The sequence below is a fragment of the Leucoraja erinacea genome, unplaced genomic scaffold (assembly GCF_028641065.1).
Source record: "Leucoraja erinacea ecotype New England unplaced genomic scaffold, Leri_hhj_1 Leri_193S, whole genome shotgun sequence".
Classification (NCBI taxonomy): Eukaryota; Metazoa; Chordata; class Chondrichthyes; order Rajiformes; family Rajidae; genus Leucoraja; species Leucoraja erinaceus.
Window position 1 is genome coordinate 16629 of NW_026576094.1, and position 72089 is coordinate 88717.

Sequence of the window (72089 nt, forward strand, 5' to 3'; positions counted from 1 at the left end):
GGTTGCATCATGGCCTGGTTCAGCAACTTGAACGACCAGAATCATAGATGATTGCACAAATGGATGAACACTGCCCAGTCCATAGACACAAAAAGCTGGAGTAACTCAGTGGCACAGGCAGCATTTCTGGAGAGGGTGACATTTCAAGTCTAGACCCTTCTTCAGGCTGGTTAGGGAAAAGGGAAACAAGCGATATGGAAAGGTGAAGAACAATGAATGAAAGATATGCAAAAAAGAAACAATGATAAAAGAGACAGGCCATTCTTAGCTGAGAAGCTAGTGCGTCTTAGGTGGGGGAGGTATAGAGCGAGAGAGAATGCTGGGGCTACCTAAAGTGAGAAACATAGAAAAAGGTGAAGGACTAGGCCATTCGGCCCTTCGAGCCAGCACCACCATCATTATGTCTACAGCTGAACATCTAAAATCAGTAACAGTTTCAGGTTTTGCTACCCTCCAGTATACAGGAACTGATACAGTTAAAATTGGAAAATGATCATGTATGCATCCATGATTTCTGGGGTACACCTCCTTGAGTACGCTGGGATGTGGACCATCAGGCCCTGGGGATTTATTTGCCTCCAGTCTGAACGGTTTACTAACACCTTTTCTTGACTAATGTGAATTAGTTTCAGTTCCCTCCTCTCATTAAATCCTCAGTCCCCTAGTATTTCTGGGAGATTGTTTGTATCTTCCTTAGTTATGACAGAACTAAAGTACTCATTTAACAGTTCAATCATTTCCTTGTTTCTCCATTATAAATTAATATGTCTCTGCTTATAAGGGACCTACATTTGTGTTCACTAATCTGATCCTTTTTACATATCTAAAGAAGCTTTTACAGTCCATTTTTATATTCCCGAAAGCTTCATTCATGTTCTTTTTCCACCCTCTTAATTAACCCCTTTGTCCTCCTCCATTGAGTTCTAAATGTTGTGGTTCTTCTCACAGTCCTGGTGTTGCTGTTACGTTCCCACCCTCTGCATTGACATGGAAACTTTTTCTTCTTATTCCCTCTCAGCTTGTCCCTGTCTCCAAATGCTTCACCCACTACGTTACATATAGAGCAGACTAATATGAACAAGGTACTGCATTTGCATTTTGCTGCTGTTGATGTGTTTTAATTGCTGTGGTGAACATGATGTATTAACAGTAACCTCCTTGGTTGTAAGTCCCCTGAAATCTCACTTCTTATCAAGATCACTAGAAGTTCAGTCACTTGTAAACAATGGATTATTGGTCTGGCAGTTCAGTCACTTACAGCTGGCTTGCTGGCAGTTCACTTGCTCATGGCTTGTGGGCTGGCAGTTCACTTACTCATGGCTTGTGGGCTGGCAGTGAAGTCACTCACGCCTGGTACGCTGGCAGTTCATTCAGTCACTCCTCCATATAACCATATAACCATATAACCATATAACAATTACAGCACGGAAACAGGCCATCTCGGCCCTACAAGTCCATGCCGAACAATTTTTTTTTCCCCCTTAGTCCCACCTGCCTGCACTCATACCATAACCCCCCACTCCCTTCTCATCCATATGCCTATCCAATTTAATTTTTAAATGATACCAATGAACCTGCCTCCACCACTTCCACTGGGAGCTCATTCCACACCGCCACCACTCTCTGCGTAAAGAAGTTCCCCCTCATATTACCCCTAAACTTCTGTCCCTTAATTCTGAAGTCATGTCCTCTTGTTTGAATCTTCCCTATTCTCAAAGGGAAAAGCTTGTCCACATCAACTCTGTCTATCCCTCTCATCATTTTAAAGACCTCTATCAGGTCCTCCCTTAACCTTCTGCGCTCCAGAGAATAAAGACCTAACTTATTCAACCTATCTCTGTAACTTAGTTGTTGAAACCCAGGCAACATTGTAGTAAATCTCCTCTGTACTCTCTCTATTTTGTTGACATCCTTCCTATAATTGGGCGACCAAAATTGTACACCATACTCCAGATTTGGTCTCACCAATGCCTTGTACAATTTTAACATTACATCCCAGCTTCTATACTCAATGCCCTCCTCCCTTTATCCCCGCCACTCTGCTCCTTGCCATTCCCCTTCCCCCCACACACATTCAGTCCATCTCTCCCTACAACCTCCCCCCATGCACTCTTAGCAGCTCTCCCACAGAGCAGCCATTCCTGCCTATTAGGTTCCCATTATGATAAAGAACATGCAGGCATGAAAAATGGAAAAGGGATTTATTAAAGTTTAATTGTGAATTAGTCTCAAAATAACAAAAGTAATTGAAAAATGCAAAAAAACCCATCAATGTAATGAGATGCTTGGCAGGTTTAGAGTGGGGAGCAGATGTATTAACTCTTAAACGTATTTATGTATCACTGATCAGATCCAGACTAGAGTATGGCAGTATAGCTTATGGGTCAGCATCTAAGTCAGTGTTGTCCGAGTTGGACAAAGTCCAAGCGGAAGCTCTAAGAGTCTGTATAGGAGGTGTGCGGATGTCACCTCTATGTGCACTACAGGTAGAAACTGGGGAGATGCCGTTGAGACTGCGCCGCAGACAACTAATGGCTAATTACTGGCTAAGCCTTAAGGGTCATGGAGAGAATCACCCGTGGAAGAGAGAAGGTGGGAGACAGTGAGAAAGGGAGGGAAGCATGGTATGCCAACGTCCCCGGGTGTTGTACCTCTTGTGAACAGGTTCACCCACTTAGAAGCTGTCGGGACAGAAGACGTGTTTACACTGAGCGGCGGACTGGCTTGCGATGCGAATAATAATAATAATAATACATTTTATTTATGGGCGCCTTTCAAGAGTCTCAAGGCCACCTTACAACAATTTAGCAGGTAGAGGAAAAACATGTAAGGGGAATGAAATAAATAGTAGAGACATGACTAGTACACAAAGTAAAGACAGAATTCAATACAAAACACAATATTTGGCAATTAATGCACTGATGAAAAGGGAGGGGGACCTGGGGCTAAGGATAGGCTGAGGTGAAGAGATGGGTCTTGAGGCGGGACTGGAAGACGGTGAGGGACACGGAATTGCGGATCAGTTGGGGGAGGGAGTTCCAGAGCCTGGAAGCTGCCCTGGAGAAGGCTCTGTACCCAAAACTGCGGAGTTTGGACTAGTGGATGGAGAGGAGACCGGCTGATGTGGATCTGAGGGACCGTGAGGGTTGGTAGGGGGAGAGGAGGTCAGTGAGATATGGGGGGCCAGATGGTGGAGGGCTTTGTAGGTGAGGATCAGGATTTTGTAGTTGATCCGGTGGGAGATGGGAAGCCAGTGGAGTTGTTTGAGGGCTGGAATGATGTGATGCCAGGAATTTGTGTGGGTGATGAGTCGGGCGGCTGCGTTCTGGACCAGTTGGAGTCGGTTGATGTAGGTGGAGCTGATGCCAAGAAGAAGTGAGTTGCAGTAGTCCAGTCGGGAGGAGATGAAGGCATGGATGAGTCTTTCAGCAGTGGGAGGTGTGAGAATAGGGCTGTTGAGCCATAACCAAAAAGGGCTAAGGCAGGCAACGCTATTGTAGTGGGAGACTCCATTGTGAGAGGTACGGACAGGGGTTTCCGCGGCAACAGATGGGATGCGAGAATGGTGTGCTGCTTCCTGGTGCCAGGATCCAGGATGTCACGGACAGAGTGCAAAAAATCCTCAAGGGCGAAGGGGAACATCCAGAAGTGGTAGTGCATGACGGCACAAACGATGTCGGAAAGAAGGGGATGAATATTCTGCTAAGTGACTTTAGAGAGCTCGGAAAAATGCTGAGAAGCAGGAGCTCCAGGGTTGTTATCTCCGGGTTGCTTCCAGTTCCCCTTGCTGGCGAGAGCAGGAACAGGGAGATACGGGACCTGAACGCGTGGCTGAGGAACTGGTGCACGGGGCAGGGATTTAGATTCTTAGATCACTGGGATCTGTTTTGGGGTAAGGGGGAATTGTACGGATTGCATCTTAACAGGTGTGGGACCAGCATTCTGCCAGGCAGGTTTGCCACTGCTACACGGGTGGTTTTAAACTGAATAAGGGGTTGAGTGTCGAATGGGATAGTAGAGGATGGAGTTAAAGGGAAAGGGGTTCTTAAGTGTGTGAGCGTAGAGGGGTGTAAAATGAGGATAGAAGCAATAGGTAGCAAGGTGAAAAGTAAAAGTGGCAGGCAGACAGACAAAACCAAGGCAAAAATCAAAAAGGGACACTTTTCAACATAATTGTATAAGGGATAAGAGTGTTGTAAAAACAAGCCTGAAGGCTTTGTGTCTCAATGCAAGGAGCATTCGTAATAAGGTGGATGAGTTAAATGTGCAGATAGCTATTAATGACTATGATATAGTTGGGATCACGGAGACATGGCTCCAGGGTGACCAAGGCTGGGAGCTGAACATCCAGGGATATTCAATATTCAGGAGGGATAGACAGAAAGGGAAAGGAGGTTGGGTAGCGTTGCTGGTTAGAGAGTTGATTAACGCAATGGGAAGGTAGGACATTAGATTTGAGGATGTGGAATCGATATTGGTAGAGCTGCGAAACATTAAGGGGCAGAAAACGCTTGTGGGAGTTGTGTACAGGCCACCTAACAGTAGTAGTGGAGTTGGGGATGGCATCAAACAGGAAATTAGAAATGCGTGCAACAAAGGTAAAATAGTTATAATGGGTGACTTCAATCTACATATAAATTGGGTGAATCAAATTGGCAAGGCTGCTGAGAAAGAGGATTTCTTGGAATGTATGCGGGATAGTTTTCTAAACCAACATGTAGACGAACCAACGAGAGAGCAGGCTATTCTAGACTGGGTATTGAGTAATGAGGAAGGGTTAGTTAGCAGTCTGGTTGTGCGTGGCCCCTTGGCAAGTGTGACCATAATATGGTTGAGTTCTTCATTAGGCTGGGCAGTGACATCGTTAATTCAGAAACAAGGGTCCTGAACTTAAAGAAAGGTAACTTTGAGGGTACGAGACGTGAATTGGCCAAGATAGACTGGCGATTGATTCTTAACGGGTTGACGGTGGATATGCAATGGAAGGCATTTAAAGACTGCATGGATGAACTACAACAATTGTTCATCCCAGTTTGCAACAAAAATAAATCAGGGAAGGTAGTGCATCCGTGGATAACAAGGGAAATCAGGGATAGTATCAATACAAAAGATGAAGCGTACAAATTAGCCAGCAAAATCAGCCTACCAGAGGACTGGGAGAAATTCAGAGACCAGCAGAGGATGACCAAGGGCTTAATTAGTAAAGGGAAAATAGATTATGAAAGAAAACTGGCAGGGAACATAAAAACTGACTGCAAAAGCTTTTATAGATATGTGAAGAGAAAAAGATTACTTAAAACAAATGTAGGTCCCTTGCAGTCAGAAACGGGTGAATTGATCATGGGGAACAAAGACATGGCAGACCAATTGAATAACTGCTTTGGTTTTGTCTTCACTAAGGAAGACATAAATAATCTGCCGGAAATAGCAGGGGACCCGGGGTCAAATGAGATGGAGGAACTGAGTGAAATCCAGGTTAGCCGGGAAGTGATGTTAGGTAAATTGAATGGATTAAAGGCCGATAAATCCCCAGGGCCAGATAGGCTGCATCCCAGAGTACTTAAGGAAGTAGCCCCAGAAATAGTGGATGCATTAGAGATAATTTTTCAAAACTCTTTAGATTCTGGAGTAGTTCCTCAGGATTGGAGGGTAGCTAATGTAACACGACTTTTTAATAAGGGAGGGAGAGAGATAACGGGGAATTACAGATCAGTTAGTCTAATGTCGGTAGTGGGGAAACTGCTAGAATAGTAAGATTAAACGAGAACTTACCATTTTGAAGTTTGATCGTTATTTTATGAGCAGTAACCTTGAGGGATTACGTGAAGAACCCCACCAGGACGCATGCTAGTAATTCTTCAAAGCAGCGGTGTGAAATCACAAATAACTGTAATGACTAAACATAGTAAGATTAGAGAAGAGATACCAGTTGAGTATATGATCAAGGGTGGGAGCGGAGGGCACATAATTCCTCAACGTTACTCCTCATAAAATAACGATCAAACTTCAAACTGGTAAGTTCTCGTTTAATCTTACTATTTTACTTCGGAGTCACGTGAGTGACTACGTGAAGATTTTAAAGCTCTGTGATTTTATGCCGTGGAAACGAGTCCATGATGTAATTTCAGCAAATACATTTTTATCCAACATCCATTCAGTGTTTTTTATTGAATTTGCGTGACCTGGTCTCTGCCACTAGATTTAGTTTACCTGGTAAGTAGGCAGCTGATATCCAAATATCTCTCTGGATACACCATTGCCAAATTGTGTTGGCCAGATTGCCACATGATGTCGATTTGTTTCCACATATATGGTTGATATATGCTACCACGGTGGTGTTGTCAATTTGTAGTCTAACATGCTGGTGATTTAACCCAGAACAATATGACTTAAGGCAATGGAATGCACTTAACATTTCCTTATAGTTTATGCCCAGTGTTTGTAATAATGATGCCTCCTGTGCATTCCATCTCCCTCCACAGCTGGAGATGGAATTGGTAGCACCCCAACCAAGTGCACTGGCATCAATTTGTAGTACCATAGACGGGGTGCTGATAATTATTGGATTGGAACAATACCTGACGTTATGTTCCCACCATTTTAGTTCCATTATGGCCTCTGTTGGTAGCTTCATTGGTGTGTCAAAATAGCCACCATTAAGTTTGAGTGCTCTTATTTTTGCTCGCAGTAAATTTCGATAGTGTAAAGGTCAGAATTGTGTGGCTGGAAATGCAGCCACTATCGTCCCAATTATTCTAGATGCCAGTTTAATGGATGGTTTGGTGATGTCAAAGATTTCGCTACAATCCTCTATTAAAGCTGTAACCTTTTCTTTCGGAAAAGTCACTGATATGAGAACTGAGTTAATGGTGAACCCCACATAATCCATTTTTGTTGAAGGCGTTAATTTAGACTGAACTGGATGGATGATAAACCCCCGTTTTCCAAACAATTGTTTTGTGGCTGTTACCGCTTGTTTAGCCAGTTCCAAAGTTGTGCCAACAATAAGTATGTCATCTAGATATGCCATTACCATGTGTTTTTGTTTCCGCAGTAACACTAGGGCTGGTTTCAATTTTTTGTGAACAGCCTGGGGCTGATGTTAGCCCATTAGGTAGTGCCCTGTATTGGCAGAGCTGACCCATCCAGTTGAATTTTAAATAGCAGCTGTGGTCACCTCTTGTGGGTACTGTATAGTAAGCATCTTTTAAATCGATGCTTGCCATGTAGTAGCCTTCGGGAATCAATTGCTTAGCAGTAACAAAGGTTTCCATCTTGAAATGAATATATTGTACAAAGGTATTCAAAGTAGTTAAGTCGATGATGATGCGGCAACCACCATCTTTCTTGTTTTTTATACAGATGTTGGATACGAATTCCTGTGATTCGTGTTGGGTTTTCTCAATTCCTCCTTTTTTATACAGCCGCTGTAGTTCAGCATGTGCTTTAGATTTTTCTATGCCTGTGAGCACGAACATTCGGTTCGGTACATGCTGAACTGGAGGGTTATGTTTTTGTATAAATTCTATGGTATAACCCTGGATACTGCTTAGAATATAAGTGTCGGTAGTTAACTTATTCCATGCATCCAAATAATATTGTAATCTCCCACCAACTTACATGCTCCCTTTAATTCTTAAGGAACCGGACCCACCTACCTCCATAGTTACCAGTGGTAGGTGTGTTACTTCTTCGGCATCCTCCGTGGACGTTGAGGCGCCGTTGTCTGTGTCTGTAGTTGGGCTGGTGTTGAGGGCTTGCGCATTTTCCAGAAGGTCGGTCTGGGCATGGCCTAAAAAAGACCGATGTTGGGTGTTCCTGGTTTTGCGCTTTCTCCAGTTTGTCTTGGCCGACTGGTGGGTGTGTAGGGGTGATGTTTTTGGCCGTAGTAGCTTTTGGATGCTGCTTTTATGAGCCCCAGGGGTTTCGCCCCTTCGTCAAGTTCTTTGACTTGGTTTGATAAATGCCCTCTAAATAGTAGTATTGATGGTTTGGAGGTTCCTGGTTTGCAGAAGCCTGTGAATTATGGGTCTAAGCCGGTTGGATAGCACTTTTCCTAATATTGTTTAACTCGTATTGTGAGTTGCAGAGTAAAGCCAGTGCATCTTGGTGGTCTAGGGTCATGTTTTGCTCATTCAACGTGCGGGCAAAAGCCGTAATTCCTGCTCTTAGGACTTTTAGGACTTTCTGTATTTTTAAGTCCCTGTTTCTAATTGATGCCCCACCATGTTTCCAGATGCACTGGTTGACACTGGGAACATTTAGCGACTTGCAGTTCCCTGGTGGTAAGTGCCGTGCTGTGGTGTCCGATAATACCTGTCCCTGTAGTTGGTTAAAAGACATGTAGTCAATGCTTACCGCTAATTTCGGCTCCAGGTTTAGGCCAGTTTGGTCGGGTTGGATAAACTGGGACACCATATCCAAACATGTTTTCTTTCACCCCAGGCATACTAGAGGTATGTTGATCACTCCCCTCTTCGGGGTCAGTCCAGAATTGACTCTCCGTGCTCCCCTCTGATGAGGGAGAAACACTGTGCAGCCCTACAAGAGGTACTGCTGTGGGGCTTACTAACTGCCCACTGTGGCTAGCCTCCATCTCCCGGAGCCTGCCACTTGGAGTATTTCCTCCAGCAGCCGCTTCAACAGGCTCTTATGCTCTCGGGCATAGGCCACTTGCGGCTGCTCCTGTTTCCCCAGCCGATCCAACCGGCCCCAATGCCCACGGGCACTGGCCGCTCGCGGCTGTTCCTGATCCTGCAGCAGCTCCAACCGGCTCCAATGCTCACGGGCACTGGCCGTCGCGGCTGCTTTTGTTTCCCGCTTCCAGCCGCTCCAACCGGCTCCAATGCGCACGGGCACTGGCCGCTCGTGACTGCTCCTGAAGCCGCTCCAACCGGACCCAATGCTCACGGGCACTGGCCGCGCGCGGGTATTCGGAGTCGGACTCATCGGAGTCATGGATAGGCTGGGTGAGTGTGCAAATGCATGGCAGATGCAGTATAATGTGGATAAATGTGAGGTTATCCACTTTGGTGGCAAAAACAGGAAAGTAGATTACTATCTGAATGGTGGCCGATTGGGAAAGGGGGAGATGCAGCGAGACCTGGGTGTCATGGTACACCAGTCATTGAAGGTAGGCATGCAGGTGCAGCAGGCAGTAAAGAAAGCGAATGGTATGTTAGCTTTCATTGCAAAAGGATTTGAGTATAGGAGCAGAGAGGTTCTACTGCAGTTGTACAGGGTCTTGGTGAGACCACACCTGGAGTATTGCGTACAGTTTTGGTCTCCAAATCTGAGGAAGGACATTATTGCCATAGAGGGAGTGCAGGGACGGTTCACCAGACTGATTCCTGGGATGTCAGGACTGTCTTATGAAGAAAGACTGGATAGACTTGGTTTATACTATCTAGAATTTAGAAGATTGAGAGGGGATCTTATAGAAACTTACAAAATTCTTAAGGGGTTGGACAGGCTAGATGCAGGAAGATTGTTCCCGATGTTAGGGAAGTCCAGGACAAGGGGTCACAGCTTAAGGATAAAGGGGACATCCTTTAAAACCGAGATGAGAAGAACTTTTTTCACGCAGAGAGTGGTGAATCTCTGGACCTCTCTGCCACAGAGGGTAGTTGAGGCCAGTTCATTGGCTATATTTAAGAGGGAGTTAGATGTGGCCCTTGTGGCTAAGGGGATCAGGGGGTATGGAGAGAAGGCAGGTACGGGATACTGAGTTGGATGATCAGCCATGATCATATTGAATGGCGGTGCAGGCTCGAAGGGCCGAATGGCCTACTCCTGCACCTAATTTCTATGTTTCTATGTTCCCGATGTTGGGCAAGTCCAGAACAAGGGGTCACAGTTTAAGGATAAGGGGGAAATCTTTTAGGACCGAGATGAGGAAATCTTTTTTCACACAGATAGTGGTGAATCTCTGGAATTCTCTCCCGCAGAAGGTAGTTGAGGCCAGTTCATTGGCTATATTTAAGAGGGAGTTAGATGTTGCCCTTGTGGCTAAAGAGATCAGGGGGTATGGAGAGAAGGCAGGTACAGGATACTGAATTGGATGATCAGCCATGATCATATTGAATGGCGGTGCAGGCTCCAAGGGCCGAATGGCCTACTCTTGCACCTATTTTCTATGTTTCATATGTTTCTATGAGATATATAGAGATTGTTGTGGCTTCGTTGGCCAGGGTACAGTTGAGGGAGCACACGGGGGAAATGGTGAAGAACGACAGCGGGAAATACATTCAAACAATGGACCTTATTATGACATCAATGATGAGAACCACGAGGTCGGACAATGCCTTTCCCATCAGGTAGCGAGTGATGCATTTGGAGTGACAGCACTTTCCCCGGGACAGGATCACAATCGTCACCAAGTTAACTGCGAAAGAACGGAGGAAGGATGATATAGTATGTGGCGTACACTCAAAATACCCTGAACTGAAAAGATTTCCGAGTGACATTTACTGCTGAGTTTCAAGTGTAAATGAAATTATAAGTTTTAGGCAATGAAAAGATAAGTGGCTCACAGGATCCGGGTTGGATCCGCTCCTCTGACCCTGATTGTCCGCCGTTTCCCGCGCGAGCGGATGCTTTCTCTCGTGGCTCCAGTCTCCTTATCCAATCGAGAGATATTTGGTATTTGCCTTATGGCCGCCAGGGCAATTAAATGGAGGCGGATGAAACGAACGATTGGGTAGGGCAAGGACACGGGATGCTCTGTCTCCCACCACAGTAGCCGCCAGTCCCTTCATTCACCGAGCGGTTCCACCTCGAAAGAGCTGATCTGCGTGTCCGGGATACTGATATAGCGGCCAACACGAGGGAGTCACAAACAGAACCTGGCTGTTCCCTGAACAATGCACGGTCACAGTTTCGGGTGTCATTGGCGACGCTCGCTGAGTGTCAACAGCTCCAGCGTCGATACCACTCAGCACAGAGACCACCCTGCCACTGAGTACCAGACACAGAGTAGCAGATCGATTAATGACAGGCCAACAGCTCGGAACTGGACCTCCATGACGTTCCCTGTATTATTTCACCACGATCGACGCCATTGACGATGGCCGGATCACCATCTTCGTCACACACATTGTGGATAATGCTAAAACACTACGGGATAAAAGAAAACATCTGAAAATCCTGGAATTTCTTACATTATCTCCATTACCGGTATTGGCTGAGCGAAACACACGAGCCCTCCAGACAAGGAGAGAATGACTGCTGCGATTCCCAGCCACAAGAGGCAACTTGTGGGTTTTTTTCTGGTTCCTTCCCGAGGTCTTTCAACCACTCACGTCAGGTCATCCATTTAGATTCACACTGATTCATGGGCTGGCGGCTCAGCCACTGAGGCCTGGCAGCTCAGTCACTGAAGCCTGGCAGCTCAGTCACTAAGGCCAGGCAGCTCAGTCACTGAGGCCAGGCAGCTCAGTCACTGAGGCCAGGCAGCTCAGTTCCTCCGGCCAGGCAGATCAGTCACGCAGGCCAGGCAGCTCAGTCACTCAGGCCAGGCAGCTCGGCCACTCAGGCCTGGTACCTCAGTCACTCAGGCATGACAGACTGGCAGCGCAGTAACTCAGGCCTGGTGGGCTGGCAGCTGAGAAACTGCCAGAAATTCTGCCGGAAACAGGTAACAGACTGTGTGAGAGAGAAGGGTAAGCGGATGGACAATCAATTTTAGACATTTTCAATTTTTTCTACAGTTTTTCTACTTGAGGGGCCGGTTTCCAGAGGGGTTTTATAGACATTGTGTACTGAATGGATTATTGGACTTGCAGGTCAGTGAGTCAGGGCTGTGGGCTGGTAGTTCACTTAAGTCATGGCTGGTAGACTGACACTTCAGGCACTTACAGATGCCAGACTGGCAGTCCAGTCACTCACGGCTGGTGTGGTGGCAGTTCACTCAGTCAACCCTCCTCCCTTCACCCCCCCCCCCCCCCACTCAGCCCCTTCCCATTCTGCCAGTCCATCTCCTCTTAACCTCCCCCCCATGCACTCTTAGTAGCTCTCCGACAGCGCAGCCATCCTGCCTATTAGGTTCCCATTTTGATGAAGAACACGCAGGCATGGGATGTGGAAATAGGCTTTACTTACGTTTAAAATGTGAATAACAAAATACAACAACAAGTTAAAAGTTAATGATGAGATTAAATGATGATGTGTTAAAGATAAGATTCTTTCTTGTTGTGTTTCTTGTTTTGCTGCTCACTGCCTCTAGATTTTTTTCTTTGCTGTTGATTAAAAAAAGCCTATTTTAATTTAGAGAGATTGAGTGATCAAATTTTAACAATGAAAATCTGAGAATTTACCTCAAAAGTCATAATTCAGTGAAGGCAAATCCAACCTCACAGCACACGAAGCAAAGTGCAGGCAGCAAGTCCAAACTCACAGCATTCCAAGCAGGGTCCAGGCAGCAAGTCCAACCTGACAGCACTCCAATTAGAGGGCAGGCTGCAAGTCCAAACTCATAGCAATCCAAGCGCAATGCAGTCAGCAAGTCCAACCTCACAGCATGCCAAGCAGAGTGCCGGCAGCACGTCCAACCTCACGGCACTCCAAGCATGGTGCAGGCAGCATGTCCAAACTCACGGCACTCCAAGCAGTGTGCAGGCAACAAGTCCAACCTCACAGCACTACAAGCAGAGTGCAGGCAACATGTCCAACCTCACAGCACTCAAAGCAGAGTGCAAGCAGAGAGTCCACACACACCATGCACACGCACAAACACACACACTACCCCCCCCACCCCCCTCACACACACACACACACACACACACACTCACACTCATAGTCACAAAATGAGCGGGACTCCACTGTGGGTATTTTGAACTGAACAAACTCGTATTTAATAAATACAACATTTCAGTTTCAAGTACAGGCAGGTCAGCAGGCCAAACAACTCGTTTCATTTTCACCAAGGACTTACAAATAATTTAATCAAGTTCATTGCACACTCACAGTTGATTTGATTTGTGTTGATCCACAACAGAATGAGAGTGGTGGCCTCTCCCTCGCGATCTTGCAGAGAGACTGAGCCACATCCAGACATCCAGGCTTTTATAGTTCCGCCCATTACCCCCGGAAGGGGCGTTACGTCCATGGCAGTGATTGACGGGAGAGAGAATTTAAAGATTTTTTTAAACACGAATAACTCTTTTATTTTTCACCGATAGGAAAAATCATCGTGGCCTGATCAGCGGAGGATGACTAAGATGGCCACAAATCACAGCCATACGTTGTAGCATTTTTTTCTAAAAATCAATGCGCAGTGATCAAGATGAGACTTTTAATTATATAGACGACTAGACAAAGTGCAGACCCGTTGGGTCTGTTCCCGCAACGTGCGGTTGTAGGGGGGGGGGGGGGGGGGGGGGGGGGGAGGGGGGCGGCATGCACCATCACACACACTAAGTAACCCACAGAACACACGCTAATTATCCCCTTATATTATATTAATATTATTAATTTGCTCATTTTACCCCATAACCACGCTATCTACTGACGCATAGCCCCCAACTTGCAGTCACATCTACAGAGGGGTGGGGGGGGGGGCGGGGGGGAGAGAGTGAGGGAAGAGAGAGAAGGGGCAGAGCCACAGAGAGAGGGGCAAGAGGGAGAGGGGGTGGAGGGGAGGAGAAGAGGGATGGTGGGTGAGGGTGGAAAGTTGGGGGAGGAGGGGAGAGAGGGAGTGGAGGAGAGAGAGAGGGGAGGGGGGACGAGAGGCGGGGTGAGAGTGAGCGAGAGAGAGAGAGGGAGTGCTCAGAGGGGGTGAGGGGAGGGGGAGCAGGGAGGGAAGGTGGTGGGAAGAGGGTAGGGGCTGTGAAGGGGTGTGGGGTTAGGGGAGGGAAGGGTGGCGGAGCGGATGGAGGGGGGAGGAGGGGGAATAAAAGGGGAGAGAGAGAGAGAGAGAGAGAGGGGGGAGAGGGTGGTGGGAGAGGGGGAGGGGGGGGTGTTGAGTGAGGGGGAGAGAGAGGGGTGTGCTGAGAGGGGGGTTCGGTGAGGGGAGGGGGGGAGAGGTGGGGAGCAGGGGAGCGGGAGCGGGAGGGAAGGGGGCAGGGGGGTGTGGAGGAGAGGGAGGGTGGGGCTGGGGATGGAGGGAGGAGGAGAAAAGGAGGGGAGAGAGAATGGGGGGAGGGGAGCGGGGAGGGGGGTTCGGAGGGGGAGGAGAGGGGGGGGGGGGAGAGAGAGGGGGCAGAGAGAATTGGGGGGGAGAGGTGCGGAGAGAGAGGTGGGCAGAGAGAGAGAGTACCTTTTTACTTCAACCCAAACCCCCCCAAACAACCATTTGCAGGCAGTGCCTTTTTACTTCAAACTAACCATATTTTCATTTTCAAACCATATTAAGAGCACTCACAGTTGAGTAGACATGTGTTCAGTGTTATTCAGTGATCGGAGAGACATGACCTAGATCTTGCAGAGACTGATTGAGGCACACCACGTCCTGGTTTTATAGTCGATCCCCGTCCCTCCAGCAGGGGCAGCAGGGAGAATGGTGTTTAAACAAACAAAAACATTAATATATCTCTGATTTGTCATCGATGGAAACAATCCTCTGGTCCAGGAAGGCAGACGTGGGCTCTGAGCGAGGTGGCCAAAAATGACGGCCGTATGTGGCGGCGTTCTCTCGGAAATCGCAGCCAAGTGGGCCAAAAGCGGTCAAGATCAGACTTTTAGTAATATAGATAAGAAAGCAAGAGACCGGCACTCTGCTAATTGCAGTGGGCAGCCATTGACAGAAACACAAGTATAATCCGAATTGTGTAATGACGGTGAAAACTACATCTGGGCTACGGAGAGATGGACCTTCTGAAAACCGCAACAGAGCAACGGTGTACTGAAATGTAGGGGGCGTCAACACGACCAAATGAGACTGGGAAGCTATTGACCGTTTTACACAGGCAATGGTTGCCTTAGACCAAGTACAAACTAACGCAACCACACCGTGTAAGTCCACTGCAATGTACAACAGCTCCAAACGTTAAGGAAAGGGCGTACAGTGTAGGCATCTTGCTTGCACTGTCAGACCAGATACTGCACAAAGTATCCTGGTCGGAAACAAGTATTCTGTCCTCTACACTAAAACACTCTGAACACCAGGCTGGTATACGAAGAATATTCTTGGAAAGTCTGAGCAGCCAATCTCAGGTCAGGTGCAGCCTCAGATAAGTCATTAATGATAGTAGAATTAGACATTTCGGCCTATTCACTCATGGATGATCAATCTCTCCATCCTAACCCTATTCTCCTGCCTTTTCTTCATAACCTCTGACACCTGTATTGATCAAAAATCTATCCCTGCTTTAAACATATCCACAGCCTTCTGCGGCAAAGCATTCTACAGATTCACCACCATCTGATGAAATACATTTCACCTCATCTCCTTCCTAAAAGAATGTCCATTAATTCTAAGGCTGTGACCTCTGGTTCTCAACTCTCACACTAGTGGAAACATCATTCCCACATAGACTCTATCCAAGCCTTTCACTATTCATTATGTTTCAATGACATCACTCCTTATTCTTCTAAACTACAACGAGTACAGGCGCAGTGCCGCGAAACACTGAACTTCGGTCAACCTACATAGTCCTGGAATCATTCTTGCAAACCTCATCTGGACCCTTTCCAGAGCCATCACGTTCATCCTCAGATATCGTACCTAAAATTTCTCATAAAATTCCAAAGGCCTTACCAGCGCATTATGGAAGCTCAGCAATCCATCCCTGTTTGTGTATACAATCTCTCTTGAAATAAATGCTAGCATTGAATTTCCTTTCTTTATTACAGATGCTACTTGCTGATTAATCTTTGGGGAATCCGGCCCCACCACTTCCTACTCCATGAGCGCCAGGATTCTCTCCGCATTTAGAACATAGTCTATGTCTTTATACCTACTACCAAAATGCACGAGTCCACACTTTGCTGCACTATGTTCCATCGGCCACTTGTCTGCCCACTCGCTCAACCTGCCCAAAATCCTTGTGCAGAGCCCCTGCTTTCTCTACACTATCTGCCTCTCCACCTAATTTCGTACTATCCGCAAACCTGTCTACAAAGCCTTCAGTCGCCTCGTCTAAAACCATTAATATACAACGTGAAGAGAAGCGGACGCAGCACCGACACTTGCGGAACTCCGCTAGTCACAGGTAGCCAACCAGAAAATAAATCATCTTTATTGGCATTCTTTGGCTTCTGCCATCCAGACAGCCCGCCATCCATGCTAGTATCCGCCCTATGATACCGTGGGTTCTCATCTTCATTAGAAGCCTCACTTGAGGCAACTTATTAAACGCTTTCTGAGAATCTAAGCAAGCAACATCTGCCTACTCCCCTTTGTCGGTTCTACTATTTACTTCTTCAAAGAATTCCAACAAATTTGTCAAGCAAGACCTCCCCTTCACAAAAGCATCCTGACTTCAGCCTATTTTATCGTGAACTTGTAAGTTCTCCGTAACCTCATCCTTTATAATGGACTCTTAAAATATTACGATCCACTGTAGTCAGACTAACTGGTTCTTACTATTCTGCTTTTCTCCCTCTTTGAGCTGTGGGGTAATATTGACAATTTTCCAATCATCTGGGACCACTCCTAACTCTAGGTAGGCAAGGTAAGGTGCAGCGAGACCTGGGCGGCCTTGTACACCGGTAAATGAAAGTTGGCATGCAGGTACAGCAAGCAGTGAAGAAAGCTAATGGAATGTTGGCCTTCATAACAAGAGGATTTCAGTATAGGAGTAACGAGGTTCTTCAGCAGATCTATAGGGCTCTGGTGAGACCACATCTGGAGTATGTGTACAATTTTGGTCTCCTAATTTGACGAAGGACATCCTTGCGATTGAGGCAGTGCAGCGTAGGTTCACGAGATTGATCCCTGGAATGGCGGGACTGTCATATGAGGAAAGATTAAATGAATGAATGGATGATTTGAATGAATGAATGTATGAATGAATGCCATTTTATTGTCACTATACACATGTACAATGAGATTAAAAGCAGCTCCTACTCAGTGCAAACATGTAACGAATCAAAAACAAAAAACAAAACAAAGGGGGGGGGGGGATACGGAGCACAGTTCTGCGGCGCTATATACATATCTATAAAAAGACAATGGATAAATAGAATGAATAAATAAGACAGCATAAAACAATTACAGTTACAGTACAAATTACAGTAGGTGGATAGGTGGAAGTCCGGGGGTTTGGCTGTGAAGTCAATACACGTGTGAGTTCAGGGAGGTTATGGCTTTTGGAAAGCAACTGTTCTTGAGTCTGTTTGTCCTTGTTCTGATGCACCTATAGCGCCTCCCTGAGGGGAGCAGTTCGAACAGGCCAAACGCAGGATGGGAGCTGTCCTTGATGATGTTCTTCTCCCTGCTGAGGCAGCGGGATGTGTAAATGTCCATCAGAGCGGGGAGAGGGCAGCCAATGATCTTCTGTGCTGCCCGAACTACCCTCTGAAGCTTCTCCCTGTCTGCCATGGCGCAGCTGCCATACCATGTTGTAATGCAGTATGTCAGCAGGCTCTCAATGGACGAGCGGTAGAAGGTCAGCAGCAGGTTGGAGTCCAGGTTGTACTTCCTGAGAACTCTCAGGAAGTACAGCCGCTGCTGAGTTTTCTTGATAACCGCTGTGATGTTGTCTGTCCAGGAGATGTCAGCGGAGATGAGGACGCCGAGAAACCGGAAGGTGTAGACCCTCTCCACACACTCGCAGTTGATGTATAGGGGGGCTAAGTCGATGCTGTGCCTCCTGAAGTCGACAATGAGCTCTTTTGTCTTCTTGGTGTTCAGAGCCAGGTTGTTTTCTGAGCACCAGGCTGTCAACTTCAGGATTTCCTCTCTGTAGGCTGCCTCGTCTCCCCTTGAGATGAGTCCGACTACTGTAGTGTCGTCAGCAAACTTGACGATGCGGTTGTTGTTGTGGGCCGGACTACAGTCGTGAGTGTAGAGACAATATAGGAGGGAGGTTGAAGATTCTGGTGAAGATGACGGTGAGCCGGTGGGCACACGCTTTGAGCACCTTACCAGGTACTCCACCTGGGCCGGTAGCCTTCTTGGGGTTCACTGCCAGGAGCACCCGTCTGACATCGTGCTCCCTTACAGTGAGTGGAGTAGTACAGGAGCCAGGTGAGGGTGGGAGCAGGGCTGTAGCAGATGGGTGCTGTCGTTGTGATGTTTCAAAGCGGGAAAAAAAGCAATTTAGCTTCTCTGCCAGCGAAGCACTCAGGCCTTCTGTCACCTAGAGAGTTGTGAATTTATGGAATTTATGGAGGGCTGTGGAGGCCAAATCATTGGATGGATTTAAGAGAAAGCTAGATAGAGATCTAAGGGCTAGTGGAGTCAAGGGATATGGGGATAAGGCAGGCACGGGTTGTTGACAGGGGACGATCAGCCATGATCACAATGAATGGCGGTGCTGACTCCTGCACCTATTTTCTACGTTTCTATGTTTCTATCTTGAGATTCGTGAAATACCGTTATCAATGCCTCCACAATCGCTAAAGCCACCCCTTTCAGAACCCTAGGGTGCAGCCCATCTGGTCCAGGAGACTTATCGACCGTCAGCCCATTCAGCTAGGCAAGCTCTTCTCCGTAATAATAACCGCTCGACTAACTTCTACTCCCCGGATCTCTTGAATTTCAGGCACGTTGCTGGTGTTGTACACTCTGAAGACGGATCCACAGAAGTTATTAAACTCCTCTGCCATTTCGTTATTCCTCATTATCACTTCTCCTGCATCATTCTCCAGAGGTCCAAGTCCCAACGTCCACTCATGCCTCTTCCTTACTGTTTGTATAACTAAACAAACTCTTGCTATCCTCTATTATATAATTGGCTAGCTTCCCTTCGTATTTCATCTTTTCTCCACATATTTCCTTTTTAGTTCCTTCTGTTGTTATTTAAAAGCTTCCCAATCTTCTGGATTTCCACGAAACTTTACTGCATTATATGCTTTCTCTTTTAGTTTCATTCAGTCCTAGACATCTCCTGTCAGCCACGGTCGCCTCTTTCTCCACCTGGAATCTTTCTTCCTCGTTTGAATGAAAAAAAACCATGCATCTTCCGGATTGTTCCCAGCAATTCCTGTTCCATCATCATTCCTTTCTCGTCGACTTTGGCCAGCTCCTCCCTCCTGTTTCTGTAGTCCTCTTTGCTCAGATTTAATACTGGCACATCCGATTTCATCTTCTGGCTTTCAAATTGCAGGTTAAATATTGTCATATTGTAGTCGCTACCTCCTACTGGTTCCCTTACCTTGGGTTCCCTTTTGGAATTTAGTTCATTACACAACACTAAACCAAAAACTGCCTTTTCCCTGGTAGACCCCACTACAAGCTGCTCTAAGAATCCATCCATATAACCATATAACAATTACAGCACGTAAACAGGCCATCTCGGCCCTACAAGTCCGTGCCGAACAAGTATTTTCCCTTAGTCCCACCTGCCTGCACTCATACCATAACCCTCCATTCCCTTCTCATCCATATGCCTATCCAATTTATTTTTAAATGATACCAACGAACCTGCCTCCACCAGTTCCACTGGAAGCTCATTCCACACCGCCACCACTCTCTGAGTAAAGAAGTTCCCCTCATGTTACCCCTAAACGTCTGTCCCTTAATTCTGAAGTCATGTCCGCTTGTTTGAATCTTCCCTATTCTCAAAGGAAAACGCTTGTCCACATCAACTCTGTCTATCCCTCTCATCATTTTAAAGACCTCTATCAAGTCCCCCCATTAAGCACTCTACAAATTCACTTTCTTGCGGTTCAGTATCAACCTGATTTTCCCAGTTTGCCTGCATATTCAACATCACTTCATCAATAATAAAAAATAGAGGATGTGAGGAGGCTTTTCAGAAGACAAAAAAAGATGTAATTCTCCAGGACCCGTCAAAGTTTCCCCCTCCACTGTTAAGCTCTGTGCCAAACAACTGGCACTATACATACATTTTTAACCAGTCCCTGCAAACATGTACTGTCCGTGCCTGTTTCAAAGTCTCCACTATTGTCTCTGTACCCAAAAAGGCAAGGATTACTTGTTTTAATGACTACAGGCCTGCCGCACTGACCCCTGTAGTCATGAAGACTCTTGAAATGCTTGTGCTGGCGAAGCAGAAAAATATGACGATCCCCCTGCAGGACCCTATGCAGTGTGCATATCGGGGCAATACATCTGTGAATGATGCAGCCTACCTGGGCCTACACTGCACCAAGACCGCCAGTGCACCTATATGAGAATCCTGTTTGTTGATTTTAGCTCTGCATTCAACACCATTGTGCCAGAGCTACTACACTACAAAGTTCAGAGTTGACTGTGCCTGAACCTCTCTGACGGTGGATTACCATCTTCCTGACAGACAAGAAGCAGCATGTGAGGCTGGGAAAGCAGATCGCAGACCCGCAAACGGTCAGCATAGGAACACCACAAGGCTGCCTATTCTATCATCTCCTCTATTCCCTTTCCACCAACGACTGCACCTCCACAGGCACCTCTGACAAGCTTCTCATACGTAGATGTCATAATTCCCACGACAGCATAGGGAGGGGGTAATATTAATGTAAATATTTTTTTAATTCAATTGCTTAAATATTCATTAGAAGCAATTGTACAAGGAGAAAATAATCGACCTAACAATTATACAATTTCCCCACAGCTTCAGTTTTAACATTTTATAAACTATAAAGTGAATCGGAAAGAAAGAAAAAAGGAGAGAATGGAAAGGAAGAAATATACGAACAAGAATGAAGAAAGCCACTGAACTAACGAATAAGTGAAAAATGCGGAGATGTATCCCACTACCCTCCCCTGAAGCAAATAACATTGGAGAAAGAGCACATGCTTGACTGTTATCCCTAGATAAATAAAATTTAGGTGAAAGCATTTGATTTGTTAAAATTCTGGCTGTTTGATTAGTGTATTAAAGCCTCACACATAAATGTAACGTTGTGGCGGCTACAGGCCACTACAACGTTTTCTCCCAATTGAAAAATGTCCACACTGTGAAAAGATAAGACCAGTCCACTTGGTCGAAAGGGAAATAATTGTTAGATCTTCATTTATCATTCTCTGCGAAGGAGGGGGGGGGGGGGGGGGGGGGGGGGGGGGGGGATTTAAATAGGAATCTGATGGGTAACCTTATCACAAGGGCGGTGGTTATATGGAACATCCAGACAGCAGGGGTAGCTGTGACAGGGAGTATCCTGACCTGTAACAACATTTAACACAAGGGGGCGCCGCACGATGGCAGCCTCGCCATCAGTCTGTCTGTCTTTTCGTCTTCTTTTTTAAAAATGTTTAGTGTGTTTCAAAAGTATGTGTCAATGTTCTCTTGTTTGATTTATGAGGGGGTAGGGGAGGTGGTCAGTAATAACCTTTTACAATCGCCTTGCAAGTTACTGTGAGATATATGGTTTGTGCTCACAATCACTACTCAGAGACTAAATCGTGGAAACAAGAAATGCTTTATCTGCCAGTCTGCAGAATCGGGTGCCTCTCCAAGTTGAGACACACCGAGCAAAGGAAAAACGTCTATTTTTATACAATTCAGTATACAGTCTTTATTGATCGGACGCCTCCCCTTCTGACCCCTTCCAATCAGGGTACCGAGGTTCACAATCTTCCAACACTCCCCTCCTTGCGTCATCAATCATTCCCTCTCCTCCCACATCATACATCGCATGTACATTTAAATTAGGTTCTTTGTCATGAGGGGCGCAAAGTTAATATTCATTTATCTAATCAAGCATGCTCAGCAGCTGTCGCCCTTACCCACTTAATTGCCTTTGACCTAAAGAATAGCTTCTGTGTTGTCAGCTACATTCCTTACCTCATCTTGTTATTCTACAATGTTATCAACAGCTCTGAAGGTCTGACTGTTTGTTCGAATCACAAGGTTGGTGATTCCAACTACTCGGCCCATCACAAGGTCGGTGACTACAACCACTCGGCCCCTCACAATGATGGTGGTTTAATCATCTTATTCCTCACATTACTGACTTTGAGCCCAACTGTGGGGACGTGAACTAACCATCGGAGCCGATCCTGGCCTGGAATCGACGCTCCAACCTGGACCTGCTGATTTCACCGTCGAGGAGCTCGCAGCTTTCCGGTAGACACCGACGTCGGGAAGCTCCAAACGACGCAAAAGGTTTCGACCCGGAGCTGACCCCCCCCCCCCCCCCCCCGATGTAGGAGCTTGACCGCACCGACCCGGAGGGCCCAAACGTCGTCGGCTACGGGAGCCAAGATCGCCCCGTCAACGGAAGGCTCGAGGCCACCGACCGCAAGAAAGAGATTGAACTTTTATTCGCCTTCAATCACAGTGAGGAATGAGGAGGAGTAACTGTTGTGGGTGTTTATGGTAAAATGAACTGTGTGTGTTTAGTGCTTTTTATTGGTATGACTGTTTGCCAAATGAAATTCCTCGTATGTTGGAAAACATTCTTGATAATAAAGTATGATTATGATTATGATTATGTAAGATAGAGTTTGGCGTGTACATAGATAGGACAGGTTTGCAGAGATGCGGGACAAAAGCGAGCAGGTGGGACGAGTGTAGCTGGAAAATGATTACCGTTAAGGGCAAGACTGGCCGAAGGGCCTATTTCCACGCTGTATCACTATGACTCGCTGACTCATATTTGAAACATCAGGTGGAATCGTGGTTTTCGCAATCATGAGATCTTTCACGGAGATGCACCAGGGTGCTACAAGAGGTGGCTTCTGCTATCTGCGAGTATAGTGCACGTGCTCTTTAAACTCGGAAATTATTGTGTGTTCTGTTTGAGGATCACAAAACAACGAGGACCCTTGCTAGGCTGGATATGTGAGAAACATGTCGCTTTTGCACAGGTGTCCATAATCGAAGGGCAGGCGCTTCTGTCCAAATGTCTTGTAAATGTAATATTGGTTTGTTTAACTTTTAGTAACGAGGGAAGAGAAAGTAGGAGAATGAGGTTGAGAGGGAAAGATGGGTCAGCCAATATAGAATAGTGGGGTAGAGTCGGTGGGCCGAATGGCCCAATTATGCTCCTTTTACGTATGAATATGTTCTTAAACCTCTTACTCTAGTAGCGGCAGTGTGTGCGATAGCGGTGGTGGTGGGGGGGGGGGGGGGGGGGGGGGGGGGGGGGGGGGGGTTGGGGGGGGGGGGGGGGGGTTGGGGGGATTAGGGGGGGGGGGGTGAGGCTGGGCAGCGCAGCACGCGCTGGGGTCAGAAGGAAGCGAGAGGTCCCTTTATCTCCAGGAGCCGGGGCGGAAGGGCGCCATTCCTCCCCAGAACTAAACTAAACGTTTCTGTATTGAACTGAACTAAACTAAAATGTTCTGAACCAAACGAACTCAACTCAACTCAAGGCAATATAATATAACCCAACCCAACCCAATCTAACCCAACCCAACCCAACCCAACCCAACTTAATCCAATTCAACTAAACACACTTAGCAAGCAGCCGGGCCGGACACATTAACATCATCTTCAGCTGATCTCTGAATTTACTCTGGGTCACTGTATAAATAAATGTGTTGGTGCAGCAACTAAGCAGCAGAAGCATATTTCCCGCTTCCTCAAGAACAAACACCGGGTCATTGTATCCGGAGTACGTATACGTTCTAGTTATCCGAAAGTACAAATAATGTACCATGTACGTCAGCCAGAGCAAGATGAAGTTGCCGGAAATGCTGAATAGTAGAATAATCGACTTCCTGCGGTTCTCCATCTCGGGGTCAGGACCTTTACCGGGGGGTGAGTGTTCCCGCAATGATTTGCGGACTCTGCTGGCGGCGACGATGCGTTTGACAGTAAGGAAATTCAGGAACAATATAACCGCGAACGGCAGCAGAGGTGTGGTGATTCGGTCTAAATATGAGTATGCTCGCCACCACGGCGAGGTATAAAAGATTGGAATTATCCGACAATACCAAGGGAGGTTGTCCACGATGTAAAGCGGTTCGTAAATGAAATACCAGCCGAAGTTCTTCAAACCGCTCAAAGCTACAACCGTGGCGACGACGGGCGCTGCCGTTTTTTTGGTACAGTACTTGACTTTAAAGTTGCGGCAACAAATTGCTACGAAGCGATCGAAGGTGAAGGCGACGGTGAGCCAGACGGAGGCGTCGGTGCAGAAATAAAGGAGGGAATTCTTGACTCGACAGACCCAGGTGAGTGACAGGTAACTGTCGGGAAAGTAAATGGCCACGATGCGTTGTAGAATGACGGCGGTTACGAGAACCATCAGATCCGCCATCGCCATGGCAAGCAGGTACAGAGTGATACACCTGGATAGACCGCACCTCCCCCGCCACAGGATCACCATGGCAACAATGTTAACTGTTGGAAAATGTACAATCGTTAACCTCTGTTATAGTGAGACACCGATCGCAAACTGGGGGATCTGATCCTTAGAGCCCGCTTATCTCGATTTCATGTCTAGAAACTCCTGATACTGGTTTACACCGAAAATGGACACAAATCGCCGCAGTAACTCAGCGGGTCGAGCAGCGTATCAGGAGACAAATGAGATAGGTGGTGTTTCGGGTCGGAACCCTTCTTCACATTGAATGCAACTAGAGGGAGGAAAAGTCCAGACCAAAGCAGTGCCTGCAAGAGATGACCAAGGAAGGTGGAGCCCATAATGGTCCATTGTTGGCTGGGGAAGAAATGATAACGAAGCGATGCAGGGATGCGAGCAGTGGAAGTGGGAGGACGCATACGGTGGGGTGGGGTTGGCGAAAATGCGGGAATTGCTGGAAATTAGAGCAATCAATTTCACATGCTGTGTAATTTTCCAATACTAATTAACCACAAATACATTACACACATTCACAAATATAATAGTTCTGACAATGACCATAGAACAAGCTATCAACACAGACACATCTCAGAAAGATAGAACTGGCCGAACTATGTGTTCCATGTTCACATCCTCGTATCCCTCTTGTTCGCACGTCGCCCCCAGCCAACAATGTGCCATTGTGGGCTCCACCCTTACTGCGGTCATCCGTTGCCGTCCCTGATTTGTTCTGGCTTTTTCTCGCCTCCGGTTTTCCCACATCACCATACATTCCATTATTCAGTCTGAAGACGGGTACCGACCTAAAATGTCACCAATTATTTTTTTCTCACCCGTTGAGTTACGCCAACAGTTTATGTCTATCTTCGGTGTAAACCAGCATCTGCAGTTCCTTCCTACAGGCGATCATCTACCTTCTAAGTAAGAACATACGCCTGAGTAAATATATTATGTCTGTGCACAAATCCTTGCCTCCGATGATACCATTCTTGCTTTCCGAGCATCTGAGTAAGAATTTTCTCTCCGTTCAGGAAACACATTCCTTTGTCCTGAATTCATACCTCCCTTCCAGGCATTTCGACCCACATGTCAGTGTTGGACATGATTCCAAATCAAACTAATATCCAATGATTCATATTCCTCTATTCCCTGCTTATAGAACATAGAACAGTGCAGCACAAATGCCGGCCGTTCGGCCCACAATGGCTGGGATGAGCATGATGTTAAAACCAACACATATCTCTCCATTCAATGCATATCCACGTACTTATCCAAAGTAATTTTAAGCACCACTTTCGTATCTGCCTCCACCGCCACCCCCGGTAGCGCGTTCCAGGCACGGACTACCCTCTGTGTAAAACAATAAACTTGCCCCGCTCATCTCCTTTAAACTTTGCCCTTCTCACCTGGAACCTGTACCTTCTATTCATTGACATTTTCACGTTGGGAAAAAAAGGTCTGACTACCTTATCCATTGCTCTCATAATTTCACATATTTCTTTCGGGTCTCCCCTCAGATTCCTCCGCTTTATAGGAAGAAATAAACGTTTGTTCAACGTCTCCTTGTAAAAAAAACAAACACTCTCTAATCCGGGCTGCAATGTGGTAAACGTCTTATGCATCTCACCGCACTGCCAACCAACATCGCCCCCACCCCCTATCCTCAGAAAGTCACCGTGTCTTTTCAGTAATTTCTTTAACTTCAAGTAACCCCGACATTCCCACTCTGCATCGCTCACCAACCAAGTGGAACCTGCGTCTACTTTTCCGCCGCCAACCAGCTAAAAGTGGCTTGTTTCCTTATCATTGTTCCTTTTTAAGCCATATTTCATTACTCGTTTAGTTCTCTCTACATCATCGTCTCTAACTCTCGTTTCCCTTATGCCTCCCCAGTCTGAAGAAGGGTCGCGATCCGAAACGTCACCCTTTGCATCTCTCCAGAAGTGCTCCCTGTCCCGCTGAGTTCCTCCACCTTTTTCTGTCAGTCTTACGTTAGCTGGGACACCGAGCGCGGCCAGCAACGTACAGCAGATTCCTCCGTCCCCACAAAGCCTCGTCCGTTTCATTAATGTGGCGCCCAATAACACACAGTGATGTTACGATCTACTCGTAGAGATGACTGCACATTGCTATTCCAGGCCTGTAGGCGGTGTGATATGTTACCTGGGACACCGAGCGCGGCCAACATCGGGTAGTAAATGGCGTACACAGCGCCGCTCGGCGGTTCGTGCATGGCCCGCCGCAAAAGCAAAGATCACCGCTCTGTTGATTCGTGAACGGTGGAGGAGTCATTATATTCGTCATGGAACCCCCCAAGGAGAAGGTGGGGGAGCGAAATTAGCGGCGACACTCCCACCGTTTGCAATTACATGCCGGGCGAGAGTCATTTGTACAATAATAACATTAAATTGTCAGACGTCATCACCAATACTCAACACAAGAAAGAAAAGGTATATGTGAAATGGTCATTAAACTCTCTGTCAACGTATATATGAAAACAAATATATTTTGAATGAATTTTTCCCCGTTGTTGGGAGAGTCCAGAACAGTTCACAGTTTAAGGAGATTCACAGTCACAGTCACAGTCACAAATTCAAAGTCACAGGGGTAGGCAATTTGGGACGGAGATGAGGAAAACAAATACATGACAGAAAGTAGTTATATCTAAAATTAATTGTGACATTTTATGCCAATGAAAATGACAGAATTTAAAAAAATGATCGCGCCCGTCCCGTCTACCCGGGGACAGATTTAGAGGTCAGGTAGGTTCAGGCGTGCCGAGAGAATGTGTTCATGGAAACGATCGCCCAGTCTACGCTTGGTATCGCCGATGAGTCAGAGTGCACATCTTCAACAACGGATACAGAAGATGAGATTGGAGAAGGTGGACGTGAACCTGAAAGGTAGACTGATGGGACTGAAGGCTGATAAATCCCCAGGGCCTTATTTACCCTGACATCCAAGGGTACTTAAAGAAGTGGCTCTAGAAATCGTGGATGGATTGGTGAACATTTTTCAATGTTCTATAGATTCAGGATCAGTTACTATGGATTGGAGGGTAGCTACTGTTAGCCTATTTTTTAAAGAAAGGCGGGAGAGAGAAAACAGGGAATTATAGACCAGTTAGCCTGGCATCGGTGGTGGGGAAGATGCTGGAGTCAATCATAAAATATGAAATAGCGACACATTTGGGTAACAGTAACAGGATCGGTCCGAGTCAGCATGGATTTACGAAGGGAAAATCATGCTTGATCAATCTTCTGGAATGTTTTGAGGCCGTAACTAGTGTACATCGACTTTCGGAAAGCATTTCATAAGCTTTCATATTGGCGATTAGTGGGCAACATTAGGGCACACGGTATTGGGGGTAGAGTGGATAGAAAATTGGTTGGCAGACAGGAAACAACGTGTAGGGATAAACGGGTCCCTTTCAGAATTACAGGAAGTGACTAGTGGGGTACCGCAAGGCTCGGTGCTGGGCCCGAAGCTATTTAGAATATTCATCATTGATTTAGGTCAAGGGGTTTAAATTAACATTAGCAAATTTGCACATGACACAAGGCTGGGAGGCAGTGTGAACTATGAAGAGGGTGCTATGAGAATGCAGGGTCACTTGGACATGTTGGGTGAGTGGGCAGATACATGGCAGATTACGTTTAATGTGGATAAATGTGAGGTTATCCACTTTGGTATAAAAAACAGAAAGGCAGATTACTATAAAATGGTTTCAAGGGAAAATAGGACGTACAATGGGATTTGGGGCGTCCTTGTTCATCAGTCAATGAAGGTAAGCATACAAGTACAGCAGGCAGTTAAGAAAACAAATGGCAGGTTGACTTTTAGAACATGAGGAGTTGAGTATTGGAGCAAATGGGTCCTTCTGCAGTTTTATAGGGCCCTAATGAGACCACACCTTGAGTATTGAGTGCAGATTTGGTTCCTAATTTCAAGAAGGACACTATTGATATTGAGGGGGTGCAGCGTAGGTTTACAAGGTTAATTCCCGGGGTTACATGACTGTCATATGCTGAGAGAATGGAGTGGCTGGGCTTGTATACATTGGTGTTTAGAAGGATGAGAGGGTATCTTATTGAAATATATGTTTATTAAGGGTTTGGACACGCTAGAGGCAACACACATGTTCCCGATGTTGGGGGAGTCCAGAACGAAGGGAAACTGCTTAGCAATAAGGGGTACGTCATTTAGAACGGATACGAGGAAACCCTTTTTCTCACAGAGAGTTATGAGTCTGTGGAATTATCTGCCCCCGAGAGCGGTGGAGGCCGGTTCAGTGGATACTTTCAAGAGAGAGCTAGTTCGGACTCTTAAAGATGGCGGAGTCAGGGGTATGGGGAGACGGCATGAACGAAATACTGCTTGTAGATGATCAGCCTAGATCACATTGAATGGCGGTGTGGGCTCGAAGGGCCGAATGGCCTACTCCTGCACCTATGTCTATTGTCTATCGGGATCATAAAATGTATTTTAGCATGTTGCTTATTTTCAATGACCATGACTCGTTTCGAACTAAATCATGCATATCGTGTCGGATCATGACTCGGGTCGTGTGGTATGTTGCGATTCAGTTTAGTTTTCTTCAGTTTAGTTTAGGTTAATTTTATTTTCGGCCGCACCAAGAATCAGTCGGAAGGATTTTGTTTACATTCAATCCAGTCATAAAAAAAATATATACATGAATACATTTAAGGCGTCCACATTGCAAAGTTAATAGATAAAGGGTGCAGCATTTCCACCACAAATATACCATTTAGATCGTGTTGAAAATCCTCAAGGGCGAAGATGAAAAGCCGGAAGCAGTAGTGCATCTTGGCACAAACGATGTCGGAAAGAAGGGGATTATTATTCTGAAGCATGACTTTAGAGAGCTCGGAAAAGTGCTGAAAAGCACGACATCCGGGCTGGTTATCTCCGGTTTGATTCCAGTTCCTCGTGCTGGCGAGAGCAGGGACAGGGAGATACAGGACCTGAATGTGTGGCTGAGGAACTGGTGCAGGGGGAAGGTATTTAGATTCATAGACTGCTGGGATCTGTTTTGGAGTAAGGGGGGACTGTACCGAAGGGGCGGATTGCACCTTAGCAGGTGAGGGAGCGGCATTCTGGCAGGCAGTTTACCACTGCGGCACAGGTGGTTTTAAACTAAGTAAGGGGGGGGGGGGGGGGGGGGGGGGGGTGTCAAATGGATAGTCAAGGACGGAGTTAAAGGGAAAGGGAGTAAAGGGATAGTTAATGACACCAGAATTAACGGACGTGAAATAAAACTCACAAAGGGATAGTACACTAGGGCCAGGTGTTAAAGGGATCGATGTGAAAGGTGAGATGCGTAAGGAATTAAAAGCGTGGCGTATGAATGCGCGAAGTATAAGAAATTAAGTAGATGAACTTGAGGCTCAGTTAGAGGTTCGTAGATATGATATTGTGGGGTTTACTGAGATGTGGCTGCAGGAGATCGGACCTGGGAACTTAATATTCAAGGTTATACATCCTATAGAAATGACAGGCAGGTGGGCAGAGGAGGGACGTTAGCTCTGCTGGTGAGGGATGGAATTCAGTTCCTTTGCGAGGGAGGACATAGGGACTGACGAGGTAGAGTCCCTGGGGATTGATGTGAGGAATTGCAACTGCAAGAAGACACGAATTGGTGTTATTAACAGACCCCCAAATACTGGGAAAATCAGGTTGGTTCAGGACCCCTAGAAAGAGAGTTTGTAGAGTGTATCCAGGATGGATTCTTAGAGCAGCTTGTAATGGAGCCGACCAGAGCAAAGGCAATTCTGGATTTAGCGTTGTCCTATGAACCAAATTTGATAAGATAAAATAGGAACAGCTTGGAGGTGATATTATTAGTTTTAATCTCCACTTTGCGAAGGAGGAGGTTAAATCGGAGGTGTTAGTGATGCAGTTGAACAAAGGGGACTATGAAGGCATGAGAGAGACTGGAAAGGGATCCTAGCAGCAATGACGGCGGGACAGCAATGGCAGGAATCTCTGGACATATTCCGGAAGACGTAGGATAATTTATTTCCAAAAATGAAGAACTATTCTAAGGGGAGTAGGAGGCAACCGTGGCTGTCAAGAGAAGTTGGGGATAGAATAAAACTAAAATAAAAGATGTAGAATACACCAAAGAGTAGCCGGAAGCCAGGGGATTGGGAAATATTCATAGGACAACAGACGGAAACAAAACGGGCAATACGGGCTGAAAAGATGAAGTTCGCGGGGCAGCTCGCCAGGAATGTAAAGAAGGACAGTAAAAGCCTATTTAGATATGTTCAGGGAAAAAGAATAACAAAGTCAAATGTGGGTCCCTTGAAGGCAGACACGGGTGAAATTATAAATGAATGAATGAATCTCTATATTGCCATTGCACCTGGTACAACGAAATTTAAAAGTGAATCCCACGGTGCGATTCACAAGAGCAATTTTAAATGTATAAGATTAGGTAAAAATATATACATATTAAAAAAAAATACAGATAATTAACAATAGCAGCTGAGGTAGAGCCATTCAGTTGAATGTGAGTGTTATTTCTTATTTTACTTCGGAGGCACGTGAGTGATTCCGTGAAGAACCCGCTCAGTGCGCAGGCGCGGCATTAACGCCAGCAGTGCAACAGCGGCCAGACGGGAGTCGGGCGCTCCCGCAACTAGCCTGAAAGAAAGGAACGTTAGGTAAGTACTTACCTTAATCGGTCTTTTCCTTGTGTTTTTTGCTCCAGGGGGAGCAAAGCAGCAGAGGGAAGCGGCCCCCGTTCGACTCCAGCGAAGGAGCCGACAGTGGAGGGGGGAGAGGCGGCAACGGGACCGCACACGCTGCGGTCCACAGACACGGGTGCTGCGCTGATGCCCGGTCCGCTAAACAGCTGTTTGACTAACAGCAGCGGACCGGAGGGAAATTCAAAAACCGGCCGGCACCCCTGCAGACTCCCGACAAGGAGACTCGCCGCCCGAGAACCGCTGAAATGCCGCCCGAAAATGGCAGACAGCCTCTAACCACAAGGTAAGACCAAATCTCAGGCTGGAGACAGACACGGAAGATGGGGTCAGCACTTCAAACAAAAAACAAGTATGTCTGTTTCCCCAAGCCAGAGGAGGTCATGGAGCTAAAAACTCCAGATAAACTGCCAAGGGAGCTAACACTCCCACTCCAGTGCTATTGCACTGGCCATCTCCCATGTCGAGGGATTGATGGGACCAGAGCTGGGCTGGTCAAGAAGAGGGGTCACTGGCTGAACAACATCGGGAGTATGCTTGAGGTACAGGATCAGGAACAGCTGCTGGGTGTGGCCGCTATGTGGCTTCACCACTAGCGAGATAAATTTCAGTCTCGACTGACGGACCAGCTTACTACCTGTTCTTTTCAAAGAACCTCTCCAAGACAGGTAGTCATGAGGTGTTGGATTAATCACGCCTCCCCTAAATTGCATTACTCAAAGTGCCCACCATTATTGGGGGATACATTGAGCATCAAAAAACCCAATATTTAAAAATGAATTTGATATGCCTGATGTCGGCTATCATTCACATTGAGTGATGTTAAGTCAATGATGATGCGACTTCCACCATCTTTTTTGGTTTTAGTGACTATATTCGATACAAATTCGAAAGGTTCATGTTTGGTCTTTTTGATGACCCCCTTTGTGATAAGCATCACCATTTCTGCGTGTCCCTCCCGCTTTTCTTCCTCGGAGGGAGTAAGTTCCCTTAGGGGCCAATGTTGAACTGGCGGTAATATCTCTGAATATAACTGAATTTTGTATCCACTAATGTTGTTGAGTATATACTAGTTACTCGTGACATTACCCCATGCTTCTTTAAACAAGTGTAATCGCCCCCTGTTAGTAGAGCACCCTTGTTCTCTATATGCTGGCAGGAACCAGACCCACCTACCTTCATGGTTATGGGTATTCTTCTGTTTCCTCCCGGTCCAACGAGTCTTACATAGTGATAAAGCGATATTCGGGTCACTATGATCGAATCATGAATTTACCCACTGGAGCTATATCAGAGCTACAGTGGGGGGGGGGGCAGAGTATGTGTGGCACAGTTTCAGCCCTATCATCATCACTAACCCTACTTTAGTTATTAATCAGATGCCAGTGCTCAAGCATGGCGGGGGGGGACAATTAACTCCATATCCAGCACAGGTGCCAGATGGACTAAACCAGAGTCATCATTACCACACACACTGGGCATCAATTTAGAAATGTTGAGCGCCTATTATGATTTAAAAGCATATGCATCTAAAATGCAGCACTTGCATGTGCGGTTACGGATTGATAATACTACGGTGGTGGCTTATCTTAACCATATGGGGAGCATAAAATCATTATCGTGCGACAAATTGGTCAATCAGATCTGGCAATGGTGTGTCGAAAGACATATTTTACTATCGGCTGGCTATCTACTAGGTAAGCTAAATACAGTGGCAGACACCAGGTCACGGAAATAATTAATGATAACATCGAATGGATGTTAAACCCAAAATATTTGCTAAAGTTATTAAGCAATATGGAACGCCAGATATCGATTTGTTTGCAACAAGACGGAATCACCAGTTACCTATGTATGTGACTTGAGAACCAGACCAGAGGCAGCAGCGGTAGATGCTTTCACGCTGGATTGGCGGAATTTCTGCTTTGCTTTCCCTTCCTTCTGCCTCATCAGTCGGGTACTTCGCAATACAGATGGACTCTGCTTCTGGGATATTGATGGTGCCCGACTGGCCTACACAGCCATGGTTCCCATTTCATCACGACATGGTGGTTGAGTCACCTATGGATTTCCCTAGTGGACCACGGTTGTTGACTCACCCAGTATCAGGCATAAGCCACCCATGCCATGAAAACATCAAACTCCTGGGTTGTAGGTTTTGAATAGACCTTGCCAGGGACTGGGATTATCCGAATGAACTATCACCACCATGTCGGCATCCCTGCGAACATCCACCAGGAGGCAGTATTTAACCTGTATCAAAAATGGGAGAAGTACTGCCAGGAAACAGGGACAACATCTGCAACTGCCACAACCACCGATGTGCTGGAGTTCCGGGCCCATCTACACCATGACGAAGGGATCAGTTACAGTGCCATCAATACAGCACGAAGCGGCATGTCTGCTTACCTAAAACCAGCAGGACAGCAGGCCATGGGATCCCATCCTCTGGTGGTAAAACTCATGAAGGGCAATTTTAATATTAAGCCCCTAAACCCAGGTGTAGATCAGTGCATGTTCCTTTAACCATAGTGACCTCCCGTATTACTAACCACTCCCCATTGTCTCCAGTATCATTGTAGTGTCCCCACCTCTAGCTCGCTCTCTAGCTCCAGTGATGACCACGGACAGCTACAGCATAGTGCCAAAAGAGTTAGTTTAATAAACAGTTACAGTAAAAGACTTGTGTGTGCAGTAAGTCATTTTACATGGTGTCACAGCGGTAGACTTGCGTCTCCTGTTTATCGGTTTTTGTTTTATTATTTCTTTCTCCTAGTCCTTCCCTCCGTTCGTTTTATCATGTCCCACTCCTGTCGTCGACCAGACACGTTGGTTTTCGACACGGACATTGTCCATCGCTGGACCGTGTTCCAGCGCGATTTCGAACACTACATTGCCATTGCCCATCCTGATGCCACTCCTGCTGTACAGGCTCACCTATTGCTCAACCTCGCGGGACCTGCAGCTATGGATCAGTATGCATCGTTCCATTTCGCCGCCGGAGAGGACCGTAACGACCCGGTATGTCTCATCGCTAAGTTTGCTGCCCTCTGTGATATACCCACCAACAACATCATAGAACGCTTCAAATTCTTCCAGAGGCAGCAGCTGCCAGGCGAGCCTGTCGGCACTTATATTGCCGCCTTGCATCACCTGGCTCAGCGCTGCCGCCTTGACACAATCACCCCTGACGAATTGATTAGGGACGTCCTGGTTAATGGTCTCCGCAACGATAGACTGCGTGAGCAGCTCCTAGTGAAACCCGATCTGACACTGCGGGATGCTATGTATGCTGCCCGCATGTCCGAAGCCGTTGGTTCCGTGTCCAGACAGGCTCCCCAGGACATTAACTTCACCGGTCAAGCCGGTCGCCTGACTACACGACGAAACCCCGCGGCTCTCCCCATGAAGGTCGCCACCTCGACTGTCCCGCGACGCTGCCCTAACTGTTATTTTACAGCACATCCCTCCAACGTTTGCCCCGCACAGGGCAAGACCTGTCTTTCCTGTGGCAAACTCAACCACTTTTCTGCCGCCTGCCGTTCCCGTGGGAAGCCCGTCCCTGCTCCAAGAAGGAGTCTAAACAACCTCGTCGATCTAAACAACCTTGCACTCCCTGATAGCGCTCTGCTTCCTCAGTACGAGCTGGAGGAGCTCCCAGACTCTGATGCACTCCCCACACATGAAGATCCAACTATTTTTTCACTCTTGGGTGCACCTGCTCTGATTACGGATCCCTCTGTGCATGTTACTGTGAACGGCCATTCCTTTTCAGCCAAGGTCGATACTGGCGCTTTCGCCAATGTTATGTCAATAAGCCTTTTCAAGCAGATCAGATCTGGTGAGAAAGTTCTTCCTGGCGACACCTGCCTCCATGCCTACGGGGGGGGAGTCCTGGTTCCAGTGGGAAAGGCAACTCTTATCTGCACAGTTCTAGAGACCTCTCGGCCCCTCACTTTCCACCTTCTGGACTCTGACAACGTCACCCTGCTGGGCGCCCGTGCGTGTCAGGACCTGGGGCTAGTCTCATTCCACCACAGCATTCACCTGGTGCAGGCCCCCATGGACCCACTGACCGAGTACCCCGACCGCTTTGATGACGTTCTGGGCAAGCTGCCCTGCGACTATAACATTGTTGTCGACCCGAACGTCAACCCGGTGATTCGGCCGGCACACCGCGTCTCCTTTGCCATGAAGGGCCGCGTGGAGTCTACTCTGCGCGATATGGTGACCATGGGCATCCTCAAGGAGGTGAGCGCTCCCACCAGGTGGGTCTCCACCATGGTCGTCGCCGCCGAGAAGGACAAAAGCGAGATCCGGATCTGCATCAACCCCAAGGACCTCAACCTTGCCATCAAGCGCCCCCACGACCCCATGCGGACGGTAGAGGACGTTGCTGCACAGGTCGGCCCTGCAACTGTCTTTTCAGTCCTAGATGCCAAGAGCTCCTTCTGGCAGATCCCTCTGGACGAACGCTCCTCATTCCTCACTACCTTCAGCACTCCCTTCGGCCGGTTCCATTACCTCCGCATGCCGTTTGGGATCAACTCCGCCAGCGAGGTTTTCCAGCGCACCATGGAGCAGCTGTTTGTCGGTTTACTGTGCGCCATCATCGTGGATGACATTCTGGTGTACGGGAGGGACGTCGCTGAGCACGACCTGAACCTCCGCAAAGTCCTGGACAGGGCGCGGGTAATAAACCTCAAGCTTAACCCGAAGAAATGTCGATTCCGGGTCCCGGAAGTCACTTACGTTGGCCATGTCTTCAAAGCAGGGGGTCTCAAGCCCGACCCCCAGAAAACGTCAGCGGTCACAGATATGCCCGCTCCCACCGACGTCCCTGGCCTGCAGCGCTTCCTGGGCATGGTCAATTACCTGGGTAAGTTCATACCCGACCTCAGTGAACTGAGTGCCCCCCTGCGGGAACTAATCAAAAAGGACTGCGCGTGGGTCTGGCTCCCGCACCATCAGTCGGCTTTCGTGACTCTGAAGTTGAAGCTTGCCGCTACCCCGACTTTGAAATTTTTCGACCTGCACCGACCCATTGTCCTCACTTGCGATGCCTCCAAGTTTGGTCTCGGTGCCGCTTGTCTGCAGCTCTACGACGGCCTTCAGCTGCCCGTCTCCTACGCTTCTCGCACCATGACCCCTGCCGAGCAGCGCTACGCCCAGATTGAAAAAGAACTGCTTGCCGTGGTCTTCGCTTGCTCCAAGTTTAAAGACTACATCCTCGGCAACTCTTTCACCATCGAGACTGACCACCAGCCGTTGGTGACAATCCTGAATAAACCTATCCATGTTGCTTCTTCCCGGTTGCAGCGCATGATGCTGCAGCTCCAGCGTTTCACGTTCCAGATCGTCTACCGTAAGGGCAAAGACATGTTTGTAGCTGACACCCTGTCTCGTGCTCCGCTGCCTTCCGTTGTCCACCACCCGTACGAATCCTCCGACCTTCTGGTACTAAACGTCAACATTGTTCCTTCACAGCAGATGTAGTCCCTGGTGCAACACACTGCTGATGATCCTGCCCTGCAACAACTTGCGGACGTTATCCGCCGTGGGTGGCCTGACCGTCGCTCCGAGCTGCCTGCTGGCGCTGCACCTTATTTCCTCGTTCGCGATGAACTGGTGCTTCACGCCGGCGTGGTGGTAAAGGGTCACAAAGTCGTGGTGCCTGCCGCACTCCGGGATCATTATTTCCAGACTGCTCACAGCGGCCACCCTGGGGTGGAAGCTACTCTATCCCATGCCCAGAGCCAATTCTACTGGCCAGGTATGGCTCAAGACATCCGTGACAGGGTCTCCGCCTGCGCTGCCTGCAACACCCTGCACCCCCATCCGCAGCGCCAGCCTCTCCTACAGCCGCCGGCTCCAGAGCTCCCGTGGATGGCCGTTGCCACCGACCTCTTTGAGTGGCGTGGAAAGCACTTCCTGGTCCTGGTGGACTCCTATTCCAGCTGGTTCGAGGTCGACCAGCTGACCTCCATCACCTCTGCCGCTGTCATCGGGAAGCTTCGCCGCCACTTCTCCACCTTCGGCTCCCCGGTGACCCTCCGGTCCGACAACGGCAGCCAATTCTCCAGCGACGAGTTTAAAACCTTTGCTGCCCGTTGGAACTTTCACCACATTACCAGCAGCCCCGAGTATCCTCAGAGCAACGGACTTGCTGAGCGGGCCGTACGCAGCGCCAAGGAGCTGCTGGAACACTGCCGCCTGTTCCGTGCTGATTTCCACCTTGCCCTGCTTAACCTCCGCAACATTTCCCGCGACCCCGCGCTCGGTTCCCCTGCCCAGCGCCTTATGTCACGCACCACCAGACCTCCCCTGCCGGTCTCCCAGCAGTCCCTCAAGCCCTCTGTACAAAATCCTGCCACTGTCACTGAGCGCATTGTCAAAAAACAGGTGATCCAGAAGCGCTCCTTCGACAGATCCGCCCGGCCCCTTCCACGTCTGTTCCCGGGGCAGGTTGTCCGGATGCAGTCCCCCTCTGGTCACTACCGCCTGGCCGTCGTAGTCGGCGACGCCGGTTCTCCGCGCTCCTACTTCGTCGACTACGAGGGGGCTATCTACCGTCGCTCCCGCCAGCACCTGCTGCTTGTGAATGAGCCCGCTCCGCCTCCCGCGGATCCTTCCCACCCCCCCATTTCTTCTCGAACTCCCGTTGCCCCTCACGCCCCGACAACACCTCGCATGCCGCGCACCCTACCCTCACAACTGTCCGCCCGTTCCCCTGCCTCGCCTGTCGAGCCGGCCTCGCCCGTCAAACCTACCTCGCCTGCCAAGCCTGTTTCTCCACCCGGAGCCCCGCGTTCTCCTCCGCCCGCCTCTCCTGCCGATCCCCCGGCTGCTGTCCCTTCTGTTCCCGACGATGAGGAGGAGGGCGGCTTACGCACCCGCTCTGGCCGGCTGGTCAGGCCGCCTGTCCGCTACGGGGAGCTCGCATAGTGTTGTACTGTTGCCGGTGCGGTTGGTGTTCGTAGCGTATGAGCCGTGGTCACTCTGTATAGTACCTGCCATGCTTTTGTTTCTAAGAGGAAGGATGTAGATCAGTGCATGTTCCTTTAACCATAGTGACCTCCCGTATTACTAACCACTCCCCATTGTCTCCAGTATAATTGTGGTGTCCCCACCTCTAGCTCGCTCTCTAGCTCCAGTGATGACCACGGACAGCTACAGCATAGTGCCAAAAGAGTTAGTTTAATAAACAGTTACAGTAAAAGACTTGTGTGTGCAGTAAGTCATTTTACACCAGGTATACCCATGTTTGGGATATCAGTGTGGTATTGACATACCTCAGGGAATGGCCACGAGCTAGATCCCTCAGCCTCGAGATATCTACATTAAAGACGCTCATGTTAATGGCACTCGCAGCCGCTCAGAGGGTCCAGTTGCTGCACAAATTAAGACTGGACAACATGGAGGTCGCCCCAGACCAGATTACGTTCATCATTCTAGGTCTGGTGAAACAAAGCAGGCCAGGAACGCCCAATTCACTGGTGGTATTCCGGGCCTACCAACCAGAGCCAAGGTTGTGTGTTGTGACCCATCTACAACAATATATAGACACAACCCACAATCTCAGAGGGAGAGAAAAAGCCCTATGGGTCAGCCACAAGAAACGTCATGGCGGGGTAACGAGCCAAACCACTTCACGGTGGCTCAAACATGTACTGAAAGCTGCCGGAATAGACACTAATACATTTAAATCCCATTCCTCTAGGGCAGCATCGACATCAGCGGCTGAACGAATGGACGTCCCGGTTGACCACATTCTCAATACGGCAGGATGGTCGAGGGAAACGACGTTCAGAATGTTTTTATAATAAACCGTTGATAAAGCCTGACTTATTTGCAGACAGAATATTACAAACTGCAAATATTTAATTTAAGCTCGGGGGAGCTATTTATTTTTCACGTGACTCCGAAGTAAAATAGTAAGATTAAACGAGAACTTACCAGTTCGAAGTTTGATCTGTATTTTATGAGGAGTTACGATGAGGGATTACGTGCCCTCCGCTCCCACCCTCATTATATAGATCAAACCAGTAAACTGATGTCTCCTTAATCTTTACTATGTTTACTTCAAATAACTGTGTCTATCTGTGATTCCACGCCGTTGCTTGGAAGTATGACGCGCCTGCGCACTGAGCGGGTTCTTCACGTAATCCCTCATCGTAACTCCTCATAAAATACAGATCAAACTTCGAACTGGTAAGTTCTCGTTTAATCTTACTATTTTGCATTGTTAAGTTCAAGTATTGCTATGGGGTAGAAGCTATCTCTGAGTCTGTTTGTGCGAGTTTTGAAAGACCTGTACCGTCTACCAGAGGGCAGCAGGTGGAACAGGTTGTGTCCATGGTGGGAAGGGTCCTTTAGGATGTTGGCTGCCCCGCCAAGGCAGCGAGAGCTGAAGATGTCCTTCAGGGAAGGCAGTGGTCAGTCAGTATTTTTATGTGCGGTGTTGATGAGCCTTTAATGGGGAACAAGGAAATGGCAGACGAGTTGAACAGGTACTTCGGATCTGTCTTCACTAAGGAAGACACAAACAATCTCCCAATTGTACTGGAGGACAGAGGATCAAAGGGAGTAGAGGAACTGAAATATTTTTTCATTATGCGAGAAATAGTATTGGGTAGGCTAATCGGAATAAATGATGATAAATCCCCGGGGCCTGAAAGTCTGCATCCCATGGTCCTCTGGGATGTGGCTCTAAAAATAGTGGACGCATTGGTGATTAATTTTCAATGTTCAATAGATTCAGGATCAGTTCCTGTGGATTGGAGGATAGTTAATGCTATCCCACTTTTCAAGAAAGGAGTGAGAGAGAAAACGGGGAATTACAGACCAGTCAGCCTGACATATGTAGGGGTTTTGCGTTTCCCTTTATTTCCCTTCGGGTCCAACTGCCCGAGTTATTCTCTCCCTTGTCAGAGGGTCAAACGGCCACCACTCCACTCGAGCAGTTTCCAAGAGAGAGAATACAACAAAAGGGATTCCCCTAGGTTCTAGACCTCGGAATTATGGTGGGATATGATAAAAGGTTGAATTGACCAGAGTGTGCTGATGAGGGAAAACAGAAACCAAGATGGACTCAAAGCAAGTCTAAAATTTACAGGCATTATTGAACAATGAAAAATCGAATCTCACCAACACTACATAATACGTGGCTAAACGTATGCTTTAAATTAAGACTATGGACGGGAAACTATCGGGCACATCGTAAAACTTACTTTACACACTTTTACTTCCCCTTACCCCTTTCTGCTCACTCTCTATACTATTTCGGGAATTTCACCAGGTCACTGGGATACTTACAGTTTGGGCTCACGAGCCGTCCAGCAGGGCAGAAAGAAAGAGTTATAGTTGGGCTCACGAGCCGTCCAGCAGAGCAGAGAGAGAGAAAGAGAAAGAGTTCTGGCTTGACTTCTGTTTTATACCTGAGCTTCCTTTGAAACCCCCAGGTGGTCCTCTGGATGAAAAGGGTTCTTTTGATGATACCCAGTTTCGATCTGGCATGAACAATAGGCTTCCGATGATAAGGGGCTTGCTGATGTCATGATCCCTCAGCCTGATCGTTATCCCATCGCCTGGACGGGCTCCTATTGTCTCGATGGATGGGTCATTCTGCTGAGGCTTGGTTCCTTCCTTTGTTTATCCAAGGTAATCTCGTTATTTCCGTCTCAGCCTTTCCTCCCCAGCCTTTCCTCCCCACACCATTCGCCCAGTTGTTTGATGCGCAAGTCCACATGCCAGACAGGTTTGTGGATTGGGGGGTTTTCCGTTGCAGCCAGCAAATTTGTCTTTTTTTAAATGTCCATGTCCTTATCCGAGTTCTTCCATGATTTTGGAGGATTTGCCCCAATAACTTACATGCCCCTACGACACGTCCAGGCTTGCACGGACCGTATCGATTGACAAAGTTAGTTGGCAATCCTCCAGCCTCAAGAGCTGTAAACACTCCTGGTGAGAAGGTGAAATTATGTACCCCGAAAGCCCCCTTAATTGCTAAACTAGACCCTCGAAGCACATTAACACAATATACACCTTTTACTTTACATCAATCCCACAAACCATACAGTACCCTCACGACCATTCCCTGAAAATGCAGGGATTACAACATATGTACAAAAACTATTGCACTAGAGTAGACATTTTACAGTGATGGGGTGTCGTTATGGTGACGTCGGGCGGCTCGATTTACCAGCTGTTGTAATTTGGCCATCCTCCTCCGCCTTTTAAATTTGCAATTAATGCATAGCAAATACAGCACAATTATCATCTGGCAGATGATCAGAACATGGGACACGATGCGGACCCATGCTGGAACTGTGATCCAGGACTCCAGGTCCCACCAACTTGGAGACTTGATCTCTTCGATCTCCCTGGCGATATTCATAGTCTTTTGTTCCAGGGAGAAGAAGTGTTTGTGCGACAACTCGACCGTTACCAGCAACTCTTTTAATTTTTCATTCACTGGGGGAATATCATACCCAAAATGGGCAACATAGTTAAATAAGTCAGTTACATTTTCTCGTACCGAGAGGTGAACCGAAGAAGGTTCCGGGATGGGTAATATTCGCTGCTGTGCCACATGGACTTCTGCCCTGGGTTTAAAGCAGAAGCTGCTGTGCGGTATCGGGCACCACGGCTGTGATCCGTGCTGATACCGCTGGGCACTTGTGGTGACACAGTACGTCTCACTGCCTATATACGCCACCTGTGGAGGGACATGGTCTGCCGCCATCGCCTCCATGGTGCAGTTTATAGGCTGTTCCCCAACAGCCCTGAACCCACACTGAGGCCTAGCCTCAGCGCCCATGTGCTGGGGACACAGGATTACCTGTGCTCCCCGGCTCCGACAACCCAAAATGTCAATGCCTGTCACAGCTTGCTCCCTCACTATGACATAGGGCGGGACCTTCCCGTAGCGAATATGCACCCCCCCTCCCCCCCGCCCCCCACGAACAACTCACACGTTCTCCACTCGGTACAGAGGAGCTGGTCGTGCCGAGGTTCCCATCACCGGGATTCTTACGACCACTCCCATTATGGTGTGATTGGATTTTCAGCAATCCACCGGTACCGGGTAGGCCTCGGAGGCCACACGAAGCTGACAAGGACTCAAAGTGCTGTTATAAAGGTGTAGCGCTGCTAGGTGCTGGTTGCTTATCCAGGAGGGGACCCGACCTTGCCTCAGGTCGTCCAGGTTGCTTCTCCCCTCCCCCAACAACCACGCACCATACAGCCCACACACCTCATTCTGTGCAGCCTGATCGGACGCATTCCAGTCCTCTTTAATCAAAGCGTTTATCGTTTGTGCATGCGTCTCCAATTGTGCTATGATTTCTTTTAGATGTAGAGTCATTGCCACCTCTTCGTGCAGTCCCGATCCTCCCACCGCATTTTCCTCCCCTAGAACCTTTCGTAACTGGCCCTTCAACTGATTGATCTGCAAGGCCAGTTCTACGTTGTCCATGCTATTAATAATAGACGTCCCCGTGTTAAATGCTGTAAGCCCGTCATTAACCACCCCTCGTCTTTGCCTACCGGACCCCAAAGTGAAATCCCCTCCCCCGCGGTACATCTCTTCTATGTCTATGTCCCCAAAATCCAGGTTGTGGAATTTCTGGAACATGTCTTTTAAATTCCGTCTCGCGGGGGCACCATGCGGGTAACCGCACTTCAGTCAAATTTAATACTACTGAGGCCACAGCGTAATGCACTCCCTGGTACAGCACCCTTTTGGTTGGGACAAGTGCTAACCCATTCTCCGGCCCTTTGGTGGTGGTTAGACAGTTGTGAGGGTCGATCGGTTGGGCTGTGGGTAGGGGATTCTTCACCTGAACCAGCAATTCGGTGGCTTTTACTGTCATCCCAGTCCTGGGGGCCACACATGCCTGCCCACTGCGGTCCCAATCTATCCCATTCCCGGGGTCCTGCCACCACTTGACGAAAGTGATTGATGCCCCTACCGGACACACCTTGGCAGACCCCCATAGACATAAATAAAGCCCCTGGTCATAGGCCCACCATTTGTCCCAACATACAGTGATCCCTCCCGGTGACCCCGTGATGGTCCGGTAGGTATCATTGTCCAGTCTTTCCCAGTCCGAGGATCGATCCCTCATGTCCGAGCTCAGCTTCCTGAGCCACCACCATCTCCCCAAAGGAACATCCCCCTTACAGGTTAAACACACCCGCCTGCCCTCAGTCACCCTAACCCGGTCGGTAGCCATCTGTATCTCGGCACAGGGTATGGATGCTTCCCCGTAGGCGAAGCTCCTGTGGCTGGAGAACCTGGTCGAGTTCGACCCCAGCCACCCAGGCCATCTCCCCTCATGGGAGTATCTGGCCTGGCTATCCGCTACCAGGTTTCCTTGCCCAGTAGACACGAGGGGTGCTCTGTCCCTTGAGCACCCATATACGATGGACTCCTCCGTGTCCCCGCGACGCGCCACGCACATCCGGAGGCACATCATTGCCATCATCCATACGGCGGGGCTACCCATCTGGAAAACAAAGCAAAACACCTCCTTGCCTCCACAAAGCTATCCGCCTAAAATGGCATTTGGGGTTTTGATTTTGTCTGTTGTGGTCTACTTTTCCACAGCACATCCCTTCGATCCCATACTGTCTGTCCCTGTACTCCCCTTTAGCTATACAAAACCCTATATCTAATTACGCTAACTACATCTACTTACACACAAACCAATGCTATATACAACGCCACCCGTCTCCGGGTGGCCAACTCATAACTGGTCCCCGTCACGCTGGGGCCACCCCTCTGGTGGGCCCACCCATGCAGGCCAGAACTCCTCCTGTCGAGGGGCCTGACTGCCCCTCACCTCCCCATGCACTACGGGGTTTTGAGATACCCCTACGTTCCCTGTGGAGACTGGGCTCCCTCCAGCCGCACTCCGAAGTGCCCTGTTTCGGCCACTCTCCTTCCCGGCCCTCCTGTGGCCGGCCCTAGCTCTAGGTTTAATTAGGGATGGGGACCACCTTACTGGGGGTTTAGTGACCCTGTCACTCCTACGTCTGACCGGGGGTTCCCACACCAGAGGTGATACTTCCATCTCCTCTGTTTCTGCTAGTTCTGCCTCTCTTAGGCCGTCTACGGTACCTGCCTGTGGAGGTCTGGAGTCAGCCTCCTTCTCCGCTGCTTCCAGTCCTCGCCCTGGAACACAGCCGGCTACTTCAGGCTGACTACCTGTGGACTCGCCTGGCTCCCCTACAGTTTCCACATCAACCCGGGTCTGTTCCTGATCTTTACCCCCATACGGTCCCTCTATCTTTCCCTGCCTGCAAATGGCTGCTGAGGCAGCCTTTAAAATACGGTCTTGTGCCTGGACCGTGGTCTGGTCCGGAGCCAAAACCACTCCCGCACTCTCCTTTTCTCGAGGCTGCTCCCTGGCTGCAGCTACCTGTCCTTCCTCATAGGGATCCCATGCTTTCCCACTCCTGGCTCCTTCCCTGGCCAAGCGATCCACCCTCTGACTTCCTTCACCCCGTGGACTATAGGCCGCCCCACTAGATAGAGGGGATGTACGGGGATTGTCCGTGTGGACAATGGTACTGGAAGCACCAGAGTCCAGCAGGTAACTCCCGACAACATCCTGGACCTCCATCTTGACCCAGGGTCTCCCACATGCGCCATACTCTAACGGGCACAGGAATGTGGGCTGTTTCGCTGGCAGTCATAAAGGTGCGGGGGGGGGGGGGGGGGGGGGGGGGCGGATACGGGCGCGCCCTGGCCTGTTGCCATGGCTACCTGTCCGGACCCTCCCGCCTTTGACTGCAAATAGGTAATTAGATCTCTTACAGCTATTGTTCCCGGCAATGCCGCTCCCTTCTCTATACTATTTCGGGAATTTCACCAGGTCACTGGGATACTTACAGTTTGGGCTCACGAGCCGTCCAGCAGAACAGGAAGAAGAGAGTTATAGTTGGGCTCACGAGCCGTCCAGCAGAGCAGAGAGCTTCCTTTGAAACCCCCAGGTGGTCCTCTGGATGAAAAGTGTTCTTTTGATGATACCCAGTTTCGATCTGGCATGAACAATAGGCTTCCGATGATAAGGGGCTTGCTGATGTCATGATCCCTCAGCCTGATCGTTATCCCATCGCCTGGACGGGCTCCTATTGTCTCGATGGATGGGTCATTCTGCTGAGGCTTGGTTCCTTCCTTTGTGTATCCAAGATAATCTCGTTATCTCCGTCTCAGCATTTCCTCCCCAGCCTTTCCTCCCCACACCATTCGCCCAGTTGTTTGATGCGCAAGTCCACATGCCAGACAGGTTTGTGGATTGTGGGGTTTTCCGTTGCAGCCAGCAAATTTGTCTTTTTTACAATATCCATGTCCTTATCCGAGTTCTTCCATGATTTTGGAGGATTTGCCCCAATAACTTACACATAGGTGGTGGGAAAAATGCTGGAGTCAATTATTAAATAGGTAATAATGGGGCATTGGATAACAGTAAAAGGATCAGTCCAAGTCAAGATGGATTTATGTAAAGAAATCCCGTGAATGTAAAGAAATCCCAGAGCATCCCGTATCCTTTCATTGAGCGAAACACGCGAGCCCTCCAGACAAGGAGTGAATGACTGCTGCGATTCCCAGCCACAAGACGCAACTTGTTGTTTTTTTCTGGTTCCTTCCCGAGGTCTTTCAACCACTCACGTCAGGTCATCCATTTAGATTCACACTGATTCATGGGATGGCTGCTCAGTCACTGAAGCCTGGCAGCTCGGTAACTGAGGCCAGGCAGCTCAGTCACTGAGGCGTGGCAGGTCAGTTCCTCCGGCCAGGCAGATCAGTCACGCAGGCCAGGCAGCTCAGTCACTCAGGCCAGGCAGCTCGGCCACTCAGGCCTGGTACCTCAGTCACTCAGGCATGACAGACTGGCAGCGCAGTAACTCAGGCCTGGCGGGCTGGCAGTTGAGAAACTGCCAGAAATTCTGCCGAAAACAGGTAACAGACTGTGTGAGAGAGAAGGGTAAGCGGATGGACAATCAATTTTAGACATTATCAAAATGTTCTACAGATCACAACAATGAAGGAGGGACGTATATCCTTTCGTGGATAAGTGGAGCGCTAGTATGGGTGGTTTACGCTGAAGGGGCCGGTTTCCAGAGGGGTTTTATAGACATTGTGTACTGAATGGATTATTGGACTTGCAGGTCAGTGAGTCAGGGCTGTGGGCTGGTAGTTCACTAAGTCATGGCTGGTGGACTGACACTTCAGTCACTTACAGCTGCCAGACTGGCAGTCCAGTCACTCATGGCTGGTGAGGTGGCAGTTCACTCAGTCAACCCTCCTCCCTTCACCCCCCCCCCCCCCCCCCCCACTCAGCCCCTGCCATTCCCCCAGTCCATCTTCTCTTAACTTCCCCCCATGCACTCTTAGTAGCTCTCCGACAGCGCAGCCATCCTGCATATTAGGTTCCCATTTTGATGAAGATCACGCAGACATGGGATGTGGAAATAGGCTTTATTTACGTTTAAAATGTGAATAACAAAATACAACAACAAGTTAAAAGTTAATGATGAGATTAAATGACGATATGTTAAAAATGAGATTCTTTCTTGTTGTGTTTCTTGTTTTGCTGCTCACTGCCTCTAGATTTTTTTCTTTGCTGTTGATTAAAAAAAGACAATTTAAAAAAAGATCAAATTTTAACAATGTAAATCTGAGAATTTACCTCAAAAGTCATAATTCAGTGAAGGCAAATCCAACCTCACAGCACTCGAAACAGAGTGCAGGCCGCAAATCCAACCTCACAGCTCACGAAGCGAAGTGCAGGCAGCAAGTCCAAACTCACAGCATTCCAAGCGGAATGCGGGCAGCAAGTCCAAACTCACAGCGCACGAAGCAGGGTGCAGGCAGCAAGTTCAACCTCACAGCATTTCAAGCAGGGTACAGGCAGCAAGTCCAACCTGACAGCACTCCAATTAGAGGGCAGGCTGAAAGTCCAAACTCACAGCATTCCAAGCGCAATGCAGTCAGCAAGTCCAACCTCACAGCATGCCAAGCAGAGTGCCGGCAGCACGTCCAACCTCACGGCACTCCAAGCATGGTGCAGGCAGCAAGTCCAAACTCACGGCACTCCAAGCAGTGTGCAGGCAAGAAGTCCAACCTCACAGCACTACACGCAGAGTGCAGGCAACACGTCCAACCTCACAGCACTACGAGCAGAGTGCAGGCAACAAGTCCAACCTCACAGCACTACAAGCAGAGTGCAGGCAACAAGTCCAACCTCACAACACTCAAAGCAGAGTGCAAGCAGAGGGTCCAACCTCACAGCACTGCAAGCCAATTTCACAGACACACACGCAGACAGTCAAACTTTCACACACACACAGACACTCACACTCATAGTCACGAAATGAGCGGGACTCCACTGTGGGTATTTTGAACTGAACACACTCGTATTTAATAAATAAAACATTTCAGTTTCAAGTACAGGCAAGCCAGCAGGCCAAACAACTCGTTTAATTTTCACCAAGGACTTACAAATAATTTAATCAAGTTCATTGCACACTCACGATTTGATTTGTGTTGATCCACAACAGAATGAGAGTCGTGGCCTCTCCCTCGCGATCTTGCAGAGAGACTGAGCCACATCCAGACATCCAGGCTGTTATAGTTCCGCCCACTACCCCCGGAAGGGGCGTTACGTCCATGGCAGTGATTGACGGGAGAGAGAATTTAAAGATTTTTTAAACACGAATAACTCTTTTATTTTTCATAGATGGGAAAAATCATCGTGGACTGATCAGCGGAGGATGACTGAGTAAGATGGCCACAAATCACAGCCATACGTAGTAGCATTGTATTTCTAAAAATCAATGCACAGTGATCAAGATGAGACTTTTAATTATATAGATGACTAGACAAAGTGCAGTCTGTTCCCCCAACGTGCGGTTGTGGGGGGGAGGCGGCATGCAGCATCACACACCCTAACTTTCCCCCTGAACACACGCTAATTATCCCCCTTGATACTATATTAATATTATTAATTTGCTCATTTTACCCCATAACCACGCTATCTACTGACGTATAGCCCCCAACTTGCAGTCACATCTAGAGAGGGGAGGGGAGGGGGGGGGGGGGGGGGGGTAGTGAGTGAGGGCAGAGAGAGAAGGGGGCAGAAACAGAGAGAGAGGCAGAGACAGAGAGAGGGGCAAGAGGGAGAGGGGGGGTGGAGGGGAGGAGAAGAGGGAGGGAGGGTGAGGGTGGAAAGTTGGGGGAGGAGGGGAGGAGAGAGGGAGTGGAGAAGAGAGAGAGGGGGAGGGGAGGAGATACGGGGAGAGAGTGAGGGGGAGAGAGAGAGGGGGGGGTGCTCAGAGGGGGTGAGGGGAGGGGGAGCAGGAAGGGAATGTGGTGGGAAGAGGGTAGGGGCTGTGAAGGGGTGGGGATTTAGGGGAGGGAGGGTGGCGGAGCGGATGGTGTGGAGGAGGGGGAATGAAAGGGTAGAGAGAGAGAGGGGAGAGAGGATGGTGGGAGAGAGGGGGAGGGAGGGGGTGTGTGTGTGAGGGGGAGAGAGAGGGTGTGCTGAGAGGGGGGGGGGGGGAAGAGGTGGGGAGCAGGGGGAGCGGGAGGGGGGGGGAAGGGGGGTGTGAAGGAGAGGGAGGGTGGGGGACTGGATGGAGGGGGGAGGAGGAGGAAAAGAGGGGAGAGAGAGAGAGGGAGAGGGGGAGCGGGGAGGGGGGGGGGGTCGGAGGGGGAGGAGAGGGGGGAGGGGTGAGAGAGGGGGCAGAGAGAAGTGGGGGGAGAGGTGGGGAGAGTGAGGAGGGCAGAGAGAGAGAGTGCCTATTTACTTCAACCCAAACCCCCCAAACAGCCATTTGCAGGCAGTGCCTTTTTACTTCAAACTAACCATATTTTCATTTTCAAACCATATTAAGAGCACTCACAGTTGAGTGGACATGTGTTCAGTGTTATTCAGTGATCGGACAGACATGACCTAGATCTTGCAGAGACTGATTGAGCCACACCACGTCCTGGTTTTATAGTCGATCCCCGTCCCTCCAGCAGGTGCAGCAGGGAGAATGGTGTTTAAAAAAACAAACCATTAATATATCTCTGATTTGTCATCGATGGAAACAATCCTCTGGTCCAGGAAGGCAGACGTGGGCTCTGAGCGAGGTGGCCAAAAATGACGGCCGTAGGTGGCGGTGTTCTCTCGGAAATCGCAGCTCAGTGGGCTAAAAGCGGTCAAGATCAGACTTTTAGTAATATAGATAAGAAAGCAAGAGACCGGCACTCTGCTAATTGCAGTGGACAGCCATTGACAGAAACAAAAGTATAATACGAATTTTGTAAAGACGGTGCAAACTACAACTGGGCTACGGAGAGATGGACCTTCTGAAAACCGCAACAGAGCAACGGTGTACTAAAATGTAGGGGCCGTCAACACGACCAAATGAGACTGGCAATCTATTGACCGTTTTACACAAGCAATGGTTGCCTTAGACCAAGTACAAACTAACGCAACCACACCGTGTAAGTCCACTGCAATGCACAACAGCTCCAAACGTTAAGGAAACTGCGTACAGTGTAGGCATCTTGCTTGCACTGTCAGACCAGATACTGCACAATGTATCCCGGTCGGAAACAAGTATTCTGTCCTCTACACTAAAACACTCTGAACACCAAGGTGGTATACGAAGAATATTCTTGGAAAATCTGAGCAGCCAATCTCAGGTCAGGTGCAGCCTCAGATAAGTCATTAGTGATAGTAGAAATAGACATTTCGGCCTATTCACTCATGGATGATCAATCTCTCCATCCTAACCCTATTCTCCTGCCTTTACTCCATAACCTCTGACACCTGTATTGATCAAAAATCTATCTATCTCTGCTTTAAGCATATCCACAGCCTTCTGCGGCAAAGCACTCTACAGATTCACCACCATCTGATGAAATACATTTCTCCTCATCTCCTTCCTAAAAGAATGTCCATTAATTCTAAGGCTATGACCTGTGGTTCTCAACTCTCACACTAGTGGACACATCATTCCCACATAGACTCTATCCAAGCCTTTCACTATTCATTATGTTTCAATGACATCACTCCTTATTCTTCTAAACTACAACGAGTACAGTGCCGCCAAACACTGATCATCGGTCAACCTACATAGTCCTGGAATCATTCTTGCAAACCTCCTCTGGACCCTTTCCAGACCCAGCACGTTCATCCTCAGATATCGTACCTAAGATTTCTCATAATATTCCAAAGGCCTTACCAGCGCATTATGGACGCTCAGCAATCCATCCCTGTTTGTGTATACACTCCCTCTTGAAATAAATGCTAGGATTGAATTTGCTTTCTTTATTACCGATGCTACTTGCTGATTAATCTTTGGGGAATTCGGCTACCACGACTTCCTAGTCCATGAGCGCCAGGATTCTCCAGCTGGTGCGGCGTCTACAGTCCGGGATCCCTCGTGGAGGACCCGGGGGGAAGAAGAAGCTTCCACCGCCAGCCCGCGGCCGTCTTCTACCGCGGGCGCGGTGTGGACTTACCATCTCCCCTGGAGAGGAGCTTTGACCGCCGGCCCTGCTGACTGCGGTACTTCCGGCTGCGGCACGGCAGGTACTTTAAAACTTTGACCGCCGGCCTGCGGCCTACACCAGACTGAAGCCGCGGTCTCTTGTTGGGAAGAGCCGATCCTGGACTCACCTTGACTTTAGCTTTGTCCCTTATCATCTGGACACCCGCAGCAACGGTGGAGGTCCCGACCACGGGGGGAAATGGAGGAGGACTGGCCAAGTTCTGTGCCTTCCACCACAGTGATGAATGCTGTGGTGGATGTTTGTGTAACATTTTTATTGTGGTTGTGTGTTCTTTATTACTGTACCGCTGCTGACAACCCAAATTCCACCGACCTTGGTTGTGTGGCAATTAAATTATATCAATTATGAAGGCCAAAGTGCCTAAAGCCATTTTGACCACCTGATCTACCTGTCACTCGACGTTCAACGAACCATGCAACTGGTTTCCTAGATCCATGCGCTCTAAAAAACTACCCAGAGGCCTACCATTTACTGTGTAGATCCTGCTCATTTTTCAACGCCCCAATATACAACACCCCATACGCCCTTGTATTAAATGCCAGCAACCATTCCTCTGCCAACCTGGGCAAGCGATCCAGATCCTGCTGCGATCTTTCGCAACCATCGTCACTATCTGTAAAACCACTTGCTTTTGTTTCATCAGCAAACTCGCTAATTGTGCCCTGTATGTTCTCATCCAAATCATCGATGTAGATAACGAACAGCAACGGGCCCCGCGCCGAACCCTGAAGCACACCAGTAATCACAGGCCTCCAGTCCGAGAAGCAACATTCCACCATCACCCTTTGCTTCCTTCCATGGAGCCAATTTGCTTTCCATTAAACTATCTCTCCTTGGATCCCATGCGATCCAACCTTTCAGAACAGCCTCCCATGCGGACCCTTGTTGGAAGGCGTAGTAGCCTTGATGTGCCGAATCACCTGATTTTATGAGCTTATGATCATTGGAGACCCTCTAATCGGACGTTATCCTGCATTAAACGTTATTCTGTTTATCGTGTGTGTACACTTGTGTGGTAATCATGCTTTAACGTCACGTAACTATGTGACGTCCGTGTTATATTATGCAATTTGTTCGCGTGACTCGCGAGCAATTAGCATACGCGACGTCGGTACCGAGGGACTGATGAGTCTGGGCACACCTTGCCCACAGGTACAGGTGACACTGCCGCAGTGTATAAGACTCCACCACTCGGCAGAGCCACACACACGTACACCCTCGGCAGAGATGCACGACCCGGGAACAGCCCATCTATTCCATCTGCTATATTCTGATTGGCGTTTTGGGCGTTCTCGGCAAGTCGTGCATTTATCGCTAACATGCAGTGGCGCAGCTGGTAGAGCCGATGCCTCGCAGCGCCAGCGACCCGGGCTCGATCCTGACCACGGGCGCTATGTGTGCGTGTGAAACAGAGAAACGTCGAAAAATAGGTGCAGGAGTAGGCCAGACGGCCATTCGAGCCAGCACCGCCATTGTATATAATCATGCGTGTGTGCGGGCGCGCGTTGCGTGTGCGCGTGTTTGTGTGTGTGTGTGTGTGTGTGTGTGCAAGCGTGCGCGCGCGCGTGTGTGTCTGTGTGTGTGTGTGTGTGAGTGTGAGTGTGAGTGTGTCGGTGTGTGTGTGTTTGTGTGTGAGGGAGAGGGAGAGAGAGAGACTGTGCACTTTCGGAGTTTTTACTTTCTTGCTGCGAACGAGTGAAATCTCTGAAATAAACGAAATGTACTTTAAACACACTCACGTTGCACCTGCAGCCCTGTGCGTTACATCCGTGGACATTCAATTTCTCGTGCGCAATCAATTAATCAGTGGGGAATTTGAAATAATATTTTAAGTATCGCAGTCCAGTGCGCACCATCAGTGGTTCCCAAACTTTTTTAGCCCATGGCCACCTTGGGATATTTTAATTTTTCTGTGGCACCCCTGACATTATTAGCGGAAAATAAGTACTTCAATAATATAATACCTTCCATAAAAATATCAGTCTATTAATTGCACATATATTCTCTTGTATTCCATTCCACAAACATCAAAAAATATTTTGCGGGTCCAAAAAAACAACCATTTTTAGTCATACATTAAAAATATATTTCAACTACATAGATTTAAATTTAATAGAACTGAAATTTATAAGGCAACAGAGTGGCACCTCCGTTGCCCCCTTCATTGAGCCGGTGCCCCTCTAAATCCCAAAACATTTGTGCGGCATCCCTGAAATTTGACATGGCGCCACTTGGCCCCAGGTTGGGAATCACTGCTTTACATCACCGGCTCGGATCTCCCCACGATCGAAATAATTTAGTAATCGATGCTTCAAAAAGGCAGCCCGCTTCGTCAGAAATCCATGCTGGCCACATACTCATTTCACCGACCATCGGGAAGAAGGTACATGAGCCTGGAAACTGTTACATCCAGGTTCAGGAAGAGTTTCTTCCCAACAGCCAATACGCTATTAAACACTACAGCCTCAAATAAGCTCTGAATAACATAGACTATTATTTTTATTATTGCACTATTATTGTTTTTGTGTGTTTCCATATCCGTGGTGGAGGGCAGGAGGATTTTATTCAAAAACGTGCACACACACACACACACACACACACGCACACACACACACACACACACACACACACACACACACACACACACACACACACACACACACACACACACACACACACACACACACACACACACACACACACACACACACACACACACACACACACACACACACACACACACACACACACACATTTATATATACAGTAGACCAAGTGCAGACGCGTTGCGCGTTTGCGGGGGGGGGGGTCTGTGGCATCACACTCACACTAAACACCCCGCAAACACACAGGTAGGGGGAGGTGGGGAGGGAGACGTGGTGGGAGAGAAAATGGGAGGGAGCGGAGAGGGAGGAGGAAAAGGGGAGAGATTGGGGAGGGACAGGAGAACGGGGTGGGGCGAGGGGAGGAGATGGGGAGGGGTGAGGTGTGGGTGAGGGGGAGGAGTGAGTTGGGGTGGGGAGAGAGGGGGAAGAGTGTGGAGGGACGGGGGGAGGGGTTGTGGGAGAGAGGGAAAGGTGTGTGGGAGAAGAAGGGGGTGGGGAGAGGGAAGGGGATGGGGAGAGAGGGTTGGAGTGGGAGGAGGAGGGAGATGATAGGTAGAGGGGTGAGGAGAGGTAGATGGAGAGTGGGAGGAGAGAGGGGTGGGGAAGGGAGGAGGGAGGAGAGGGGGAGAGAGGTGTGGCCCTCTCTCCAGCTCCAGACAGGAGCCTCGCCATTAAGCGCTGGGCGGCAGACATGGAATCGAGCGGGGCCACGGGAGGGGATCGACCTGAGGACCCCGAGCAAGGCCGCGGCGGGCGGCCGTCGAACCAGGCTTGGGCGGCGGCAGCAGCCTTCCCACCAGGCGGCGGACCCGAGCGAGAATGTGGACGGGCGTGGGCCCCGAGCAAGGCCGCGGCGGGCGGGCTTCTGCAGAACTTTCTGGATATTTCTGAGCTACATGCGCTCGCATACTCGGCGCTTCAGACCCCGAGTACGGGGAGTGGGGGCGGAGTGGGAGTGAAGGCGGAGTGGGAGTGAAGGGGGGGGGGGGGGGGGGGGGGGTTGAGGAGGGGGAGCGGAGAACCAAGAGCTAGCGCCGAGCGGAGACCCGAGAGCTAGCGCCGAGCGGAGCCCCGAATGGCAGGTGGGTGTCCCGGTTGACATGCATGACTTTTAGGTTGCCCAGCGGGACTATAAGATGCCATTGGCACCCTAGCAACTGCTAATTTCGAGCCCTGCAATTCTGAGGAGGTAAACTTTCTATTCTCTGAGTGCCCTGACACTTTGAGAAGCTCCTTCTCAGAAGTGATTAAGGCAGAGAACGTTATTGGCCCAGAGCAAAGTCAGATACATTCCAGTCAAGCAAGGAGTGAATGGTTACTGGGGTCACCGGTCGTGTGGAATTGAGGTCACAGTCAGTTGAGCCGCCATCATATTAGTTGAATTAATTCCTCAACCTGTGGGCAAAGGTCGCTCAGCCCACCATCAAACTGGGCAGCAGAATCCCAGAGAGGGTCCCTGAAATGTGGAATTGTCTTGCTCAGTGAAGCGGATTGAAGGATATCAGATAGGCAACATGAGGTGGAGAGTTGGAACTGATGGAGACAAGACAAGAGACAAACATGTTTTATTGCCATATGGCCCGGACGGGACAATGAAATTCTAACTCCACATATTCACAACTGAAGCACAACAGCATATGTGAATATGTAAACATTGACCACCAGGGGCGCCGGAGCGATGGCTGCTCTGCCGGCAGTCTGTTCGTCTTTTCACTCTTTTTGTTATTTTTTAGTTTGTTAAAAGTTTTTGTTTTAATGTTCTTCTCTTTGTTTTAAGTGAGGGAAGTGGGAAGGGGATCGGGGAAAACTTTTTTCAGGTTCTTACCTTCCCGGAAAAGTGATAAATTTTCGGATCACATTCTCCGGGCTCTGCGGCCAGACATCGATAGTGCTGGAAGCCTCCTCGGACAGTCGTGAATCCCACCGCGGGGCGTGCATTTAACACCGGAGCTGATGCCTTGTCTGTGATCGCTCCCACAGCGACAACCGCGGAATCAACACCAAGGGCTCGAAGAATCGGGGAGGCAGAGTCGGGCGCACCAAGGGTCGACCAGACCCGACGCGAGGTTCGATCACCCGGCGCGGGTGACCTGACATCCTTCCGACGCAGGGCCAAAACGTATTTGCAAAACACACTTGGCGAATAAAGTGTGATTCTGATTCTGATTCTGATTCTGATTCTGATGATATATATGACACGATCACGTTATTCTCCTCCACCCCAACGTTTACTCAACCTCTCAATGTAATCGTTGTACGTCCTTTTTCAAACCCAAAATTGAAAACATTCACAGACAGCTCCCCTCTTTATCTAATACGGTTAATAGTGCACTCCATCCACCTTCTTCTGACGACCCATGTCTTTATTATCTAGTTTTCAACTCCCATCTTTTACTGAAATATCTGATCTGATCCGAAAATCCAAATCATCCACCTCCCAGCTCGACCCCTCCCCACCCGCTGTCAAATACTTTCTGCTTTCCCTTTTCTCTTCCATAACTACCATCATCCACTCCTCCGTTATCTCTGCTCATGTTCGTTCCTCTCTCAAAACCGCTGCAATAACTCCAGTACATAAGAAACTCGGTGCAAATCCCAACAATCTAAATAATTTCCGACCAATCTCCAATTTGCCATTTATCTCTAAAATACTAGAAAAAAATGGTTGCTACACAGGTTCACAATCATCTCATCAACAATAACCTCTAAGAACAATTGCAATCTGGTTTTCGCCCTCTCCTTAGCAAAGAGACAGTATTAGTCAAGGCCACAAACAGCCTGCTGATGGCTGCCGACTCCGGTTTTCTTACCATACCCATCCTCCTTGATTTGACTGCTGCCTTCGACACCATCTCTCATAACATCCTCCTCGACCATCTAGCCTCTATTTGTATCATCAACACATCACTCACCTGGTTCACATCATACCTCTCCGGCCGCAATCAGTTTATACAACTTAAAAATGTCCAAACGCAGCCCTCCCCAGTCACCAGCCCAGTCCAAGGGTCCCTCCTTTTTATAATTTATTTACTTCCCCTTGGTTTTATTTTCGGGGAATACAACATTCAATTTCACTGCTACGCAGATGACACCCAGCTCTCCCTGTCCACCAAACCCACTTCCATGCTTTCTCCCTCTTCACTGTCTGACTGCTTCGTGGAAATTGAAACCTGGTTTGCTCACAACTTCCTAAAAAACAACAGTGACAATACTCCTGAAATTTTCCTTGTTGGCTCCAAATCCACCCTAACAAAATGTCCAAATTTCTCACTCAACATTGACAATTCGTTAGTCCCTCCTTCCCCTCAGTTCAAAAGTCTGTGTGTCATCCTCGATAGCACACTTTCTTTTGAAAAACACATCAATAATCTCACACCGTCTTCGTCCATCACTCACACCTAACAGCACTGGTACTCTCGTCCACGCCCTCGTCACCTCCCGTATTGTGATTGTAACTCTCTCATCCCTTGTTACCCACAAGTCCATTCATGAACTCCATTTCGTCCAGAACTCATCTGCCCGCATTATCACCAGAATCCCATCCACCGGACACATTACTCCCATCCTCAAACACCTGCACTGGCTCCCTGTGCAATACCGCATTGATTAACCATATAACCATATAACCATATAACAATTACAGCACGGAAACAGGCCATCTCGGCCCTACGTGTCCAAGCCGAACACATTTTTTTCCCCTTAGTCCCACCTGCCTGCATACTCTCCCTTTCTTTCAAAGCCCTCCACAGCCTCGTTCCTCCATACCTCTCTGAACTCCTCCAGCCTTAGGAAACCTGAACGGAAACCTCTGGAGACTTTGCGCCCCACCCCAGGTTTCCGTGCGGTTCCCGGATGTTCCCGGAGGTTTTTCTCAGACGCCCTGCCTGCTTCCACAGCCTGCAGCCTCCGGGAACCCCACGGATACTTTGGGTACGGCGCAAAGTCTCCAGACGTTTCTGTTCAGGTTTTCTAAGTGGGACAGGGACATTACACATTACACGACATCCCGAACTCTCCGATCCTCTTCTTCCTCCCTGCTCTCCACTCCATCTTCCCGCCTGTCCACGATGGAGTTCAGAGCCTTCAGCCATTCTGCCTCTCGCCTCCGGAAGTTTCTCCCACTACCCATCCGTACTATAGAATCTCTCCCTACCTTTAAAACCTTCCTCAAAACTCACCTATTCAGACTGGCCTATCCCACGTAAATCCACTTTCTCTCAAATTCATGGATATGTTGTTTTTGTTTAATTTTATTTATATATTTGTGATTTGCTTGTTTTAACTGCAAGGTGGCCTTGAGTGTTCTGATAGGCGCCCATAAACAAAATGCATTATTATTATTATTATTATTATTATTATTATTATTATTATTATTATTATTATTATTATTATTATTATTATTATTATTGGGGGGAAAGAAAACGTTCAATAAATAACAAATATAGTTCAAATAACAAATAATAATATAGTATTTTGCAGTTCAAAGCTCATAGCTTATTCGTTGCGTTTAATTGCGTGATGTCTGTGGGGAAGGAGCTGTTCCTGAACCTGGTCATTACAGTCTGCAGGCTCCTGTACATTCGTTATCATTATCATCCTTTTATTGTCATCATGCAAAGCAACAATTGTACAGTGCAAAATGAGAAGACGTTTCCCAGGGAATACCGGAGCATCGCACATAAAAACTTAAACATTTCGCGCATATATAAAAAACAATCCAGTTCCTGATAAAAACAGTACGAATAGATTTTAAAAAAGTGCAGGTAAAAAAGCAACATTAAAATACAAGTAAACAAAAAAACAGGCATAAAATATCCAGGGCAGCTGATTTAAGTGGCCTGAGCCAGTGACAGAGTTATTACTCAATGTCAGTTATTACATTGTCAGTGCAAAAGCAGCAGAATCAGGTGGATTGACTGTTTAGCAGCCCCACAGCCTGTGGAAGGAATCTGTTTAGCAGTCTGGTTGTCCGGGCTTTAATGCTGCGATATCTCTTTCCTGATGGCAGGAGATCTAGATGTGTGTGGAGTGGGTGCAGTCTGTCGTTTGCTATGCTCAGTGCTTTTTTTCAGGCAGCGGCTCTGGAACAGTTCTTGTAGCGAGGATAGCGAGACGCCAATGATCCTCTCTGCTCCCCTCACTACCCACTGTAGTGACTTCCTGTCTGAGCAGTTGTAGTTGAAGTACCACGTGTTCATGCAGTACGTGAGTACAGACTCCATCGCGCCCCTGTAAAAAGTCCTGAGGGTGTTGGTGGGAAGTTAGACCTGTTTGAGTTTGCTCAGGTAGTGCAGTCGCTGATGGGCCCGTTTGACAATCCCAGTGATGTTCCTGGACCAGGTGAGACTGTCTGTGATTTGCACTCCGAGGAACTTTATGCTCTCCACTCTCTCCACCGTGGTGCCACTGATGTTGACGGGCGTGTGTTTGGGCTGCGACCTCCTGAAGTCGACAATCATCTCCTTTGTTTTGTATACATTTAATTGTAAATTGTTGTTGCCTCACCAGTCCACCAGTTGTTTCACTTCCTCCCTGTACATTGATTCATCCTCTCCACTGATGAGTCCTACCACTGTGGTGTCATCTGCGAATTTTATAATTATGTTGTCCCTGAATCTAGCAGCACAGTCATGTGTGAGCAGTGTGAACAACAGCGGGCTGAGCTGTCCTGGTGGCAATAGTGACATAATTGTGTGGCCAGGATGGTGAGGGTTCTAGATGATTCTGGCTGCCTTTTTGAGGCAGCGACTACGACAGATCCCTTCGACGGTGGGAAGTCAAAACCGGTGATGGGCTGGGCAGTGATCACAACTTCTTGTCGTCTTTTTCGCTCCTGGAAGTTCAAGTTGCCGAACCAGGCCACGATGCAACCAGTCAGAATGCTCGCAGCCGTGCACATGTAGAAGTTCAGGATAAATCCTCTACGCCATGCCGAATCTCCGTAATTTCAGGAAGTAGAGTCGCTGATGTGCCTTCTATACGATTGCATCGGTATGCTGGGTCCAGGAAAGATCTTCCGATATATGCACGCCCAGGAATTTGAGCTTATTGACCCTCTCCACCATCGTCCCGTTGATATAAACAGGATCGTGGGTCCTCAACCTTCACCTACAATAACCCCTTTGTTGGAACAATGTCGCTCCATCCTTCAGTGTCGTCACAATTCCCAGTCTTTCGAGTTTCTCAATCAATTCCCTGAATAAATCACAACCGGTCTCGGCGGGGGATTTCACTTGGCTGATGTCATATGTTTGCGAATAATTTCCAAATCTCTATTTTTAAACTCTGTTGAAAATTTACAGTCCCAGTGTACGGAAAATGGTATAAAAGCGCTGGAAATGTTCTGCCCTTGCATTTCATTTGCAGAGATTCCCGGTCACTCGCGGAGACAGGTCGCTGGCCAGAGAAAATGGGGGAAAAACTATTGGAGTATGACACCGTGGAGAAAATCTTATATGTAGTCATTGCTGTCGTTGGAGTTCCTGGTAAGTTCGCCGAACAATTCAAATGTTACCACTCCGTGAGCTAACAGATGTTGACCTGTTTCTAATCACATTACAAGCTCCCCAACTGATGATCGATGAACAAGAATATGTGAAGCGAATCAATCTTAATTAAATATTTTTAAATGAACGCTGTGATTTTCCTTATTTCAGACAGCCGAAGATAACATTTTTTTTCTCTCACTGCCGGGACCCACTAGAATGTTCTTCTTCCCTTTAGTGGGACCTTGCTCAGCGTTGTCCCAGTGCTCGCGGCAGACAGCTCTCTGGGACGATGTGACTAGGAGGGGTTTGCATTGTGATGCTCACTGTGTCTGATTTAGTGATTAGGGCGAACACCCGCTCCCGTGAACTCTGTCACAGTCGGATTCCACAGCCTGTTAGTCAATAATTGGATCGATCTCCGGAACAAGTGGCCGTGGAACGGCCGGCCCGAGTTGTTACCGAACTGGGACAATGTGGAATGAATCCATTAACGGAGCCACTCTGAAGCCGGATTCTACGTTGTCCCTGCCATCCGTCTGGAACCCCCCTTGTCCCCATCAGATACCGAGTTCCCTCAGCCCTAGTTAACCGCGGCCGGTCACGGTTTATTCTGTGAAACCGGCCCCATTGGAGACTGTGAGCAGGCTTAACTACAGAAAGTACCATTCCGCCTATTGTAGCTGTTTGCTGCTCGTTCCCTCCAAACCGTTTACCACGTCCGTCACCTTATCTCTTCTTCCCTGAAGCAGGTAGGTCGCGCACCGTCGGAGCCGTGTCCGACATTGTTAAATTTGCAGGTACACAACATTGTTGGATAAACTCAGCGGGTGCAGCAGCATCTATGGAGCGAAAGAAATAGGTGACGTTTCGGGCCGAAACCCTTTTTCTGACTGATTGTTAAATTTGCAGTCATTCACCGATTCCATAACCCCTGAAAGTGGAGCCAGAGTTCAGACCCGGAGAACGTATGCAGTAATGCCCAGTGTCTGTTTATTTCCCTTTCCGCAGTGAATTTAGTGGCGATCGTGATCCTGTCCCGTGGAAAGTGTGGCCTCTCCATCTGCACCACTCGCTATCTCGTGGCCATGGCAGCGGCCGACCTACTGGTCGCGATCATGGCGGTCATTTTATATCAGCTCCGATTACATTACTTTTATCGGAGTTTCCTGTCCATCACCCCTGTGTGCAGTGTTATCTTTGTACTGACGTTTGCAGCTACAGACTGTTCTGTGTGGTTCACTGTCACTTTCACCTTTGATCGGTTTGTCGCCATTTGCTGCCAGAAGCTGAAAACAAAATATTGCACTGGGAAAACTGCGGCTGCGGTTCTCACAGCAGTAGGCGTTCTGCTCTGTCTGAAAAACGTTCCCCGCTGCTTCACAATAAAACCCTGGACAATCATCGACAACGTCTCGTGGTTCTGTGACCTGAATGACAGTTATTTCACTGACCCCGGGTGGGTGGCATTTGATTGGTTCGACAAGATTTTAACTCCGCTCCTCCCTTTCGCTGTAATCCTGTTGCTAAACGCACTGACAGTCCGGCACATTTTGGTGGCCAGTCGGGTCCGTCAGGGGCTGCGGGGTCAGAACAAGGGAGAGAACCGCAGTGACCCTGAGATGGAGAGCAGGAGAAGGTCTATGGTTTTACTCTTCACCATCTCCGCCAGCTTCATCCTCCTGTGGCTGACGACTGTTGTAAACTTCGTCTATTATCAGATCACTGGAATTGGAACTGCTATGAATGATTCTGAATATATCTTTCACGACGTCGGGTATTTACTGAGGAATCTCAGCTGCTGCACAAACACATTTATTTACGCGGCAACTCAGTCAAAGTTCAGGGAGCAGGTGAAGAGCGCGGTGACACATCCGTTCACCTCATTGCTTCGGCTCATTAATATATCCGCACCCTGAGCGCATCCCAGAGGCGGCCACAGTCTCTCCGCTCAGGGCTCCGAATCCTGGCATTCACCGCCGGGTCTTCCAGGCGTCAGTCCCGGGCGCATTATAGCAACGACGGCCCCTCTCCGGGACGTCCAGCCCGTCACAGCAAGATCTGTCCCATGATACCATTCGTCCCGGCTCCCTCAGCAGTGCTGGGGTAAACTCCGCCGTGGGATTAAATGTCCCAGCCTCCTCCGTATCACCGATCTGTCTATGGTGAACTCCGCCCTGGGACCAAACCTCCCCTTCTCCCACCACAGTGGGATCCAGTCTGTGGTAAAGCCCGCCCTGGGACTTATCGCAATATCGACTTCTCCCTCCGCAGTTCAGATCTGCTTCTTGAACATGTCATGTCTGTCATGACCATACCCAGTATATTTGTCCAATCGTTCATTTGTGACTGGTCCGTCTGGTATGTCCGTCCCACAGAGACCACTGTCCCATCTCATGTGGTCGTCGAGCCATAGTGCCATGCAGCACGAAAACAGGCTCTTCGGACCTACTCGCCCACTCCAACCAACATTCCCCATCTACACTAGTCCCACCTGCCTGTGTTTGGCCCGTTTACCTCTATTACATGTCCTATCCACGTACCAGTACCAGATATTTATTTGTTCCTGTCTCAACAACCTCCTTTTGCAGCTCCCCCATACCACCGGAACACTTTGGGTACAATAGTTACCCAGTCAGGTTCCTATTAAAGCTTACCCGCTGCACTTTAACTCCTGTCCCCTGGTTGTCGGCTCACATTCTCTAGGCAAGAGATCCTCTGCGTCTACCTAACCTTTTCCTCTCATGATTTTACACATCTCTATAAGATCACCCCTCATCCTGTTGCGTTCTGAGGAATAGATTCCCAGCCTGCTCAGCCTCTTCCTGTAACTTAGGCCCCTCGATTTCTGGCAATGTCCTCGTAAACCTTCTCTGCACCCATTCCAGCTTGACCACATCTTTGCTGTAAAATGGTGCCCAAAACTGAACACAATCCACGAAATGTCACCTCTTCTATAATCGAATCATTACCTCCCAATCACGTTACTAAAATCTCTGAATGTTGATGGCTAACGTTTAAAAGTATTTTGGCAACCCGATCTGCCTGTGAAGCCATTTTCATGGAATGTATGCCCACACTTCTAAATCCATCTGCCCTACAACACTCCCTGTCTACCCGTGACGCCACTTTCAGGGAACTATGAACCTGCAGTGAAAGATCTTCTGCTCTTCAACACTCTCTATCATCGTGTGACACCAGGCTAAGGAAATATTTACATGCAATCCAAGTTATCTCTGCTATGCTACCCCCCCCCCCCCCCCCCCCCCCCCCCAAAGCCCAAAGTGATTGACCAGCTACTAGAGACTGGTCCTCCCTGTGTGCCCTTCGGGTGTCATTGGGACCAGAATCTGAGGAAGACTTTACCCACTGCGATTGCGCCACTTCAGCAGCACCTGTTGCACCTGTTTATTTTCAGAGTTACACCTCGCACGATTCACTTTTCTCTCTCTCCCCGCCTTCCCCACCCATCCCGCGGAATGATGGGTGTTTCTGCTGGGTCTGCACAATAAATAAGCGGCTGGAGTATCCTCAGTTTGTGACACTTTGGTATGAGCAGTTTTTTCCACATAGAAGCAGGTGGATAGAAAGAACGAATTGCTGGAGAAAGTAATTCTCCAGTTGGTACAGGTACATTTCAAATACATTTAGACCTGTACATGGAGAAGAAAGATTTAGATAGTGTGGTTCATTCGTAGACATACCGGAATGCAATATTCAGAGGGTGAACTCACTGAGGGTTATACAATTATGCCAATTATAGATAGAGTATATGGTCACAGTTATTTAGCAGGGTGTGGTAGACTTAACGCAGAGATGATACATTTAACAGAGAGGGAAAGTTTTCAGGGAATTCTATGCAACAGTTTTTTCACAATAAAAGGATGTGCAATATGTCCACAGGATGAGATGGGAGCAGATATAATCGTATGACTTAAAACGCATCTGAGCAGCTGCGTGGCTCTTGTTGGAATGGGGGATATGGGTAAATACATGGAACTGAGATTAACATAGATTTGCATCTCGGTCGTTATGGACTGTCGGGTTGAAGGTCAGGTTTTGGTGCTGTACCCTTTTCTACACCACTACAAACACGAATTATGTTATGTCTGATGATCTCTGTCACCAGCCTCACCCAGTTGTAAACACATAGCACTGTCTGCACAGCAGTGCCGGTACTGTATAATATGGTGGTATCACTAACGACATGCGCACATCGTTAATCTCTATCGCAACAGTCCGAAATAAGCGTCACTGATCTCAAATGTACTATCCCTCCCCCTCCAAACACAACAACGTGTTACTGAAATGTGCGTCAGGTTCGCCACTGACATATACACATTGTTTCTAAACGTCATGTCAACTGATGGCTTTTTCGTAAACTCTTGTCTCGAAATCCAATAAATTAAACATCAACGGGTGTCGACTTCGCTCACAACTTTAGATTAAGCAGATAAATAAGATAATTGCATGTCCCTGATAAGTTTCTATGGTTACCAGATATAAACAGCAGGAGGAGGGAAATACTCTCGTAAATAAATTGATAAATAGGCACAGAATATGGACCGAGTGTGACCGAGAGCTCTCCCTGATCCTCTGTGTGGACAGCCCAGATGGATTTGCTCAGTTAATCTCACACTGACATTACTGTCTTCTCTGTGGGTTTAAATTAACATCTACCTGTCGACTGGTCTGAAATCGCACATTGCAAAACGAACTGCAATTTCAACAGAGCCACAGTTTGTGTTCACCGACTGGCGCTAATATTTCCCACTGGGCGAAAGGCACAACAGAGGTACTCAACACCATCCTTTCTCAGATCTGAATCTACGTTTGATTTTTGTTCCCCATTATATACCGCAGAGAGACAATTACTATTTCAGACCGCTGTCAATTGACAAACATAACAAATTAACGCATCTGGCCATGCCGTGTTTACCAAGGCTAATAGTGCATCAAGATGGAATCCGTGCCCTTTACCGCTGAGATTAATTGCATATACTGAACCCGCATGAGCCAGTTAGTTTTCAACACCTGCATTAATGTAAAACAAAGGCTTGTTATCCATTTTAAATCTAATTGTAAAACACATGTCATAGAAACATAGAAAATAGGTGCAGGAGGTGGTCATTCGGCCCTTCGAGCCAGCACCGCCATTCATTGTGACCATGGCTGATCGTCCCCTATCATTGCCTGCCTTCTCCCCATATCCCTTGACTCCACTAGCCCCGAGAGCTCTATCTAGCTAGCTCTTAAATCCACACAGTGATTTGGCCTCCACTGCCCTCTGTGGCAGGGAATTCCATAATTTCACAACTCTCTGGGTGAAAACGTGTTTTCTCACATCAGTCTTAAATGACCTCCCCTTTACTATAAGACTGTGGATCCTGGTTCTGGACTCGCCCAACATTGAGAACACGTTTCCTGCATCAAGCTTGCCCAGTCCTTTTATAATTTTATATGTTATATAGGACCTCATCCTTTTAAACTCCAGTGAATACACGCCCAGTCTTTTCAATCTTTCCTCACATGACAGTCCCGCCATCCCAAGGATCAATCACGTGAACCTACGCTTCACTGCCTCAATCACAAGGATGTCCTTCCTCAAATTAGGAGACCAAAACTGTACACAAGACCCCAGATGCGGTCTCACCAGAGCCCTGTACAACTGCAGTAGAACCTCCCTGCTCCTATACTCAAATCCTTTTGCTATGAAAGCTAACATACCATTCGCTTTCTTCACTGCCTGCTGCACCTGCATGCCTACTTTCAATGACTGGTGCACCATGACAGCCAGCTTCTCGCTGCATCTCCCCTTTTCCTAGTCGGCCACCATTTAGATAATAGTCTGCTTTCCTGTTTTTGCCACCCAATTGTTGCTCCAAATTCCTTCCTCAAAACCATTAATATTTATGGTAAACAGTTGCGGCCCCAACACCGAGCATTGCGGCACTCCACTGGCCACTGCCTGCCATTCTGAAAATGACCCTTTCACTCCTACTCTTTGCTTCCGGTCTGCCAAACAATTGTCTATCCATGTCAACACCGTACCCCCAATGCCATGTGCTCTAATTTTAGTCACCAGCCTCCCGTTCGCGACCTTATCAACTGCTTTCTGAACGCCTAGATACACTACATCCACTGACACCCCTGCATCCATTTTACTTGTCACATCCTCAAAAAAATCCAGAAGATTAGTCAAGCATGATTTCCCTTTCATAAATCCATGTTGACTTGAACTAATACTTGTACTGCTATCCAAATGCCCCATTATTACCTCTTTAATAATTGACTCCAGCATCTTTACCACCACCAAATCAGGCTAACTGTTATGTAAATCCCCGTTTTCTCTCCTGCTCGTTTCTTGAAAAGTGGGATAACATGAGCTATCTTACAATCCACAAGAACTGGTCCTGAATCTATTGAACATTGGAAAATGAACACGAATGCGTCCACTATTTCCAGAGCCACCTCCATGACGACCCTGGGATGCAGACCCATCAGGCACAGGGGATTTATCATCCTTCAGTCCCATTAGCCTACCAAATACTATTTGTCGCCTAATGAAAATTTCTTTCAGTTCCTCTACCCCCTAGATCATATGTCCTCCAGTACATCTGGGAGAGTGTTTGTGTCTTCCTTAGTGAAGACATATCCGAAGTACCTATTCAACTCGTCTGGCATTTCCTTGTTGCCCATAATAATTTCACCCGTGTCTGCCTTCAAGATACCCACATTTGACTTTGCTATTCTTTTTCCGTTAACATATCGAAATAAGCTTTTACTGTCCTTCTTTTGCTGCTGGTCAGCTTCCCCTCGCACTTCATCTTTTCAGCCCGTATAGCCCGTTTTGTTTCCTTCTGTTGTCCTATGAACGTTTTCCAATCATCTGCCTTCCGGCTACTCTTTGCTGTGTTATACATATTTTCCTTTAATTTTATTCTATCCCTAACTTATGTTGTCAGCCATGGTTGCCTCCTCCTCCCCTTAGAATCTGTCTTCGTTTTTGGAATGAAATGATCCTGCGTCTCGTGGATTATGCCCAGAAATTCCTGCCATTCCTGTTGCACCGTCATTCCTGCTCGGATCTGTTTCCAGTCTACTTTGGCCAGCTCCCCTCTCATGCCGTTATAGACCCCTTTGTTCAACTGCATCACTGCAACTTCCGATTTAACTTTCTCCTTCCCAAATTGCAGATGAAAACTAATCATATTATGATCACTACCTCCAAGGGGTTCGTTTACCTCGAGTTCTCTTATCATATCTGGTTCATTGGACAACACTAAATCCAGAATTGCCTTTTCTCTGGTCGGCTCCAATACATGCTGTTCCAAGAATCCATCTCAGAGGCATTCTACAAACTCTCTTTCTTAGGGTCCTCAACCAACCTGATTTTCCCAGTCTACCTGCATATTGAAATCTCCCATCACCACAGTGGCATTACCTTTGTTACATGTCAGTTTTAACTCCTGCTGCAACTCACATCCTACATCCGGGCTACTATTTGGGGGTCTGTAAATAACACCAATTAGTGTCTTCTTGCCTTTACCATTCCTCAACTCAATCCACAGTGAGTCTTCATCGTCAGTCCCTATGTCTTTCCTCGCAAGGGACTGAATTCCATCCCTCTCCAGCAGCTACTTCCCTCCTCTGCCCACCTGCCTGTCATTTCTATAGGATGTATAACTCTATAAGATTAAATGGGATCAGAACAAGCTGGTGCATTTTGACTGCATGATTGCCCACAAACCAATGGAATGTTCACAGCAACCACCACCTCTCATGGCGATGGGGTCATTCAGCTGGTGGAAACATCCAAAATGCTGCCACTGCTCTCCACCAGAGATAGCGACAGTGAAAAAGAGAAATGCCAGAATTGCAAAATAGTGACTCCCATCCAGACCACTCACCGACCGCACTGATAATCTCACTGCTTAACAAAACCCATCAATGAACACACGGATAATGTCACTGCTTATCACGACCTATCACTGACCACACTGATAATGTCACAGCTTATCCAGACCCATCCCTGGCAGCACTGATAATGTCACAGCTTATTCAGTCCCATCGCTGACAGAAGTGATATTGTCACTGCTTATTCAGACCCATCACATACCACACCTATATTGCCACTGCTTCTCCAGACCCATCACTGGCAGCATTAATAATGTCACTGGATATCCAGGCACACCACTGACCACACGGATAATGTCACGGCCTTCACAACCCAGTGTTATGTAAATTATGTTTATAAAACCCAGGCAACATCCTGTTCTGAATCAATTTCCAATGTAACTTGCAACCTCATAAGCTTTTCCCTCGTGGTAACATGCACTAAGAGCACTCAGTGTCCAGCCTCAGGATAGTCTCCCCCGCCCCGCGCCCCTACCCATCATATTCTGCTTCCATCTGTCCTTCACCTCACCCATCTGGCCTCCTTGCTTAGCAAATTCCAGCACCGTGTTCACTCTAATCATATAGCAGAAGATGTCTCCTCATTCATCCCTATCTCTCTCTAACTGGCTCATTCTGTCAAACCCGTCCCTCTGTGTTTCCATCGAACAGTCCACCCGCGTAGTTCCCAACACTACCTGTATCTCTCACCTATTTGGCCCGGTGACAATAAATCAAACTAAACTAAACTAATCTAACCTAAACTAACCTCATCTAAGCTAACATAACCTAACCTAACCTAACCTAACCTAACCTAACCTAACCTAACCTAACCTAACCTAACCTAACCTAACCTAACCTAACCTAACCTAACCTAACCTGACCCAACATAACATAACCTAACCTAACCTAACTTAACCTAACTTAACCTAACTTAACCTAACTTAACCTAACTTAACCTAACCTGTCCTAACCTAAACGAAACTAAACCAAGCTAAAATAAACGAATCTGACCAAAACTGGAAATTAAATTGCATTACCCGATCTCGGTCCCCTAATCACTCCTCTCCTCTCCAGCACACACCCTATTCTCTTCATAAATGCTTTCTCCACAATCGTCCTTTCGACCCGAAGCGTGGACAGAACTTGTTTTTCGACAAATGCCGCTCGACCCGCCGAATTTCACGAGCACAGCACGATTCATATATTGTAAAAGATTGCATGATCTTAGGTTGTTGGCAAAATGTAAGGAAGAAGTTGAGATAAGTGGCAGGTAATTTACGGCATAATAAATGTTGCGGCAGGCTTAATGTACGGATTGGCCTATTGATATTATCCAAAATTAATACCACAACTAGGGAGAGAGCAAGAAAGAACCAGTGACCAGTGACTAGTGGTGTGCCTCACAGGTTCGGTGCTCTTGTGACTAGTGGTGTGCCTCACAGGTCTGTGCTGGGCCGGTTACTGTTTCGTAATCTACATCAATGGTTTGGATGAGAAAATACTTGGCAAGATTAGCAAGTTTGAGGGTGAGACAAAACTGGGTGGTTTTGCAGGTAGTAAAAATGGTTGTGAAAAACTGCAACCGTATCTTAATCGACTGGCCAGGTGGGTCATAATGTCATAAGGTCATAAGAAATAGTACAATTAGGCCATTCGGCCCATCAAATCTACTCCGCCGTTCAATCATGGCTGATCTATCTCTGCATCCTAACCCAATTTTCCACATTTCTTCCCATTACTTCTGACACCTGTACTTATCAAGAATCTATCCATCTTTGCCTTAAGAAAATCCACTGCCGGCCTTCACAGACGTCTGTGGCAAAGAATTCCACAGATTCACCACGCTGTGACTAAATTATGTTCTCCTCATCTCCTTCCTAAATGAACATCATTTAATTGTGAGGCTATCTATGACCTCCATTCCTGGACACCCCCACTAGCGGAAACATCCTCCATATCCACACTATCCCAGCCTTTCACTATACTGCATGCTTAAATGAGGTGCCCCCTCATTCTTCTAAATTCCAGCGAAATTCCAGTGGCAACAAACGCTAATCATCGGTTAACCTACGCATTCCTGGGATCAATCTTGTAAACCTCCTCTTGTCCCTCTCCAGAGCCAGCACATCCCTCCTCAGATATGGTACCCACAATTCCAAATGCGGACTTATCAGAGCCTTATCGAGCCTCAACATTAAATCCCTGTTTTTGTATACAAACCCTCTTGAATTAATTGAGTTTGCTTTCTTTACTACCGATTCTCCTTGCAGATTAACTTTTTATTAATCTTGTACCAGGTCGCTTTGCACCTCCGATTTCTGGATTGTCAACCCATTTAGAAAATAGTCTTCGCCTTTATTCCTACTATCAAAATCCAGACTTTGCTACACTTTATTCCATCTACCACTTCACTGCCCACTTTCACAACCAATACAAATCCTTCTGCAGTGTTTCACTAAACTACCTGCACCTATTTTCGTATCATTCGCAAACTTTGCCGAGATGCCTTCAATTCCCTGGTCCAAATCATTTATATACAACGTGGAGAGCAGCGACCCCAACACTGACCCTTGCAGGCCTCCACTAGTCACATGCAGCCAACCAGAAACACCCCCCATTTAATCGCACTCTTTGACTTCTGCCATCCAGCCACCCTGATATTTGATTGGAGAAAGGCTAACTTTGAGGAGATGCGAAAGGATTTAAAAGGAGTGAATTGGGACATTTTGTTTTATGGGAAAGATGTGGAAGAGAAATGGAGGACATTTACATGTGACATTTTAAGATTACAGAATCTTTATGTCCCTGTTCGGTTCAAAGGAAATAGGAAAAATTGGAAAGAGCCATGGTTTTCAAGAGAAATTGTATACTTGGTTCGGAAAAAGAAAGATCTACAACAATTATAGGCAGCATGGAGTAAATAAGGTGCTTGAGGAGTATAAATAATGTTAAAAAAAATCTTTAGAAAGAAATTCGAAAAACTAAAAGAAGACTTGAGGTTGCTTTGGCAAGTAAGGTGCCAGTAAATCCAAAGGGTTTCTACAGATATATTAATAGCAAAAGGATAACGATGGATACAATTGGTCCATTAGAGAGTCAGAGTGGACAGCTATCTGCAGAGCCGAAAGAGATGGGGGAGATATTGAACAATTTCTTTTCTACGGTATTCACCAAGGAGAATGATATTGAATCATGTGAGATAAGGGAAACAAGTAGAGTAGCTATAGAAACTATGAGATTCAAAGAAGAGGAAGTACTGACACTTTTGAAAAATATAAAAGTGGATAAGTCTCCAGGTCCAGACAGGATATTATCTAGTACATTTAGGGAAGATAGTGTAGAAATAGCAGGGGCGATGACAGACATATTTCAAATGTCATTAGAAACGGGAATAGTGCCGGAGGATTGGCGTACTGCGTATGTTGTTCCATTGTTTAAAAGGGTTCTAAGAGTAAACCTAGCAATTATAGACCTGTTAGTTTGACAAATTAATGGAAAGGATACTTAGAGATAATATATCTAAGCATCTGGATAAACATCGTCTGATTAGGAACAGTTAACTTGGATTTGTGCCTGGAAGGTCATGTTTGACTAATCTTGAATATTTTTAAGAGGTTACTCGGGAAATTGATGAGGGTAAATCAGTGGATGTTGTATATATGGACTTCAGTAAGGCCTTTGACAAGGTTTCTCATGGAAGGCTGGTTAAGAAGGTTCAATTATTGGGTATTAATGGTGGAGTAGCAAGATGGATTCAACAGTGGCTGAATGGGAGATTACCGAGAGTAATGGTGGATGGCTGTTTGTCAGGTTTGAGGCCGATGACTAGTGGGGTGCCACACGTATCTGTTTTGGGCCCACTGTTTTTTGTCATGTACATCAATGAACTGGATGATGGTGTGGTAAATTGGATTAGTAAGTGTGCAGATGATACTAAGATAGCTGGTGTTGTGGATAATGAATTAGATTGTCAAAGTCTACAGAGAGATTTAGGCCATTTGGAAGAGTGGGCTGAAATATGGCAGATGGAGTTTAATGCTGATAAGTGCGAGCTGCTACTTGGCAGGACAAATCATGGAAAATGATAGTGAATTAATGAATGCGGTTGAACAGAGGGATCTGGAAATAACTGTGCACAGTTTCCTGAAAGTGGAATCTCATGTAGATACGGTGGTAAAGAAAGCTTTTGGTGTGCTGGCCTTTATAAATCAGAGCATTAAGTATATAAGTTGGGATGTAATGTTAAAATTGTACAAGGCATTGGTGAGGCCAATTCTGGAGTATGGTGTACAATTTTGTTCGCCTAATTATAGGAAGGATGTCAAAAAAATAGAGAGAGTACAGAGGAGATTTACTAGAATGTTGCCTGGGTTTCAGCAACTAAGTTATAGAGAAAGGTTGAACACGATGTGTATTTATTCTTTGGAGCGCAGAGGGTTAAGGGGGGACTTGATAGAGGTCTTTAAAACGATGAGAGGGATAGACAGAGGTGACGTGT

General features: G+C 47.8%; 1 protein-coding gene across 1 annotated transcript; it reads right to left on the minus strand.

The window, feature by feature from the left end:
- Positions 1-23433: 23433 nt before the first annotated feature.
- Positions 23434-26527, minus strand: LOC129716241 (probable G-protein coupled receptor 139). Its single transcript, XM_055666116.1, has 2 exons — positions 26458-26527; positions 23434-24332 (listed from the first exon to the last, which is right to left on the minus strand). The coding sequence occupies exons 1-2, from the start codon at positions 26525-26527 to the stop codon at positions 23434-23436; spliced, it is 969 nt and encodes a 322-aa protein (XP_055522091.1).
- Positions 26528-72089: the final 45562 nt, after the last annotated feature.

Bases quoted from the DNA above. Each gene is read 5' to 3' on its own strand.
- LOC129716241 (XM_055666116.1), bottom strand. From the start codon at position 26,527: ATGCACGAACCGCCGAGCGGCGCTGTGTACGCCATTTACTACCCGATG. The intron at 24,333-26,457 runs GTAACATATCAC...ATTTTCCAACAG, and splicing joins GGCCGCGCTCGGTGTCCCAG to TTAACATTGTTGCCATGGTG.